General features: G+C 51.6%; 3 protein-coding genes and 1 long non-coding RNA gene across 5 annotated transcripts; 3 read left to right on the forward strand and 1 right to left on the reverse strand.

Annotated features, from left to right (window-relative positions):
• The first annotated feature begins 247 nt into the window (after nucleotides 1-247).
• Nucleotides 248-19,690, forward strand: Grk2 (G protein-coupled receptor kinase 2). Its single transcript, XM_032891238.1, has 21 exons — nucleotides 248-590; nucleotides 11,996-12,072; nucleotides 13,972-14,045; nucleotides 14,169-14,270; nucleotides 14,390-14,464; nucleotides 14,606-14,667; nucleotides 15,197-15,248; nucleotides 15,492-15,583; nucleotides 15,949-16,048; nucleotides 16,133-16,211; nucleotides 16,297-16,427; nucleotides 16,669-16,763; nucleotides 16,835-16,942; nucleotides 17,114-17,180; nucleotides 17,476-17,576; nucleotides 18,236-18,302; nucleotides 18,382-18,477; nucleotides 18,731-18,893; nucleotides 19,041-19,177; nucleotides 19,266-19,379; nucleotides 19,463-19,690. Exons 1-21 carry the CDS (start codon nucleotides 508-510, stop codon nucleotides 19,625-19,627), a joined length of 2,040 nt encoding a protein of 679 aa, XP_032747129.1. The 5' UTR covers nucleotides 248-507; the 3' UTR covers nucleotides 19,628-19,690.
• A 3,968-nt stretch (nucleotides 19,691-23,658) lies between these two features.
• Nucleotides 23,659-35,776, forward strand: Ankrd13d (ankyrin repeat domain 13D). Its single transcript, XM_032891239.1, has 15 exons — nucleotides 23,659-23,906; nucleotides 24,489-24,624; nucleotides 24,745-24,869; nucleotides 25,577-25,622; nucleotides 25,705-25,848; nucleotides 26,058-26,247; nucleotides 32,218-32,284; nucleotides 32,687-32,768; nucleotides 32,968-33,029; nucleotides 33,129-33,259; nucleotides 34,214-34,371; nucleotides 34,477-34,593; nucleotides 34,688-34,851; nucleotides 34,932-35,023; nucleotides 35,266-35,776. The coding sequence occupies exons 1-15, from the start codon at nucleotides 23,817-23,819 to the stop codon at nucleotides 35,477-35,479; spliced, it is 1,818 nt and encodes a 605-aa protein (XP_032747130.1). The 5' UTR covers nucleotides 23,659-23,816; the 3' UTR covers nucleotides 35,480-35,776.
• An 890-nt stretch (nucleotides 35,777-36,666) lies between these two features.
• Nucleotides 36,667-44,315, forward strand: Ssh3 (slingshot protein phosphatase 3). 2 transcript variants are annotated; one of them, XM_032891240.1, is made up of 14 exons: nucleotides 36,667-36,834; nucleotides 37,265-37,305; nucleotides 37,874-38,105; nucleotides 39,227-39,345; nucleotides 39,421-39,492; nucleotides 39,674-39,739; nucleotides 39,848-40,036; nucleotides 40,128-40,233; nucleotides 40,430-40,558; nucleotides 40,677-40,723; nucleotides 41,543-41,689; nucleotides 41,917-42,117; nucleotides 42,207-42,480; nucleotides 43,365-44,315. In XM_032891240.1, the coding sequence occupies exons 1-14, from the start codon at nucleotides 36,769-36,771 to the stop codon at nucleotides 43,653-43,655; spliced, it is 1,980 nt and encodes a 659-aa protein (XP_032747131.1). In that variant the 5' UTR covers nucleotides 36,667-36,768; the 3' UTR covers nucleotides 43,656-44,315. The 2 variants fall into 2 exon arrangements, with proteins under 2 accessions (XP_032747131.1, XP_032747132.1); XM_032891241.1 differs by having other exon boundaries at nucleotides 40,140-40,233.
• A 1,159-nt stretch (nucleotides 44,316-45,474) lies between these two features.
• On the reverse strand, nucleotides 45,475-48,076 carry LOC116893598. Its single transcript, XR_004386998.1, has 2 exons — nucleotides 47,813-48,076; nucleotides 45,475-45,807 (listed from the first exon to the last, which is right to left on the reverse strand). It is a non-coding gene; the product is annotated as an uncharacterized LOC116893598 (long non-coding RNA).
• Nucleotides 48,077-52,046: the final 3,970 nt, after the last annotated feature.

Raw genomic sequence — 52,046 nt, forward strand, 5'->3', positions numbered from 1 at the left:
ATGCGATCAAGTTAGTGGCCATGGCTTGGGGTCTTGGGTCGATCTGGTGCAAGACTCAGGTAACAACAGTCCAGGACTGAGACTCGTGTCCCGGACACGAGCGGTGCGGCCTCTAGGGGGTGCTGCGGTCCGCCTGCCGCCCTGCCGCCTGCCCGGCTCGGCCCTCGGCGGCTCGCTGGCGCTGTGCGCGGCAGGCGGGGCCGGAGGCGGCGGCGGCAGCCCGGGGCGCGGGCGGGCGGGTGGTGGTGGCGGCGGCGGCGGCGGCGGCGCCCTGACTGCAGTCCGGCGGGAGCGGAGCGCGAGCCGGGCGGGCCCGAGCCGGCGCCATGGGGCGGCGCCGCCTGTGAGCGGGCGACGAGCGAGGACCGGGCGGGGGGCGGCGGCGCCGAGGCCGACAAGCCGCGCGGCCGGGCCGGGCCGAGCGAGCGGGAGCGGAGCGGAGCCTCGGGCGGCGGAGGAACAGCGCCGCCGCCGCCAAGATGGCTGACCTGGAGGCGGTGCTGGCCGATGAGCTACCTGATGGCCATGGAGAAGAGCAAGGCCACGCTGGCCGCGCGCGCCAGCAAGAAGATCCTGCTGCCAGAGCCCAGGTGAGCCCGCCTGTGCCGGGCCCCACGCGCCGCCCCGGGATACAGTGCCCCAGGGACCCCTCTCTCCGTCCTAGGTTCCGGGGACCCTCTGCCCCAGGACCCCACTATCCCGGCTGCCCCATGACCCAAGAACCCGTCCTTCTACTCCGGGGACCTTCTGCCCCGGAGACCCCATTATCCTGGCCGCCCCAGGACTCAGAGACTTCCTCTGCCCCTGCCGCCGCAAGCTTGGTGTCTGTGAGCACAGAGCGCCCCAAGTCCAAGCTCCTAGCCGCGTTCCCCGGGCCGCCTTGCCGCTTCCTGTATCTCACTGCCGGGCCTGGTCGCTGTCAGCCCCAAGCTCTGCTGCAGCCTTCATTCCACCCTGATGCTTGGCTCTGCCCTCTACCCTCTGTGTCCTCTTGTGGTTCCCTTCCTCAAGTCTGCCTCTGTTTACCCGATTGTATCACACAGTCTGTTGCTCCTGCTCCCAGCACCCACTCACCCCCCGTTGGTGTTCACTACCTTTACCCACTCCCCTTGGAGTGGGTAACACTCTTGTGAGGTTTGTGGAGTGAGGAGGACCACTCTGGAGACTTTTTTTTTTCTTTTGCTTTCCTCTACGGTGGGGTCACTATGAGATTGGGTTTGGGAGTGTTTTCTGGGGACAGTGCAGTGTACCGTCCTTGAGGGCTGCGCTCGGGTGAGGGAAGTCCCTTCTTTACCCTTTCCCCACATGTGGTTCCTTGTGGGTACTTTTGACCAGGGGACCTCCCATCCTACAGCAACTGGACCGTGCTGCCACCTCTCTGCAAGACAACTGATGTCATCGCACCTGGTATCAAAGTTTAAACTGTCCAGGATGTGGGTGCAGAGTAGGGCAGGATGTGAGAGGTGTAGCTGGGGCTTGTCCAGTATACTATGGCAAATAGACTTATCTTCCCATGTGAACTGCGCAGGAGATCAGAGAGTGAGTGAGGCAGGTGTAGTTTTGTTCCCATAGAACAAGGTATGTGTGAGAGAGCTCAGACTTGGATGGCTTGTACAGTGTCACCCGGGTTATCCACAGTGGCACCTGGCCTCCACATCAGGGCTCTCAGCTTCTGGTTTTATGTTTCATCCTGACCTGAAGGGCCTGGATGTCCTGCATCTGGAAGGATGTGTCCACCCACCAGGATGCCACATGGTGGGTGGTGAGGCCAGTCCCGCCAGTTTCTTATACCAACCCCTTTAGCAGCCAAGAACTGGCCCTGATTTTACTGCCATTCTATGTCATAGGACATGGGGCGAGTTTTCCCCCCACCCCCAGTGGGCAGTGTGAAATAGGCCTCTAGTGGCCTCAGTCCTTAGAGTGGGGTGGGCAGCTTGCAGGCTTGCTGCTGTGCCTCTCGCTGGGCCCCTCCTCCAGTGGCTGCACACTGGGTTTCAGTTTGACTGAGAACCGTGCCCAGTAGAGGAAAAATTGGTCTGTGTTTTGAAGAGGCCGTTGGGCCCCCCTTTTTTCTAAGACATTTGCAATCAGATTTCTCAAAACAGGAACTAGACTGAGTGTCAGCTGGGGCTGTCTAGGGGCAGCAGCAGTTAGGATGGAAATGAGTTTAGAAATGACAAAACTTAGAGGGAAGAGTGGGGGAGGTGCAGTCAGCATCTAGGGTACTTGTTGAGCTCTCCTGGGTAGCCACAGCTGTGGGATTCTAATGCAGGTGGGAGGTCTGCAAAGTTTGAGGTGGTGCCTTTTCTAGAACTCTCCATGTCTGGATAGTCTTTCCCCAGAACGAATTGCTCTTAATGGATGCCCACCTCAGGTCGTCTCCCCTGCTGGTGTTCAAGAACCCTGACAGATGGGGTTGGGGATTTGGCTCAGTGGTAGAGTGCTTGCCTAGGAAGCGCAAGGCCCTGGGTTCGGTCCCCAGCTCCGAAAAAAAGAATTAAAAAAAAAAGAACCCTGACAGATGATGATCTGTACCTCTCTGTCTTTTTACCTTTTCATATGGCAGCAGCTATGATGTGATGCGATCAAACAAGAATGGAAAGTTTAATAATTCATTATTTATTTTGACATCTGTCATCTCAGTTGATCCAAAAACCAACATGTGAAATTGGCAAGGCCAACAGTTACCAGGATGGGGTGATTTCTGTGAGCAAAACTGAAGCTGGCTTGCGAGTTCTAGGGAACGACACCACAGGTGCAGGGTCACCATCAGTCGTACATTGTTGGGCCAACCGCTCAATCTGTGAATGGTTAGGAGCCTCTAATTCTGGTCACTGGTGTGCTCAGAAGAGTCGCCTTGCAGTAGCCATGGCCCTAGGCATGCATGCTCCCCCCCCCACATCCTCACCCCACCCCCGCCAGTGATGGAAAGAAAGCAGGTCCCCTTCATGGTGTACTTTACGCACTCTCAAGGCAGAGATCTCTTGCCCTTGAAGGTGGTTACCATCGTGTCTCAGGTGTGCCCAGTATGTCCCAATGTGTGGAGTGTCTTGTCTTCACAACTCTGGGACTCTGGCTGGCCAGGCAGATGGCATTTCTCTCATTTACAACTGAGAGGCTTTGAGGCTTGTCACACAGAAGCTCTGGGATTGGATCACAGATCTCTGGAGTCCTGACCACAGTACTCTACCTACCTATGCTTTGTCTCTTCCTCCCAGTCCCATAGAACCGCTTTGTGGGATGGGATGGCTGAAGCCACTTGTCGTGGGAGCTTGTGGGTCTTGGGTAGTGGCCTGAAAGTAGCAGGGCAGTTTCTGGTATCATCAGTGGTCACAGTATACAGGACCCAAGCCCTTCGCCAGTTGCTGAAACAGAAACAGGCTGCCCTGGCAGAGCTAATGCACAAATAGAAGGACAGCCCCATGCCAGGGCCTCCATTAGATACACGTCCTGCTTCCCCACCCTGAAGCCAGAGCCAGGTAAAGAAGCAATGGGGTTCGTTCCTGTGCCCGTATGCCAATGGGAGTTGTTCCACTTTGGGGTAGGCCATCTTGGCAGCCTCTCTGTGGCTGGTGCCCAGGGTTGTGGCTTGGCTGAGCTTGGCTGGCATTGCAGCTCTTATTTCCCAGGGCTGGGGACTGGGAACTGTTGGGCATAGTGCCACTGTAACTTGGCAGAAAGATATCCCCTTCCTTCTGTCACCTAGAGGATCCGGGGAAGCAGACTCATTCCCAACCTTCTCTCAGGTGGGGGTTCTGTATGGATAGAACACAGGGGTCCTGGCTTCTCACTCCTGCAACACTGGCTCACACTGGATCCAGGCACACTTGTCCTGACTGGACGTGCCTCAGTTTATCTGCCACCAATGACCTCCCAGGGCTGTGGGGCTGAGGTGTGGTCCTCGCCATACAGATGCTGTTGCCTCTTTTCCAGCAGCTGCTGCAGTCCTGTAATTAGCATCATTTGCTTAATATGACCACTGAGGCCCTGTGTAATTAATCTCAGGGCTCCTGGGTGAGGAGCCTTGCCTGGGCGGTCCCGGGAGATGTCCCTGCTCTCCCCAGTGACAGTGGCAGCCCCAGCGGCAGCATGTGGGAGCTGGGTGCCTCTTGCAGCCTTCTGGTTCTCTGGGCTATTTCCTGGTCCCTCCCCCACCACGAGCTTCCTCTGATGCTGCCCGCCCCTGCCCGCCCCGTGCTTGTTTCCCCGGTCTCCCCAGACCCTGCTACTCTTCCTTCTCTGCTTCTTCGTTCCTGTTAACTCATTACAGCCAGGACTTCCTGCCTAGATTGGTGGGGAAGGCGAGCTGAGAAGGCAAGCTAAGAGGCTTTGCTCTTCCTCCTCCCTGCACTTCTCCATCACTAGCAGAAAGCCTGCAGTTGCCAGCCTTTTACCCCTTACCAGAACATTCCACTCCAGTAGCAGAGACCCACCCCCTCCTGCCCCTGAAAACAAGATTATCTTTTCTGCAGTCTATCCCTGTGGGCCTTTGAAGCTGCTACTGCTCCCTGGGAATGGCTCTCTGAGATGCCTTTTCCCATCTGTCCTCCTCTCCGGAGCGAGGCTCTCATGGATTTGCTATTAAGTTGCTCAGCTCTGCTCCACTGTGCACTCAGTAAATGGATTTGAAGGGAGTGCGAGCATCACAGGTCAGGATCCGTGCACAGGAATCTGGGCTCTGTCAGCCTGGGAATGATGTGTCCTATTAATGCACAATCCATGCTAGTAGTAAATCCTGGGTGACGTCAAGCGCAGGCACACACTCTGCAGCAGCTTCTCCTTGTGCCCAGGTTGCTGTGTAGGAAGCTGAGAGCCCTAAGGCCCCAGGGAGTTCCAGCTGCCTGCACATGGCTGCTTTTCTCAGGATATTATGGAATAAACAGCAGGAGCCAAGAGCATGTGATGGTTTTTGAGGAATGCACAGCCTCCGCTGTACCTGCGGTTTCTCTCTGGGCCCCTTCCGTGCTCCCCACTGCCTCCTAAGGCCGTTTCTTCTGGATAGTTACACTTAGGTTATTTCAGGCCCACTTCAGATGAGAGCCCAAAAGTAAGGCGTTTGGCAGCAGCATTTTTCCGTAACGACATCTTGTCTCACATCACTGCTTACTGAAAAGGGCGGCATTGGTGATGCAGACGTGGGTGTTTGGTGACAAAGTGGGGGTCACTTCTCTGAGGGTGGAGGCTGCCCCAGAATTAGAATAGGGGACAACCTCCTTCCAGTGACTGCCGGGCAAGGGCCCCTTGTTCTTAATGCACACAAACAAGATGTCAACTCCTGGTGTCCTTGTAGGCAGTAAGGTGCAGGGTGCCTGTTTACATCTTGTTTGTGATGGCTGAAGTGTCTCTTCCTGAACATCCTACAGGAGAACCTGGTGGTCTGGGGCTTGCTGGACACTGACCATGGGCTCTGGGTCATCCAGCATCGTCCTTCACTGGGACATAGTGGTTACATTTGTCCTTTCCTCTTTGTTGGTGGCCCCATCCTTGAGCTCTGAGAACGTTGTTGAGCCCCGGGGAGAGTCATTGAGAAATATTAATAAGAAGCCCCAGGGGACCTCCTTCTGCTGTTGCCACCTCTGTGCCAGGCTCCTGGAAATGCCACCAGGGAATGCCCCAGCTACAGCCACAGCTTTTTAGCTGTTCCCTCCCAGAGTGTGACAGTTCCCAATGTAGCCAGCTGAGACACACCAGCCTGGAGACCTGTAGCCTCTGCACCAGCTTCTTGAGTGTCACAACATCAGTGTCATCGTCACACAAACACCAGAACTGTGTACCAGCCAGGACTATTCCTTCTAGTCTGGCAGGCTCCTGGGAGGTATGCAGCCATGTTCTAGGCCTCTGGTGAGGTAGAATAAGCCCTGGTCCTGAGGCCCTCCCCTCCCATCCCCTGCTGAGATATTACTCAAAAGACAATTTGGATGTTTACTTTATCATAGGATTACTGTGGACCTCCAGTGGGTTCTTCCACTCCTGGTCTTACTATCAAAATGGGTGTGTTTGCTTCAGACGCCTTTCTTCAGGCCCTCCCAGTCCATACAGCCGAGCTCCCTGCGTGGGAGCCATCTGTGAGGACAGGCCTGACGTACTAGGCCACCAGGCCAGAGTGTGGGACTTGCTCTCATACTGAGCACGTGGTCCCTCTCTTAGGAGAAGTTCTTTTTAGATGCCACTCCCTCCCCTCCTGCTGTCCTCTCACTTTAGTCACTGTGAAGAGAGAGGAAGTTCCTTCTTCCTACTCCTGAAGTCAGGCCAGGCCTACTCCTCAAACTGTAGGCACCCTAGGTGTTAGAGGTGCGAGGAATGGGGACGGGGTAGGTCACCCTGGCACTAAGCATGCTAGTGCCTAGATGCCCTCAATTCTTTGGCAGAACAGGTATGGAGCTCTCTGCTGTACTCTAGGGTGGAGTCATGGGAGTTTAAAGCTGCTCTCTGGGCCCGAGGAGTGGCAGCCACTCTGTTGGGTTCACCTCCTGCCAATGGGCCTGGCCCTGGCCACTGCTCGGCTTCTCTGAGACTGCCTGGCCATAGCCCCTTCCTTTGAGTACAGGACGAGTGTGGACTGGTTAGCATAGCACAGAATCATGTTCTAATGTGTGCAGTTAGGAGTTGTGGAATGCCAGATAATAAAGCTTAGGATAACCATGTCTCAATGTCTAAGAGGAGAAAAGCAGGCTCACAACCCCGGGAGCACCCCCTCCCCTTTAGACCCTTCAAGCTTTCTAATATGCCGTATAGAAGTTACAACTCCATTTCCTTGACACTCTTGTTTTGCAAAAGAGGAAACCAGCGTTGAAGTCTGTATCTTAGCTGAGTGAGCATGGTGGCACATGCTCTAACACTCTAGGGGCTGAGGCAGGAAGATAGTTTAAGGGCAGCCTGGGCTACATAGCAAGACCTTATATCAGAAAACTAAAATAGGGCTGGAGAGATGGCTCAGTAGATAAAAGTTTGCTGTATACGTGAGGACTAGAATTTGGATCCCTGGCACCTACATAAGGGCCAGACTGGCTTATGGCTCACTTGTAACTCCAGGACTCGGACAGCAGAGACATGGGGTTCCTTGGGCAAGCTGACCAGCTAGACTAGCTCAGTCCCCAGCTCTGAGTTCCAGAAAAGTCTCTGCCTTGGTAAATGATGCGGATAGGGAGAGATCTGACGGCACCTTCTTTACATGTACCTGCATCTGCACATGTGCCAAAGTTCATGTGAACACATATATGTGCATATGTCAAAAGAGGAAAACACGCTTTGTGATGACCTTCTGGGGGTCCAGCTGCTGAGGCACAGGGATGTCTCCCACCCAGAGTAATGGCAGTCTTAACTGCCTTTCACTCTGTAGCTCAGACCAGCTAGAACTTACTATGTGCTGGCCTCAGCTTCCTAAGTGGACACTTTGAGAACCATGTACCTCAAGATGGATGTGGGTTATTGGTTTAGGTGAGGACAGAGGTGCCACTCAGAGCATGTCACATGTCCAGGTACTGTCAGCATCAGGGACCCATCCAGGAGGCTGCTGCCCCCTGTGCAAGTCTGCACTTGCTTCCTGGCCAGGAATCTTGTTCATTGATACCTTTTCTAATCTGCCAGCTTCCATAGCCTCCTACCTCCATGAGGATAAACTGGAAATCCTAAAATGGCCATGCTGGAAGGCCTTCCATTCAAGGGCTCTGCTCAAGGCTGACCTTATGTTTGGTTCTGGGGTAGTACTAATTTTAAAAAGACTTTTTTCTTTTAAGGAAAAAAATGAGGTACTGTGGGCTGGGGAGAATATGTCCGTGCCCAGGTGTAGCCCTTCATGGGAAGGACAGTCTCCAGCCTGAGGTCTGACTTCCCGTTGGGTCCCAGGCCCAGGGGAAAAGCAGAGAGTCCTGTCTTGTTGACTTTGCCGTCTAAGGCAGGGTCTTTTAACAAGCACTGTCTCTGTTAGGCACATGTGTACACATATATCTCAGCTGCTCTAGGCCATGGCCCCGACCCTGTGTGGGCATCCTTCAGCCAAGATAGCCTGTATTGTCATTTCTCAAGACGCCAGTACAGGGTTAGGAGGGCATCCCAGTTGTACCCAGAGCCCTGCCCTGCTTCTGGTGAGGTCTCCTTAACAGCTGTGGTCTTTGTCATCTGCATCTTTCTGGCCATATATCCCACCTGACCCTTCCTGACCATGTCCGTCTGACTCTTCACTGCATGGAGAACTGACAATCTGACAACCCCCCACACACACACCTCCACCATCACTTTACTGCTTCATATCCTGTCTGCCTGTCTGTGGACCGAAATGTTCCAGAATATAAAGATTGGGTGATGAGCACAGCACCCAGGACCCATGCCTGGGGACGGTGACTGTCTCACCCTGCTGGCCTGTCTGCCAGATGAGACTCAAGCGCCTGGTTGTACAGGTTCCTGCGCTTCATGTCTCTGTGCCTGCCTGCCGTATTTTTGGGAGTGCCACTCTCTTGTCAGATCAGAGAGATCGGCCTCCCGTGTGCAGAGTTGCCTGGCCAGGCTGCCATCTGCAGGCAGAGAGTGGGCTGCATCTGATTTATTTCACTGAGTTTTGTCTGAGATAGGAGGTTTGAGAAAACCTCCTGCCTCAGTCTCCTCTGAGTGCTGGAAATTTAGGTGCAGACCACCCAGCTGGACTCTTTCTCAAACTAAAAGTTTTTCTCCAGGTTCCTGTTGTTCATACATGTCTGTGAGGTTTAGTCTATCCTATTTATTCTGAGCCCTCTGAATCTTCTGAAGACAGGGACGTATGTTGATATGGATGGTCCCCAGGAAGAGAAGTTGGCCCAGTGTAGATGAAGGGCGCATTTGACCTTGGTGCCTCTGCATTACCAGAGGGAACCAGGTGTGAGGCAACTGTATAGGAGGGCCTGGGTTTGGGTAGGAGTTGCAAGCTGGAAGCCCAGAGTCACCAAGACCTGGTCTGGTCATCAGAGCCCCACTTCCTGTCAGAGACAGCTTTTGGTAGACCTGTGGTATCTCCCAGCCTCTAGGGAAACTGAGAGGGTCACAGTTTCAGGACTGGGCCCTGGGCAGCTCAGCATGTTTTACTATGGTGAGAGGCCTTTCTGGAAGGGCTGGGCCTGGAGACTGCAACCCAGGCACCACTCTCCCCAGTTTTACTTTTTTTTTTTTTTTCTTTTTCTTTTTTTCGGAGCTGGGGACCGAACCCAGGGCTTTTTGCGTTTTCTAGGCAAGGGCTCTACCCCTGAGCTAAATCCCCAACACCCCCCCAGTTTTACTTTTTGACCATAGCTGTCATCTTTCCTAACCCTGTACACTCTGGAAGCTCAGAGTGTAACGTAGGGCTGGCAGACACCCTTCCTATACCCACAGCTCAGCGGACTGCATCACCTCCCCAGCCTCACTTCCCTCTCACCTTAGCAGTGTCTACCTGGACTTTTTCACATAGTGACCCCATGAGGTCTCTGCTCTGTCTTACATCCAGCCTCCTAGGGCCATACCTTCAGGCTGGACTCTGGTTTTGAAATCCCCTAGCACCCTATTCCTGTCCTTTCCTCCATGGGGTTTTGCTGTACCTTCTCTATCCTGTGGGCCTTTTGTTGCTGGGCCAGTTTTTCTCCACCTGTCTTAATACTCCCAGCCCTTTGTCCTGGGCTTCACCACCTGGTGACATCCTGTTTGCACTTCAGGAAGCCAGCAAAAGTCTACATCTCTACACAGCAGCTCCCCACCACCCAGAGCTGATTTTACCACAGGCCCCCAAGGCTTTAGCACCCACTGATACCACATTCCAGCGGCCTGTATCCGAGAAAGACCTACCTAGAAGTAGGTAAAGGTGTCATTCCATGAACAGTGCCTGACTCTAAGTGACCAGGCTAGTGTGTGCTTAACTTGCTTGGGAGTCTAGGGGAGGTAGAGGCGAGCACAGAAAACTGGACTATGGTGTGGGGCCTTAGTTTCCTGGGCAGAGGCCTGCTGGGGTTCCACACATTCTCTAGGATTTGGCCTAGCACATCCCCTGGCTTCTCACGCCCTCAGTTGGGCAGCTGTGTGTTCTCTGAAGAGATGTTGGGACAGGTCGGCAGGTCCAGGATGCAAGTGGCCCAGAAGAGGAGGAGGGTGAGGACAAGGAGGCCTCTGAAGTATGGAATGTAGCTCGGTGAGATCTCCCCAGGCGGTGCAGTGGCGCAATGAGTAAACAAGGTGGTGGTTGTGAGAATGTCTCAGGAACTCTGGTGATCAGTTTTTCTGCTGTGGTCTAACCAGGTGGTCTAGGCAGGGGACATGTTTTTATCCAAGTGTTAGGGACACACAAACTGAGGCTTGAACTTTCCTTTTTTGAGACAGGGTCTCATGTAACCTAGGCTGGCTTTGAACCCCTGATATACCTGAGTGCTAGGATGAAGATGAAATACAATATAAATTCATTAAGGAATACAATTCAAAGCTGGGTGTAGTGACATATGCCTGTGACCCTAGCACTCTGAAGGATTGCTACATGTTTGGGGCCATCCTCAACTACAACAGCAAAACCCTGTCCCTCCAAGACCACCAAGAAGTAAAGAAGAATTCAGTGTTTTCTGTATAACATGTGTTCACTTTATTATGCTGTCCTCACCCGAGCATCCTATCACTTCCCAAGGAAACCCTACCCCTGGGCTATTGACATGGCTCAGCTATTAAAACACAAAAACAAACAAACAAAAAGATACCAAGTTTTACAGCCCAGGTTTAACCCCTGGAACCCACATAAGGGAAGAGAGAACTGACTCTCAAAAGTTGTCCTCTGACCTACATACACAAAATAACCAACCAAACAACAAAAAAATCCATGGCCCCTTTGGCAGTTTCCCCCAAGTCTCTAGTACCCACAAACCTGACTCTGCCAGTGAACCTGTCTTGGAATCATGTGGATGGCTTCATACAGGTCTGAGTGCTCTGAGGCCGCCATTCATCACCTGGTACTGTTCCTCAACTTGTCAAGTATCAGTGTTTCCTTCCTTCTATTGCCAGACCATAAGATGGCCACATTCTGTTGTTCTGCCCATTATCCAACCAATGGACTGGTCCTGGCTTTTCCAGAGTCAGCATTAGCAGTGCGTGACACACACCTCTGTAAACAGTAGGCACAAATGAGGATCTGCTGAAGTAACCTGTGGACAGAATGAGTGACCAGGCTAGCCGAAGGGCTGGGAGCTCCCTGGAGGATGTGATGACACTGAGATGAAGAGTGGTTCCATTCCAAACAGACATGGTCTAGCCTGGGCTATAGGATGTCATTCTAGCATTGTTTGTTTGCTTGTTTGTTTCTAAATGGGGTTTCTCTGTAGTTCTGGCTGTCCTGGAACTCATTCTATAAACCAGGCTGGCCTTGAAGAGATCCACTGCCTCTGTTGGGATTAAAGGTGTATGCTACCAGATGTATGTGGTCCTATCTTTAAAAAAAGGAGGGCAGGGGGTTGGGGATTTAGCTCGGTGGTAGAGCGCTTGCCTAGGAAGCGCAAGGCCCTGGGTTCGGTCCCCAGCTCCGAAAAAAAGAACCAAAAAAAAAAAAAAAAAAAAAAGGAGGGCAGGGGGCACGGAGAGATGGCTCAGTGGTTAAGAGACCTGACTGCTCTTCCACAGGTTCTGAGTTCAAATCCCAGCAACCACATGGTGGCTCACAGCCATCTGATCTGATGCTCTATTCTGGTGTGTCTGAAGATAGCTACAGTGTACTTATATATAATAAATAACTCTTTTTAAAAAAAAGACCTAGGAGAGATGGTTCAGTGGGTAAAGGAATAAAGTGTTGCTCCTAAGCTTGGCAGCCTAAGTTTGATCTCTGGGACTCATTGAAGGAGAGAACCAACTCCCATGAGTTCTGCTCTGACCTCTACACACCTTGATACTCATGTGTATGTGTGTGTGTGTGGGGGGGGGGGTGCGTGTGTGTGTTAATACATTCGTTATAGAAAATGAGTGCCTTGATCCAGACTTCTGGCCAAGGTCTCTGTGGGCCCTGCTCACTGTACTCCTTGGCTTGCAGCATCCGCAGCGTCATGCAGAAGTATCTAGAGGATCGAGGAGAAGTGACCTTTGAGAAGATCTTCTCACAGAAGTTAGGTAAGTACAGGCACCTCTCCCACCCTGAGGCCTCTCCAAGAGAACTCTGGGGCCAGCTTCCTGTTATCCTGCCTCTGGTTGTGCCATGTACCCCTGCCCCAGAAGTTTCCCCACTACTCAGGCTCCCCCTCCAGTAAAGAATGGTGACCCTTTGTGCCTCCCAGCCCCTGGCTTCTGCCCAGGGAGCCTGTGGTGGGGGTGGGGACCCATCAGTCTTCCCCAGGCGCCAGGGAAGTTCCTCCTTTGGGGTTTTTGTTTTTGAGAGTTGCAGCTTCCCCTTGGCGCAGCCACAGCTGCTTTGGGCCGTTGGTAGAACTGACAGGAAGAGGCGGGGCCCTTCCTGTGGTGCCTGTGGAGCTGTGGTTGGCCCCGCCTCCACCCCTCACACCCCCCAGGCCCTAAGCGAGCAACCTGCCTCAGAGCTGGCCCCTCCATCCTTCCTCCTCTGGTGTGAGTGTGAGAGTGTGTGTGTGTAGGGGGGGTGGTAAACTTGGGTTGTCTTAGAAGTGTCATGCTATCTACACCAATGCCCAGCCTAAAGGGCAAGCTTGGGGTGATGTCCCAGGAAGCCACTGTAGTCACACAGGGCCTCAGCCTCAGATTTGGGCTTCCTGAGGGTGGGATCTCAGGATGGAATTGAGGGTGTCCTGGAAGGATCAGGCACTGGAAGTCGGCCTTAGTTGAGCAGTAGGCCAGAAAGAATACAGCCTGGGGGTACAGGTCTGTACTCTCTGGCTTTGGGCAAGTTGCCTCTCCTCTCTGAGCCTCAAAAGTTCTTCAAATCTGAGAAATGGGACCTTGAGCCCAATTGCTCCAGCAGACAGGATGGACCTGAGTCAGTGATGTCAGTAAGAGTGCTTTGTAATATCAAACCTCTCTCCACAAGGCTTGTTCACAAGTCACTGGAAGGTTCCACCAGACTGCCCTTAGAAGAATTGATGGCTTTAAGCATTAGCAGAAAAGCCTGACTAGAGGCCATTAATAACACTAGGCCATCAGTGCTCCTCAGAGAGGCATAGAAAGCCACCCAGCTTAACTCAGGCATCCCAGCTGGGCAGTGGTGTCACAGGCCTTTAATCTAGCACTTGGTAGGTAGAGACAGGCCGGGCAGATCTCTGAGTTTAAGGCCAGCCTGGTCTACAAAGTTTCAGGACAGCCAGGGCTGCACAGAGAAACCCTGTCTCCAAAACAAAACAACAACAAAACCCTCAGGCATTCCTGCTGGACTAGAGGCCTGACGGGGAAGCCACTCTCAGCTCTGCCATCTGGAAGCTGCTCTGACACCTCCACCCTTGGCCTGACTTTTCCAGGGATCTTCCAATGGCTTAGACAGCTCTGAGTTCTTATGACAGGTGTCCCTGAGCCTCAGTTTTCCCAACTGGACTTGCCTTTCTCCGAGAGATACTGTGAACATCCTCTAGATGTGAAGGAGTGTAGGGAGAGGCACTCTGTCCTGTGTGCCATGTCCCTCCTGTGACAGCCTGACCAGTCCATCATGCCATCTCCACCAAGAACCTGACTGCTGCCCAGAGCAGATAGTGTCTCCAGCACAGACGGGTTAGAGCATGGCACTGCCCTGACCAACTGCCTAATGCCAGAGCCAACCCCACTCTCCTCCATACCTTGCCATAGTGCCAGCATTTTCTAGCCATCATCTGCAGAGCGATATTCTGGGGATAGGACAGAAGTATAAGGACCCTAACCTGGAATGTGGAACTTGTTAGGCTGGTGGCAGCCTAAGTGGCCACATTGCCCAGACCCTTCCTACAGTACAGACGGTCTCTGCTACTGCCCTGGCTAGTTTTGTCCAGGAATCCCCAAGCTCACTCCACTCATAGTGATTAGAAGGCCCCTTAGAGGAGGGTGTGCATGGCTTAGCGTAACCAGACTTGCTTTCAGGATACCTGCTTTTCCGGGACTTCTGCCTGAACCATCTGGAAGAGGCCAAGCCCTTGGTGGAGTTCTATGAAGAGGTAAGATGGGCAAGGCCTACTGAGATAAGGGTGTGTAAGCACCTTGCTGTGTCTGTGAGACACCTGGCATCTAGCCTCGTGCCTTGGCCACAGATCATCATCTGTAGGTGTTCCTTCCACCAGATCAAGAAATATGAGAAGCTGGAGACGGAGGAGGAACGTGTGGTCCGCAGCCGGGAGATCTTTGACTCCTACATCATGAAAGAACTGCTGGCCTGCTCACATGTGAGTATCCTGGTCAGCCGTTTTGGGGTGTGAACTCATGTGTTGACCCCCAGCAACCTGGGGTTACAAGAGAAGAAAGGGCCTTGTATAGGATTCACAGCCACCTCTGTCCTCTCCAGCCCTTTTCAAAGAATGCTACGGAGCATGTCCAGGGCCACCTGGTGAAGAAGCAGGTACCTCCAGATCTCTTCCAGGTTCGTGCTGGGCACTTCTCCTCTTGCCCCCATCTTGCCCACTTAAGACAGCTGGGGTCCTGGAGCTTGGGGCTGGATGCAGGACCTGGGTCACCAGGGGCTAATAGACTTGGTCACTGACTGCCAGCTCTCTCCCCATAGCCATACATTGAGGAGATTTGTCAGAACCTCCGAGGGGATGTGTTCCACAAGTTCATTGAGAGGTGAGTAGGAGAAGCAAGATAAATGGTCTTCGGACAGGCAGCCTGCTTGGCTCTGAGCTGCCAGGTGTGGGGTCTCTCCTGCCCCATCACAGGGGACCACATAGATCTAATGTCCTCTTCTTCCACCCTGTGTCTCCCTGTGCTATGGAGGCAGGGCTAGACCCTAAAGTACACACTTCCCTCTGTGGTATGAACCACCAGAGTCTAGACAGAATGCTAGGAGCAGCATTTTCAGTCACAGCCATAGGCAGTAGGGTCTGATAAGGTGACAGCACTGGGAATGAGCCCTTGGCTGGGGGTATGTGAGCAGCAGGTGTTATGCCCTGGAGGACATCTGACTGGAGACCATTTCTGTGATCCCAGCAGGACGATATGGTTCAGGCTGCTGAGGCTTGTGGCCTGAGCTAACCATAGGCTCAGGATGTCTCTGTGTCCATGTGTCAGGACAGTGGGCAGTGGGTGGAACAGGCTCTGATGACCTCTCAATGCCTCGATGCTTGCTTGAGTGTGTATCCTCCTTCTTTCCCAGTGACAAGTTCACACGGTTCTGCCAGTGGAAGAATGTAGAGCTCAACATCCACGTGAGTGGGTTTAGGGAGCTGGCCTGCCAGGGGACCTTGGGGAAATGCAGTGGCCCCAAGTGGTGGCTCTGGGGGAAGGAGGGCCCGTGCTGGGATCCCAGTAGGAGAGGCTAGAGAAAGGTAAGTGTGTGTCTAGATCACAGGAGTAGGGACCCTGGTACCAAGGCCTGTCCCTGCTGCCCAAATGCCTCTGCTGTGGAGCCGAGGAGGCTTGCAGTGACCCTGGCTGTTGCCACTCTGCAGCTGACCATGAATGACTTCAGTGTGCATCGAATCATCGGGCGTGGGGGCTTCGGTGAGGTCTATGGGTGCCGGAAAGCAGACACAGGCAAGATGTGAGCACCCTAATCAGCTGGCACTGGGTGGGGTGCCCGAGGGAGGAGTCAGACTTCTAGAGATATGAGGGACTGGGGCCTTCTAAAGAAGAGCTGTTACGGGGGTCAGCGTCCCAAGCTTGTCATCCTGAATCTCTGCCTAGGAGTGACTCCTGCCACTGTCCCCTCCTCCCTGTTTTGCTTTGGCTATGCTGTCTCCCTCAGGCTCCTCAGAGACTAACTTGCCAGCACCTTCTGCCCTCTCTAAAGCACTGGTTGTGTCATGTGGTTAGTCTTGCATCTGGTCTCAGCAGCAGCCTGCTGAAGCAGCCTGGGGCTCTACCCTGCAGGGCTGCTGACATAGCTGACCTACTCCCCCATCATAGGTACGCCATGAAGTGTCTGGACAAGAAACGCATCAAGATGAAGCAGGGAGAGACCCTGGCTCTGAACGAGCGGATCATGCTTTCCCTCGTCAGCACTGGGGTGAGTTGGGTGGCCAAGTGGGCCTCCATAGTGACCTCTGACCCAAGCCTCAGCCACCTGTGCTCACCTTCCCCTCCCTCCTAGGACTGCCCCTTCATCGTGTGCATGTCATATGCATTCCACACACCAGACAAGCTCAGTTTCATCCTGGATCTCATGAACGGTGAGCTCAGGACCAGCCCTAGGGGGTGGACCTAGGGCTGGACCTGGGCAGGAAGCTGAGTCTTACCTGGGGGGCTGCCCCTCAGGTGGGGACCTGCACTACCACTTGTCTCAGCATGGAGTCTTCTCTGAAGCCGACATGCGCTTCTACGCAGCTGAGATCATCCTGGGCCTTGAACACATGCACAATCGCTTTGTAGTCTACAGGGACCTAAAGGTGAGGGGCTGCTGCTACGCATCTCTCCCTCTAGGCCTGCAACAAGGCCAGCCTATCTTCCTGCCTTACCCACCTCCCCTTCCTGCCTGAGCCTCTTTCTGAGTTCAGTTGTAATGGGGTGGGGTGGGAGGGAGAGGGGATGTCCTACCTGGGGCCTTGTCCCAAAAACCTATAGTTCCCTCCAGTGAGGGCCCAAACTGGCCTCCTCCTGGCTCAGCAGCTCTCTGGGCTTCCTTCACAGCCAGCCAACATTCTCCTGGATGAGCATGGCCATGTGAGAATCTCAGACCTGGGCCTAGCCTGTGACTTCTCCAAGAAGAAGCCTCATGCCAGTGTGTGAGTGCCTAACCATCCCCCATGCCCTTCCCAACCCTCCTCCACTTCACTTATAGCCTGTGCTCCCATAGGGGCACACACGGGTACATGGCCCCAGAAGTCCTACAGAAGGGCGTGGCCTATGACAGCAGTGCCGACTGGTTCTCCCTGGGCTGCATGCTCTTCAAGTTGTTGCGGGGGTGAGTAGGCTATCCCAGGTGGCCAGTACAGATAGGTAGCGTAGAGGGGAGCCCTCTATGGCCTGGGTGTTAGAGGTGGAGCCTCCCTTATCTCTTACCAGCCTCATCCATCATTCTTCCTCACTTTTCCCATTCTTGTTTTTTGACATTGGTCTTTGACCTCTTGTCCAGACACAGCCCCTTCCGGCAGCACAAGACCAAAGACAAGCATGAGATTGACCGCATGACATTGACAATGGTAAGTGTAAGAGTGCAGTGAAGGTGCATGTGATGCCAGAAGCATAAACTCCTGGTTCTCTCTAGCCAGCAGAGCTCTTGAGCCAGTCATCCCTTCTCTGTCCCTTCCCTAAGGGATAGGATAGGCTTCTTGCCCTGTAGCCTCTTGCCTTGTTTATGATGTCAGAGCTCACACTTGGTGAGAACCAGTAGGAAGCTGGGCTCCTCTCCTTCTGCTGGCCTCTCACCTTCCCCCAGAACCAAGAGCTCACTCTTCCTGGCTTCTGTTGACACCCTCCTTCTCTTTGTCCTGAAAGGCTGTTGAGCTGCCTGACTCCTTCTCCCCTGAACTCCGATCCCTGCTGGAAGGTTTGCTGCAGAGGGATGTCAATCGGAGACTAGGCTGTCTGGGCCGTGGGTGAGCATTCTGACCTCTCCACCATGTGGACTTCCTCAGTCTTTGCTGTGGGCTGTTGGACCAGCCTGGTTGGCCTCTGGCTGTGCCCCCTTAGAACAGTGGCTGTGTCCCCTCATTTAAACCCCTCCATGGAGCTCACAAGGGAGGTCATGGCCCTATGCCCTGAAGGTGGCAGGGCAGCTGAGTGTGTCACAGTTAGAATCAACTGAGGATGGGCTTTCAAAGGGTTCAGAGAAAATCTTTGTAGCAAAGACTATTTTTTTTTTTTTTGCATAGGTGGGAGGGGTATTTTTTGAGACAAGGTTTCATGTAAGCCAGGTTAGTCTTACTCTGTAGTTGAGGCTGGCCTTGAACACGTCTGCCTCTGATTAAAGGCATGTACCACCACACCCAGCTTAATAGCAACTTTGTAGGTCTACCAGGATATCTGTTAATTACCAGACAAAGTAGTATTAAAACTCACATCAACCCCAGGATGTGAAAGCTGCTTCTCCCATTTAGAGATGAGCAAATTGGCTGAGAGTTCCAGAACTTGCCTAAGGTCACAGAGCCAAAAGGTAGCTGAGTCAGGAGTCAGACCTAAGCTGGTGACCCCACAGTTTGGACCTAGCTCATTGTGGGTAGTGCAGAGCCCAGGTGACGGGTATGTTTCTCCATAGGGCTCAAGAGGTAAAAGAAAGCCCCTTCTTCCGTTCCCTGGACTGGCAGATGGTCTTCTTACAGAAGGTAAAAGTCTATCCAGGGGTAGGATGGGAAACCCCATGGCCCCTCACCCATGCTGATGCTCAGCTTCTGCTCTGCACAGTATCCTCCTCCACTGATCCCCCCACGCGGGGAGGTGAATGCAGCGGACGCCTTTGACATTGGTTCCTTTGATGAGGAGGACACAAAAGGAATCAAGGTATGTACCTTGCTTGGCCCTGACCCCTGGACCTGGTCTGGTCTGGTCTGGATGGCCCTTGCCCCTCCTCTGCCCCTGTGAGACACTGGCTACCCTGTGAGCCATGGGCCATACTTCCCCATCCCCCAGCCTCCCTGGGGAGGGTGGTTTCATGAGATGATCCCTAGCTTAGGGCCCTACACAGGCCTGTGACTGATAATGTCCTGGCACCCTTTGTCTACCCATGTGCTCCTGCCATGTCCACCTGGTGAAGTTACTGGACAGTGACCAGGAACTGTACCGCAACTTCCCTCTCACCATCTCCGAGCGGTGGCAACAGGAGGTGGCAGAGACTGTCTTTGATACCATCAATGCTGAGACAGACCGGCTGGAGGCACGGAAGAAAGCCAAAAACAAACAGCTGGGCCACGAGGAGGGTGAGGACTTACGACCGTGGGGAAAGCCCGGCCTGTTGCACACTGCAGAAATGAGAAGCGGGCTCTGCTAAGAAACTGACCAAGACCACAGCCAGCAAGTGTCTGGGTGGGGGTGGGGTACTGAGCCTGCACCCATCTCTTGTACAGACTACGCCCTGGGTAAGGACTGCATCATGCATGGCTACATGTCCAAGATGGGCAACCCCTTCCTGACCCAGTGGCAGCGGCGATACTTCTACCTGTTCCCCAACCGGCTTGAGTGGAGGGGTGAAGGCGAGGCTCCGGTAAGAAAGGTTCTGCTAGGACGTGGTGTGGGCACTGGGTGGGTTCAGGGCCTTCCTTCACAGCCTGCTCTGTCTTCCCACCTTGCAGCAGAGCCTCCTGACCATGGAAGAGATCCAGTCGGTGGAAGAGACACAGATCAAGGAACGCAAGTGTCTCCTGCTTAAGATCCGAGGTGGCAAGCAGTTTGTCCTGCAGTGTGATGTAAGAGCGGGGGAGGGGAGGTTAGGGTGCGGGTAGGCGGGTGGGTGGGTGCCAGCAGAGACTGACAGCCTGGATGTGTACAGAGTGACCCTGAGCTGGTGCAATGGAAAAAAGAGCTGCGCGATGCTTACCGTGAGGCCCAGCAGCTGGTGCAGCGAGTGCCCAAGATGAAGAACAAGCCACGCTCACCTGTGGTGGAGCTGAGCAAGGTGCCACTGATTCAGCGTGGCAGTGCCAACGGCCTCTGATTCACCCATCTGCTGCCCGCCTGCCCACCCGCCTTTTATAAACCTCTAATTTATTTTATTGAATTTTTATTATTTGTTTTCCCGCAAAGCGGAAAAGGTTTTATTTTGTAATTATTGTGATTTCCTGTGGCCCCAGCCTGGCCCAGCCCCCAGGGAGGGGCCTGCTTGCCTCAGCTCCTGCTGCCACCAACCCAGCCACTGTCTAGCACCCCTGCCCCGCCCCCACCGCATCCCTCTAGGGTCCTTGCTCCTGGTATCTTCCTACTGGGAAGAGGAGCAACCCTCAGCAGCCCTCTTGCCCCTCCATGGGGTGAAGCCACAGTCGGTGGGTGTGTCACTTCAGGCTCTGTGGGCTACACTCAGCCTGAGGCCCAGCTGGGTGGCCCAGCACCCCTACCCTAGGAAGGTGCAACACAGGGATACTACTTGAACTTTCCTATCATAGCTCCCATGCCACAGAGGGACAGACCTCTCTGTCCTGCCCTCTTGCCACTGGTGAGAGAAGGCCCTTGTCTCCCCAGACTTGGCGATCTCCCACAGTGACGGGCTCCTGGGTCCTTGTTTAGGAAAAGCCTGTGTGTGACACCTGCCTCATCAGGAGGCTGCCATTGGCAGTGGCTGCTGCTGGCCTCCCTGCAAGTCCCCTCTTCCCATTGCGTGCCTGGACTCAGGAGCATAGAAAAACGATTGTAGATTGTTGGGCCACACTGGCCTAGCCTGAACCTAGATCCCTAACTCTGGGCTGGGTGAGGCTCATCTGCCCAGGACCACAGTGGGACAGCCTGGGCAGGTGGGTGGCACAGCATAAGAACCCAGCTGGGGCCGGCCCTCCCTGTCCTGGCTGGTCAGTGTGCCCCCACCCACACTGTCCAGCCCCCTAGCCCATGTCATGTCAGTGGCCACCATCCACAGGTGCCACCTTGCCCACCGCATGCCCCCTTGTGCCAGTCGCGCAGCTGTGTGTGGTGTCGCGCCCTCTCCCCCTGGGGCTGGGTGGGCGCACCCTCCCCTCTTGTCTACTCACTCCTGGGGCGTTTCTTTGCCGATTTTTGAATGTGATTTTAAAGAGTGGAAAATGAGACTATGCGTTTTTATAAAAAATGGTGCCTGACTCCTTGCTGTCTCAGACTCTTTGTGTCTGGTGACCACTTTTCAGTCACTTCAGTCTGGGGCCTGAAAGGAGAGGATCTTAGTAACCATCCTTCCCTCCCCCGAGGAGTAGATTATTCTGTCCACCTCCCAGATAAGCAGGAGTGATAAGCAGGAGTGGCCCGTAGTCCATGTCAGCTGTCATGTTTGGAATGGCTGGGGACATATTGGTCTTAGCAAGTCCCCCTGCACGTCAAGCACTGCGTTAATCCCCTTTTTCTCCTCCACACTGCATCTCTGGGCCTTTGACTGTGTCTAGCATTGCTCTCTCCGTGGCCTCACTGTGTAACCTGTACCGGGGTCTCTGGGCTTGAGTACCTCAGCATCAAGTCTACCTTTCCTGAGAATGAACTATCTTTTTCCTGTGTCTTTGCTCCAGGCCATTGCAGCCAGTGACAACATGTAAGCACCACTGTCCTTCCTGTTCAGTGCACAGAGGAGACAGTTCTGGGACAGATACTGTGGGGTCTTGGATGAAGTGGCATTTGAACTGGACCTCCAGCAGTAATGTGGTCATTAGTGGAGATGTTCCTAACAGCAGAAATGGTCAGGCACTTAATGAGTATAATAAGACAGCAATACACAATGGAAGGAACCAGGCCTTGTGGCCCTGAATGGCTAGCCTTAACTTAGCACAGTCCCAGATTACTCAGTGACTGCATCCTGGAGCTATGAACAGACTGAGGGCTGAACTTGCTTGGCTCTGGGTGGTTAGCAGAGGTTATAATGCCTCAGACTCACTATGTAGCTAAGGATGGCCTTGAACTCTTTATCCTCCTGCCTCCATTTCCCAAGTGTTTGCTACCATATCTGGCTGGGTTTCAAGTTTCAGGGCAGGCTGAGGTCATTAGAACTTGCTCTAAGACAAATAGTTGGTCAGTGCAAGAAGTAGGGAGATAGGGCCATTCCTTCTGCCCAAGAAAGATGTCCTTGTAATTGGTGACAGTGAAGGAAGAACTGAAAGGCCACAGAGGAGAAAATGAGAACAGTGTAGTAGGCTGGGCCATGCCTAGGGATGAGAATATGGAGCATATGAGGGAAGCCATGTTGTTAGTCAAGAGGTAAGGTAGAGCTGGGCCTGGTAGAGCATGCATTTAACACCGGCACTTGGGAGTACTTGCGGGTAAATCTATGAGTTTGGGGCTAGCTGGTCTACAAAGAGAATCCCAGGACAGTCAGGGCTACTTAGTGAGACCCTGTCTCAAAAGACAAAACAACAAAAAAAAAAAAGATGAGATAGCTCAGCACAGGTGGCCTGGAAGGAAGAGGGAAAGGCATTTAGATTTGGCTTCTGACAACCTAATGAAGCAGCATGGAATACCTAAGACCAAAGGTGTCCTGGAAGTGACATCAGTGTAGCAGTGAGAGAATGGGAGTGGACGCTGTCAGCTAGGAGATGGTCATGTGGAAAAGAGGGTCAATGTCAGAGCAGTAAGGACTGGTGGAGAAATGCTCAAGACTACAGCAAACAGGTCCAGGGTGAAGATGTGGGGGAGGAACAGTCTCTGAGGAAAGCAGAGGCCAGCAGAACCTTCAGGACCTCTGAGCTTTCCCCAAAGTTCAGACATCACAGATGACCTGACCACACCACACAAGGTGGGTGGCCTAGATCCCAGACTACTATAAACCCCTGTCACAGGGAGAAAGGTGGCAATCAGGCTGCAGAGATGACATCCTAGGGCAGGAAGGGAGCCTCAAATTAGATGGCCCTTTTCTATCACACCAAGTTTTACAGAGAGGGAAACAGAGCCATCCAATGAAGGTGTTTGCTGCTAAACCTGACAATCTGAGTTCAGGGGTGGGAAGAACCAACTCTCATAAGTTGTTTGGGTTTTTTGTTTTGTTTTGTTTTGTTTTTGTTTTTTTGTTTTTTTGTTTTACCTCATGAGCACACACAAGAATGAATGTATAGTTAATTAAATGTAAAATTAAAAAAAGAGAGAGACCAGTGGCTCTGTTTTGCAAGGTGGTTTACCACCTCACCCCCCAGCAAGACCAGGATCAGAGACCCCATGGTCGACTGAAGAGAAGCAGGGGTCCCAACTAAGCTGCCTGATTGCCTGAATCCTACATCCTGTGTGGGCTGGAAGTGCCAGCCTTGTTTCGAAATTCTTCCTTCCCTGTTGGCAGTAAAATGCAGCCTCTGCAAAACGGACCCATGTGGTGGTAGTGTGCACCATAGCCAATCTCCCAAACAGGAAAGCCCTAGCTATTGCTGAGCTTGTGTTCCCCAATATTCCTGTTCCTGATTCCAGTGCTGCTGGAGGGTTCCCTTTTCATGGTATGATGTCTTTTAGACATCAAGGCCAGGCAGATCCTTGGGAAAGAGGCTTTGACTGGTCAGCATTAGGGGCTGCTGCTGGGTGCCCATCTCCAGAAGCTAAGCACCGGGCCTGGCAGGGATGAGATCAAAACTTCCCATCTCACTGGCCTATAAAACGCCAGTGCTGGTGGAACGCAGGAGTGGGCTAGATGGACGGACACATTGTGGGCGGGGACCTGCAAGAACAACAGTCCTGGACCCAATCCCAGCGCAACCAAGCCTCCCTGCTCCCCTCCTGGCCTTCCCTCGCCTTTCTGACCACTAAGAGATCTGCCCAGGGTCTGGGGCGCCCCCTGCGGGCACAGGTGGAGCTGCAGCAATACCCCGCCCTCCGGAACGCCCCCACCGACCCTGGCGCTTCGAAATGAGGTTCCGGCTGTTCCTGGGGCGCGTATGGTTGCCCTGGAGACTGGACAGCACCCCACACACACTCCGCCCGCCCCCAGCGCGCAGGCCTGCAGTGGTTGCCGTAGCTACGGGAGGCGAGGGGGCGCAGAGTCCGAGGCCACGCCCTAACTCCATGTAGCCCCGCCCCCGGCCCCGCCCCGCCCTCCCTGCCGCCTGCGCTCTTCTTGCTGCCGCGGCTCCTTCCAGGGGTCGGCGGGGCTGCAGCGGGTGCAGGTGAGGTGCGGCTCGGAGCGGAGGCGCAGTAGACGTGCCAGGCGCAGGCCAAGAAGGGCTGGGCCGTTCACTCGGGATGCGGTGCTGAGGCCCAGCATGGCCGGCCTGGGCCCCACCTTCCCGCTGCACCGGCTAGTCTGGGCAAATCGGCACCGCGAACTGGAGGCCGCACTGCACAGCCGCAAGGTGAGGCCCTGCAGGGGATCTGATCCGGTTGGTTTCACTCCAACCCCCGTGCCAAGGTGCGGAATCCACTCCGTAGCTCACCTGCGCCTGCTGTGCTCCGCAGCTGCATTCTGAGTCCTTAGGTCCAGCTCTATCCAAAGCCTGGTCACCTGCCCTCGAGCTTGAGCATTTGTTTAGCACATCTCCGTTGGCTGGGCCTTGCTCTGCTCTTTGCCCACTTCGTATTGCATTAAGCTCCGGATTCACTCTCATCACCTCTGAGCTAAAATGAGGACAAGAGCCTTGTTCTAGTCCTCAAGCCGGTCTAAACTCTCATCATCCCTAGCCTGAATCTGTCTCGCTAGACTGCCACCAGGCTTTCAATTCTGTGGGTAGCAGAGCGCAGGAGAAATGAGCAGTTCCTTCCCACTGGTCCTCACTGTCCTCTTTATCCCGAGACTCATCAGTCCACATAAGCCACCCTCTATCATCTTACTGACCTGGTTACTCTAGTTTCCCATAGTAACTCCAGCCCTTTTCAATCCAGTGACCTCCTTGCTTTGGCTCTCTCTTGCCTTGTATTGAGTGTCCAATCTCCCTCAGCATGACATTGAACAGGAGGACCCCCGAGGGCGAACCCCCCTGGAGCTGGCTGTGACCTTGGGGAACTTGGAGTCTGTGAGAGTCCTCCTTCGACATAATGCCAACGTGGGCAAAGAGAGCCACCAGGGCTGGGCAGGTACTATGCAGGGCAGAGGGTCTTCCCTTGAGACTAGCATCCAGGTCGGTTGGTGAATGGGAGTAAGTAACCGTGCCTGGGGTCACTAAGAGGGCTTCCCCAGCAGTTGATCATCTCCAGTCCTGCAGGAGGCAGTCAGCACTGGAGACCCTGAGATGGTACAGTTGGTACTCCAGTATCGGGACTTCCAGAGGGCCACACAGAGGTTGGCTGGCATTCCAGAACTGCTCAACAAACTCCGTCAGGTATGGTAGGGTATAGCAAAGAAGTGGGGTATCATAACAGGGCTATCCTGCTCCCTTGGAAAAGTATCTAGGTTGTGCAGTGTGCTCTCCCACCATCTGTGTCTTGAACTCTTCTGCCAAGAGTCCTGTAAGAAATAGAGGATCCCAGGCCCATGCAGATGAGACTGAGTCTTTTGGAGAGTGAGTCACCAGCACTAAGGGTCTCTGAGACCAGGAGTCTCTTGGGTAGAATAGTAGGCCTTGGGTCTCCTAGAGAATGTAAATTTCCAGAAGGATGAGTGGGTAGAGATAGCCTGGACCCTGGCATGCCTAGACCTGTGTACTCCATCCTGAGTATGCAAGGGACAGCCACAGTTGTGCTTCCGCACATGTGAAGGCCTGGGAGGACCATTGTGTCCCCTCTACAGATAAGGACTCAGAGACAGAAAAGACAGGACCTTGTAGGGCCCTACAGTGGGCTGTGGCCCATGTCAAAACTGGCTCCAGGCCCCCAGTGCTTATAGTTTCTATGTGTGTAGCTCATTTTAGGGCCTAGTTGGGCTCTCTCCTTGGCCTGGTTTGTTTGGAGTGGGAGTATAGCTGGGCCACAGCAGTGTATCAGAATTTGTGGGCTCCAAAGAGTAGTAGTGGATTGTGAGGCCCAAGGCCTACTAGGCTTGGGCACCAGGCCATGGAGAGTCCTAACAGGCAGCTCTGGTTTTTCTTAGGCCCCTGACTTCTACGTGGAAATGAAGTGGGAGTTCACTAGCTGGGGTGAGTGGGGCTCAGTTGGCTGACTGAGATTTGGAGTGGGCCATTTGGGGACGATTCCCAGTGACTTTGAGACTTCTTGCAGTACCTCTTGTGTCCAAGATGTGCCCGAGCGACGTGTACCGTGTGTGGAAGCGGGGCGAGAGTCTGCGGGTAGACACTAGTCTCTTGGGCTTTGAGCACATGGCCTGGCAGCGTGGCCGGAGGAGCTTTATCTTCAGGGGTCAAGGTAAGCTCTGTCACCCTCAGATTCCCTGGTGACTTGTGAGGATGGTATCGTTCTCTCTGTGCTTCCTGAAAATAGAGACTGAAGCAGAGGGTGGAGGGGGATCTAGGGGCTGAGGGCTTATCTCCTTAGCAACAGTTGTCTGAGGAGAGCTCACTGGTGGAGCCTGGCACTAATAAGGTCCCCTCCTGTGACACCCCTGTGGCTGACAGAGGCGGGAGCCTTGGTAATGGAAGTGGATCATGACCGGCAGGTGGTACACACAGAGACACTAGGTCCAGCTCTGCATGAACCGGAAGTGCTGCTGGCTGCCATGCGGCCCAGTGAGGAGCATGTGGCCAGTCGACTCACTTCTCCTATTGTCTCCACCCACCTGGACACTCGCAATGTAGCCTTCGAGAGGTCAGTTGGGGCCTGGTATACTATGGATGGGGATGGAGGAGAGATAAGAAAACCCACATTTTCTTTTAAAGTTAGGGTCTCACTATGTAGCCCAGACTGGTCTTGAACCAGAGACCCTCCTACCTCATATCCTGAGAGCCTTTATAGGTGTGTGTCTTCATGCTCAGTGTAAACTGCCATTGATAAAAAGCACTATCCTTAAGGTTTCTGACACCTATGGGAGGCTAACACCCACGTCACCAGAGGCTGCTTAGATTGAGGTGCAGGGGTTGCTACGGCTCTCTGTTTTTTTTTCACTTCATATATGTGTTTGGAAGTATCAAAGCTGCTCTCAGTTAGATTCCTATTGCTGTGATAACCACCAGGACCAAAAGCATCTTGGGAAAGTGTGGTGGTTTGAATGATAATGATCCCCACCAACTCATTTTGAATACTTGGTCTCCAGTTTGTGGAATGGTTTGGGAAGGATTAGGAGGTGTGGCCTTGGAGGAGGTGTGCTACTGGGGATGGGGGTTTTAATTTTTTTTTTTTTTTTTTGGTTCTTTTTTTTTTTGGAGCTGGGGACCAACCCAGGGCCTTGTGCTTCCTAGGCAAGCGCTCTACCACTGAGCTAAATCCCCAACCCCTAATTTTTTTAATTTTTAAAATTTTTTTTTTTTTTATTTTACTTATTCACTTTACATCCTGCTCACTGACCCCTCCCAGTCACCCCCTCCCGCAATCCTTCCCCCCATCACAACAATTTTTGAAAAATTTATTCTCAAGAAGTAATCATTTAACTACATTCTCCCTCCACCCGGGCCTACACATCCAATGATCTATTCTGTTTCCATAGATCTCCCTATTTGGAATTTGCACAGGACTGGAGTTTACAGATTTGCTGCTGTTTGTGTATTGATTTCTTTCACTTTATGGTATTCTCAAGGTTCATCCACACTGTAACTGTAGCATGTCTCTCTTCTCCTATTCTTATGGCTAAATGCACTGTATGTACATACCATAATTACTTTTTGGGTTTAGATCTATTTATTTTATTTTATGTGTATAAGGGTTTTGCGTGCATGTGTTTATGTGCACTATGTGTCTGCAGTGCCAAAGGAGACCAGAAGAGGGCATCAGAACCCTTGGAACTGGAGTAATAGATGATCGTTAGCCACCATGTGGGTACAGGGAATTGACACTAGTCCCTTGCAAAAAAGCAGAGGTGAATGCTCTTGACTTCTGAGCCATCTCTCCAGTCCCTATAGTTATTCTATATTTCTTTTAAAGATTTGTTTATTTATTTTATGTATCTGAGTATACTGTAGTTATCTTCAGACACACCAGAAGAGGGCAATGGACCCCATTACAGATGGTTGTGAGCCACCATGTAGTTGCTGGGATTTGAACTCAGGACCTCTGGAAGAGCAGTCAGTGCTCTTAACCACTGAGCCATCTCTCTAGCCCTGTACATTTCTTTATATAATTCCATCAGTAGACTTTTGGGTTGTTTCTGCTGTTTGCCTACTAGGAATAATCATACTGTATCCTTTTATGTAAATTCTGTGTGATCACGTGTTTTCATTTCCCCTGGATGCATCTCTAGCCTTTAGCAGAGCTGCTGGATCGTGTAAGAGCTCAGTGCTTTGTGTTGGATGAGGCGCCAGGCTGTTTACCCATGGGCACAGATGATTTTACTTTACCACCAGCAGTGCATGATGGTTCCAGTTCCTCTGCCCTCTCACCAGTGCTCCAGACTGGTCATTCTTTGATTTTTGTATTCCAGCAAGGCTTACAGATAAGATGTGCCGCCTCATTGAGGTTTGATTGGCATTTCTCTAATGGCTAACACTGAGCATTTTTCATGTGCAAATTGGGTCGTTTTATTCATTTTTATTTTTTGACAAATGACTATTCTAATTCTTTAGTGCCTATGTTTAAGTCTGTCTGGCACTTTTTTTTTGGTGGGGGGGTTGGGTTTTGGTTTTTGGTTTTTCAAGACAGAATTTCTCGGTGTAGCCCTGTCTTTCCTGGAACTGTAGACCAGGCTGACCTTGAACTCACAGAACCACGGCTTCTGTCTTCCGAGTGCTGGGATTAAAGGCATGCTCCACCACTGCCTGGAAAATTCTTTATGTATTCTACTTTTGGGGTTGTTTTTAACGTTTATTTTTTGATACAGGATCTTACTTTTAATACCAAGCTGACCTCAAACTTGTAGCACTCTGTTAGCCTGAGTCTCCTGAGTGCTGGGGTTGCAGGCATGGCCGCCGTACATGGCTTTGTTTATATTCCCTAACTATAAAACACTGATGGTGTGATCTGCAATTACTGTTTGCATTTCTGTAAGTCATCTTTTTGTTTTCCTTCTTTTTTGTTTTTGTTTTTGTTTTTGTTTTTGCTCTGTTTTGTTGTTTTAAAAGACAGGTTTTCCCTTGGCTGGCCTGGAGCTCACTCTGTACATGAGGTTTGTCTAGAACTCACAGAGATCCACTTGCCTCTGCCTCCTGAATGCTGGGATTAAAGGTGGGGGCCGCCTCACCACACCCAACTTTCCTCAGGTTCTTAATGACTGTTGTTTTGTCTTCTTTTTTTTTTTTTTTTGTACTTTAAAAAAACCCAACATGTTTAATCGTGTGTGTGTGTGTGTGTGTGTGTGTGTGTGTGTGTGTGTGTGTGATATGCACACAGGCATTCCACGTTACATATATGGAAGTTGGAGGACAGCCTTTGGGATTTAGTTCTCGAACCATTTTCTCAGCTTTTTTTTTTTTTTTTTTTTTTTTTTTTTCCCTTTGTAGTCCTGGCTGTCCTAGAACTCATTCTATAGACCAGGCTGACGCCCAACTCAGAGGTCCGCCTGGGTCTGCCTCCTAAGTGCTGGGATCAAAGGTGTGCACCACCACCACCTAGCTGTTCACTACTTTTTAAAACTTAGATTTATGTGTTTTATTTTATGTGAGTGTTTTGCTTGCATGTGTGTATGTATGTATGTATGCATGCATGTATGTATGTGTACAATGTGTGTGCCTAGTATCCTTGAAGGTCAGAGGAGGCTGTTGGAGCCCCTGGAACTGCACCAAGTATGGGTGTGAACCACCGTGTGGGTACTCGGAATGGAACCTTGTCCCCTAAAAGAGAAATGAATGCTCTTAACCACTTAGCTATCTCTCCAACTTCTCATTTTTTAAAATATGGATTTCTTCATTGTCAATATAAAAATATAACTCTATACTGGCCACATGTACTGGAACATTGCTGTACTCATTTCAACCAGATATTTAGTTAACTTCATATTTAAAAAAGATTTTTTTGGAAAGAGTGCTTGCTTACTCATGTATGTGCACCCCGTGTGCACTGCCTGAGGAGGCAGAAGGAGGCGGCCAGCGCCTTCGAGGCTGGAGGAACAGGCAGTGCAGCTGCCTTATGGGTCCCAGAGTCCAAATTCTCACCCGGTAGTGGAGTCATCTCTCCAGCCTCAATATTTTTGCTATATAAAATCATATCAATAAATAGAGTGTTTCTTGTTTCTTTTCAATATAGAAGTCTTTCTTTTGTTTTCCTAATTAGAAGTGGCAAGAACCTTGACATGTCAGCCTAAAGGAAAAATATTCAGTCTCATCATTACCTAATACTAATCATGAGGTTCTGGGGATACTCTTTATCAAGTGAAGAAGTTTTTTTGTTTCTAATTTGTTTTTGTTTTTTTTCTCTCTCTCTCTTTTCTTTTTTTCGGAGCTGGGGACCGAACCCAGGGCCTTGCACTTGCTAGGCAAGTGCTCTACCACTGAGCTAAATCCCCAACCCCTGTTTCTAATTTGTTGAATAAGTTGGATACATACATATATTATGAAAGAGTGTTGGATTTGTTCAGTGCCTCATTGATATGACATGTGGGCTGTTGTTTTTTTAAGTTTCTTTTGGGGGTAGGAGGTTATAGTTCAGTAATAAATGTATGCTTAGCATATGTAAGACCCTGGGTTTGATCCCCAGTACCACCTTGTCTTAGTCAGTGAGGAGGCACCATGATCACTGAAACTCCTATAAAAAAAAAAGGAAGAAAACTGGGATTGGCTTACAGGTTTAGTCCATTATCATCGTGGCAGGGAGCATGGCCACAAGCATGGCGCTGGAATAGTAGCCGAGAGCTACACCCTGATCTGTAAGCAGAGTGAGAGACTGGCCCTGGCATGGGCTCTTGAAGCCTTAAAGCCCACCCCAGTGACACACTTCCTCAAACCAGGCCCTGCTCCCTAATCATTGTAATCCATCTCCATCATGACTAAGCGTTCATACAGATGAGCCTATGGGGCCATCTCATTCAAACCACCACACTCCTAAAGCTTTCCGCTCATGTGATTTGTTACATACAGTGATTCTTTTGATATTGAGCCAGCCTTGCATTCTTGGGATAATGTTACTTGATGGTGGTATAGAATTCTTTCCATCTCTTCTAAGCATTTACTGGCTAATAATTGGCTGAGGATTTTGTCTATGTATTTTAAGAAATATTGGTCCATAGCCAGCCTGCTTGCCTCCCCCCCCTCCCTTCTTTCTTTCTTTCTTTCTCCTTCTTTCTGGGCTGGTGTCCATGCATACCGGGCAGGCACTCCGTTGACCTGTATCCAGAATTCACAGTTTCCTCTTCATGTCTTTGTCTGCTCTTGATATGTGGCAAAATTTGATAGCATGAGTTGAAAAAAATTGTTGTTCTCTTTTTAACATACTTATGTCTTTATTAATTAAGTGTAGGATTATTGGGGTTGGGGATTTAGCTCAGTGGTAGAGCGCTTGCCTAGCAAGCGCAAGGCCCTGGGTTTGGTCCCCAACTCCGAAAAAAAGAAAAGAAAAAAAAAAGTGTAGGACCATTTTGTCTCCACGCAGACCTGCGTGCCAGAAGAGGAAATCAGATCCCTTTACAGATAGTTGTGAGCTGCCTTGTGATTGCTAGGAATTGAACTCAGGTTCTCTGGAACTGCAGAACTCTGTGTTCTTAACCATTGAGCGATCTCACCAGACCTGTTTGTTTGTTTGTTTGTTGTTTGTTGTTTGTTTGTTTTTCAAGACAGGATTTCTCATTTCTCTGAGTAGCTCTGGCAGTGTTGGAATTCTAGTCTAGGCTGGCCTTGAACTCACAGAGATCCGCTTACCTGTGCCTCTCCAGAACTGAGATTAAAGGTGTACACCACCACCCCGCCAAGCTGAAAATATTACCTAATCGTGCATTTTGTAGAAGAGTTGGTAAAGCACCTGATACAGATTTTTTTTCAATGGTTAGGAGAATTATATGGCAAAGCCACTCAGTCCTGTACTTTCCTCTCTGGGTAGGTGATGGTAAAAAGAAAAAGAACCATTTCCTCACTGGTTATAAACACCTTATCTAGAGTTATTTCCCCTTAAGTTAGTTTCAGTAGTTTGAGCCTCGCGAGAATTGTGTTCATCTCATCTGAATTGCTATTATTACCTTACTGTATTTTTGTGTGTATGTGAGCACACTGAGGAGCCAGAGGCAGGGGGATCTCTGTGAGTTCCAGCCTGGTCTACAGAGTGGGTTCCAGGACAGCCAGGGATATATAGAGAGACCCTGTCTCAAACAACATTGTGAAACAAACAAGACAACAACAAAATCATCTCAGACATCTTATTATCTCAACAATAAATGCTTCTGCATTCATGGACTGAGCCACACCACCATTCTCATGCCTAATAAAATTAAAAATTAAGAGGCAGGTGTGCTGTCACCCACCTTTAATCTCAAAACTAGGGAGGCAGAGGCAGGCCAATCCTTGTGCTACACAGAGAAATCCTCAAAAAAAAAAAATCTAAAGAATTTCTCTTGTTCTTCTGGTCCTTGGTCCTTGTACAAATGTTCTAGCTGTCCATATGTCACTGTGGGAAGGGACACTGGATAGTCAGAGCCAGCTAGGTAAAGGGGCTTTCGTTGTGTATTAGAGGTACTGGTCTTCACTACTTCTGTCTGGTCTGTTTCAGGAACAAATGTGGTATCTGGGGATGGCGGTCTGAGAAGATGGAGACCGTTAGTGGCTACGAAGCGAAGGCAGGAGGGGCTACTGGGCTAGGGGACTTGGGAATAGGCCAGGGACTGAGCTTCACCTGCTTAAACTGTGGAGGGAGCGATGGAATAGCTTTCACACCACAAGCCTTGCCAGCCGAAGGGAATTTCTATGGTCCAGAGCCCTACCTCCTGCTGGCCCCTCCCTAGGCTCCTAGATGAAATAATGGGTGGGGTTTTTGTTTTGTTTTGTTTTTCTTGGCTCTCTAACTGCATGTCCCTGTTGGTGACTCCTGGGGTTCCGACGGTGCCACCCGCTCTACTGTGGGAACAGTTTGTCTCTGGGAACAGGAGAACTTAGATCCTGGGCTGACGAGGTTGAATGTGAGAAATGGGCTCTGAACCTTGAGTTCTCCATGTCTCTCCCCCAACCCCCTCCATCCCCAGGTGTACAGTGCCACCAATGTGGAGCTGGTGACACGCACAAGAACAGAACACCTCTCTGATCAGGACAAGTTAAGGAACAAAGGTAAACCCAGGTGCGATTGCCTGCTACCCAGTCTTCCTGCGGTCTGGTGCCAGAACTCAACAACCCCAGGCAGGATGGGAGGCCTCCCTCTTCCTGCCAGAATCTGCCACCCAGTGGGAGGCTCCTAGGCAGGCAGTGGCTGAACACAGGTTGGGGAGTAGCCCAAAGTTCCCTCATGGTTCCTACTACTTCTTCTCAGGGGGTAAGACTCCATTCCAGTCCTTCCTGGGGATGGCCCAGCAGCACTCCTCCCATACTGCGGTGAGCTTGATTAGGGGAGGGCTGGGACAAGCCTGGGTGAGTGGGGCACTGTCTCTTCGTACTGAGGGCTAACTCCTGCCTGGGGGGGGGTCCACTCAGGCTCCAGTGCAGCAGGCAGCCAGCCCTACCAACCCTACAGCCATTTCTGCTGAGGAGTACTTTGACCCCAGCTTCAGCCTGGAATCAAGAAACATTGGCCGCCCCATTGAGATGTCTAGCAAAGTACAGAGGTGAGGTCTGGGGGAAAGTCGGGGAGTCCCCCGTCAGAGGACCTTGAGTACTGGCAGAGACCTGTCATGCATGGAGTGTGTCACCGTCACCGTGAGGGATCTGCTCACCTAGTAGGCTTCTCTCTTGACTTTGCTCCAGAGGGTGGGAGCCATGTTTCTCTAACCACAGTCTGAGAACCTAGCATGCACCTGGGTCCCAGGAGTTGGTCATACTCGGGTGATGTCACCAATGTATTTGCTTTTGCTTGTTTGTTTGGGGCTTTGTGATACAGGGTCCCAGTTTGTAGCCCCGGCTTGGAGCTCATTAGGTAGTTCAGGCTAATCTCCAACTCCACACAATCCAAGTAGTGGGATTACACCATTCCTGATTTTTTCTGTTCACTGAGCATGCGCCAGGGACCAGAGCACAACAGATCACAAGGAAATAATCTTCCCTTCTGGGGGTCTGTTTTCTTCTCTTCCACCCGAGGTGCATGGTCGCCGAGGATGTAGTCATGGTGACAATGCCTTGTAGCAGGTCTAACATAACTCACACAGCCTCCTGTGCCTCTGACACTGTTGGAGTTGCGACTTAAACCCCAAATCTCCCAACCCCTGGGCTATGCTTGACACTCAAGCACAGCACATTTTTGTACATGTGTGTGTGCCTAGCACAGTCAAGGGATAGTGCTGACCAGTTTTGGACAGAGGACAAAAATCAGGCTGTGGGCCAGGCCCAGAGAGAAGCCCACAGGCTGACTCTGCCCCTCCTCACGCAGCTCAAAAGAGTGGCATAAAGCCATCATCAGCACCGGAGTGGGCCAGCGGCTGCCCAGGCTTTAGAGCCAGTGCTGAGTCCCTGAGGGCAACAATCAACAGGAACAGACCAGGGAGAAGGGGGCCACAGGCAGGTGACTAGAAAGGGTGAGGCACCAGGGGGTGTCCCTGACCCTCGTGCTCTGGTCCACTGGATAGGTTCAAGGCAACACTGTGGCTAAGTGAGGAGCACCCACTGTCCTTGGGTGACCAGGTGACACCCATCATCGACCTCATGGCCATCAGCAACGCTCATTTTGCCAAGCTGCGGGATTTCATCACTCTGCGCCTCCCACCAGGCTTCCCTGTCAAGATTGGTGAGAGGGCAACCAAGGGGTAACCAGGACTTGGGCGTGATGCCCTCCTCAGGTTTGGGGTTACTGAAGGGTGCACGCAGCTCAAACCTGGCCCTCTCCCCTCAGAGATTCCCCTCTTCCATGTGCTAAATGCCCGCATCACCTTCAGTAACCTGTGCGGCTGCGACGAACCTGTGAGTTCCGTGTGCGTCCCCAAACCCAGCTCTGCCATTTCTGCTTCAGGTAGGACTAGAGCTACAGGAGGCACACGTAACTGGCAGTGCAGCTCTCTAATCAGCCTTTAGGCTGAGTGTGACCCTTCTGTTGCCCTGCCCAGGAAGCCCTTTTCCATGTGAGGTGGACCCCACTGTGTTCGAGGTGCCCGAGGGGTACAGTGTGCTGGGTGCTGAACGCAGTGAGCCCCTTCGAGATGAGGATGACGACCTGCTGCAGTTTGCCATCCAGCAGAGCCTGCTTGAGGCTGGCACAGAGGCAGAGCAGGTGGGATGCAAGTGGAAGGTGGGTCATGGCCTCTACAGCCACAGGCCTGAGGTGACAATTATGGGCTCTGGCTGCTGCAGGTGACTGTGTGGGAAGCCCTGACCAACACAAGGCCTGGCATTCACCCTCCTCCCCGGGTCACAGTGTTTGAAGAGCAGCTTCAGCTGGAGCAGTGAGTCCCCCAGGAGCTGTGTGTGGGTCCTTCGATGACTGGTGGTGGGTGGGAAGCCAGGGAGCTCTGACCCAAGGGCTCCATACCTTCACAAGACAAATGCCGCTTACCATGAGGAGCATAAGGCCAAGAGAGGGCCTGCTGGTCTCTGTCCCTGACACCTTAGCCTTAAAACTGCATGCTCTTGGCTCCTCCCCAAGTCTTCTCATTGGTCTGTTCTCCCCTCAACCTTTACCGTGAAGGGCCCTCCAGGAAAGCCTACAGCTGTCCACAGAGTCCAGGGGTCCAGAGTCTCCTCAGAAGACACCTCCACCCCCTGCTCCCCCAAGCTTTGAGGAGCAGCTTCGCCTGGCCCTGGAGTTGTCTTCAAGGGAGCAGGAGGAGTTGGAGCGAAGGGGTCAGCAGGAGGAAGAAGACTTACAGCGGATTCTGCAGCTGTCACTCACAGAGCACTGAGATGCCTGGCCACTGGGGATGGCTCCCCAGGGCCACTCCTTCTGCCTGTTTTTGTAATTTATTTATTTATAAACTGTCTGCTGCTGAGCTTTGGGCCTGGGGCACTGGAGGTAGGCTAGCAGTGAGACTAAGGTAGAAATAAAAAGACCGTCAGCAGTAGGCTTGCTGTCCTCCGTGGACTGGAACTAAGGGACACTGGATGGGGGATTATTGATGGATAGTCCTCACTAGCGCTGTCACCGAGTGGCTTTGGGTCCTCCATTTCTACAGCAATAAAATAAGACCACTTCGTCATAGGGCAGGAGTTCCTGGAGATTCTGAAATTTCCCTGGATGATAACCCCAGGTTCTGCCTGCCACCCAACTCCATGGTCCACACTCCAGCTGGAGAGAAGAAAAGGCTGGATCTTCCTAGTCTACCTACGGGGGAAAGCACCCCACGCCCAGATCCCTGCAGCTCAGGCACAGGTTCCTACCCTTTCAAATATTTTCTGCCAGAATGACACTCTAAGCACTCTCCCCACATGGTAGCTGGAGGGAGGGGGTGTCTCAGCCCTGCCCTGGCCATCACTAGGGTGGACTTGAAATGCATACAGGTTTTGGGGACTATTGCTAAGACCCCAAAAACCCTTCTGGTCTCCCATATCTCAAGACTAGAGGAATGACGGCCAAGCAGAAAAGAGAACAAGTTTGGGGGATGGGATGGTAGCTTTAAGATCCAGTGCCTCCCAGGTATGGTGGCATATGTCTTTAATTTTAGCGCTTGGGAGGCAGAGGCAGGTGACTCTGAGTTTCAGAGACTTGGTCTACATAATGAGTTCCAGGCCTGTCAGAGCTACATAGTGGGACCTTGTCTCAAAAAACAAACACAAAAAAACTCTTGCCTTTGCTCCTTCCTTTCCAAGAAACCATAGCATAAACCAAACAGTGGGGGTCCAAGTCTTACTGGGTGCAGCAAGGAGAGTTGGAAGCCTTGTGTGGGCAAAGGGACCAAAGCCAGGAGAGAAAGTAAGGTCTGAGCTCCTCACCTGCGCTGCGCCCTCGACCACGCCTCCAGCGTGGACAGGGCGGGGCGAGCTGAACCGAGACTGCAGGGGCGGGGCCGCTGTCGCTCGGTACGGGCTCTATTCGGCCAGACTGGTCATGAGTCGGGCCCTTTAAGGGCCGCTCCCGAGGAGGTGCCAGGCTCCAATCTCTTCTTCCTGGTTGTGCGAAGGCAGGGACTGACCGTAGAGTTGTGGGAGGGGTCGTGCCGGGTGCTCGCCCAGGTGTTCCTGGCCTGCCTGCCTTATGGCGCTGGTCACAGTGAGTCGCTCGCCACCGGCAAGTGGCCACTCCACGCCTGTGGGACCCACGGTGAGTTTAGCTTGGTTTTATGCTCTTGCATTTGGCTGCTAGCTAGGCCTGAGGAAGCACGTCCTACCCTAGCAGCCGGCTGGGAGTAAGCGGAGGGGGACCTTGAGTCTCATGTTTTGGGGCACTTGGGAGGTCCTGAGGCTCCCAGAAGCTCGACCTAGGTAGGTGCGGAGTCCTGAGAACCGGCCCGGTCTGCTGAGGCCCAGATCTGCCCAAATACCTCCTATGCTCTGCAACCCCCCATCTTTGCAGCACTGCTGTGCCTGGACTTAGGCCGGGATTTCTCTGGGGCCTGTTGGAGGGTAGCAGCTTCAGAGGGAAGAGATTTCTTTTCCACCTAGCGCGCTTCCTTATAGGGAGAGGAGAGGCTTTTGGGCGCTTCCTGTCCTGGAAGCTGCTCTCTTACTCTATCCCTGGACTGCTTCCTCAGCAGGACCGAGTGGTAAGACGCAGAGGCCGGCTCCAACGCAGGTGAGTCCCTTCTGACACATCTTCCTTAATAGCCTGTGGCCTAGCCGCTGCCATTGTGGGCTCCAGGTGGCTTGCTTGGACCAAGGACTCACTGAAGTGTTGTCAGATAAACTCACGCTTAGGTGGGAGCCAGATGCTGTGGGTGGAGCTGGCAAACATCACATCTCTGGCTCGTGGAAGAACCAGTAGTGCTAACTTGGCCCTGGTCAGTGGATGCTTTCAAACCATACAGGGACCTTGGCTCAGGCCAGTGATCCCCAGGACCAAGGGCAGGACAGGATCTGAAGAAGTATTGGTGCTTAAGCAAGTTTATAGCATCTGAGTCCATCCCCAAAAAAGGAACACACCCCAAAGACGCAAAACAAGATGAGAAAGCTTGAGAGCCCAAGGCTGGCTCCCAGTGCCTGCCACTATCAGGGTCCTGGTTAAAACAATGCAAACTGTGCCTCACTCCAGCCCGTCTGACTCTGGAGAGGAGGCCAGCAGCCCATCTGACCAATCCAGGGGACTCACCCTTGCTGAGGTTTGAAAACCTATGACCTGAACCATTTTCCCATCACTCTGCCAGGCAGAGTTTTGCCGTTCTCCGAGGGGCTGTCCTGGGACTTCAGGATGGAGGGGAAGGGAATGATGCAGCTGAGGCTGACCCTGAGCCAACGGAGGAACCCTCAGGTGAGGAGCAGCCCGCTGAGGACCAGACTGACAACGGGCAAGGGTCCCAGAGTCCCTGGAAACAAGTGCAGAAGCGGCACCTGCACCTTATGGTGGAGCTGCTGAGGCCGCAGGATGATATCCGCCTGGTAAGGAACCATCCAGAGCTCTCTCGTGTCTATTTAGGAACAATGCTGTGAGATTGGGGGCCACCCAGGCAGCTGGAGGGGGATTACCCAAACCCCGAGAACTTTGCCACTTCATCTAAAGACATCTTAGCACGGCAAGGCCGTATCTGTCTCTGGAGGGTTGGGAAAGGACAAGGGAGGTGGGGGTTATGTGAGGGAGGTTTCTGTTAATCCACAGGAGGCCTCAGTTGATACTAGTGAGTTGCCCAGAGATGGACTCATACTCCCAGGGTTGTGTAGCACGCCTTGGCAGCTGTGTGCCAGTCAGGCAAACAGAGCACCCAAGGAAGGCTGGGGTCTGCTGGAGCCTAAGGGCCAGCTCCAGAAAGTGTGTGGAGGCAGACACTTGCTGTTGGCAGCAAAGTATGAAAAAGAAGATGCAAGCTTTGGTAAAGCGGTTTAGAACAGAAGCGCTAGGTTTTTGTGTTTTGTAATTTTTTTTTCTTATGTGCATTGGTGTTCTGCATGCACGTATGTCTGTGTGACTGTATCAGAAGCTTTGGAGCTGGAATTACAAACAGGTGTGAGCTGCCATGTGGGTGCTGGGAATTGAACCTGGGTCCTTCAGAAGATTCAGGCAGTGCTCGTAACCACTGAGCCATCTCTCCAGCCCCAGGAATGTTCTAACCCATTATAAGAGAGAATTACATCCAACTCCTAGCACCACGAAAAACAGAGATTAAGTATTTTTATTAATCTGTAGTAGAAGGCATTTCTCAAGTAAAATATTGGCAAGTAGCAGGGCTGCAGAGATGGCTCAGGGGTTAAGAGTTCTGACTGCTCTTCCAGAGGACCCCCAGTTCAATTGTCTTTTCAAGACCCCAAGAAGGATGGTCTCCTCCTCGGTCAGACTCTCCTGTGGATACTACCAGCATGTAGCACAGTTTTGTGTGTCAGACTTCAAAAGACAGTTTGCTGACCCACAAATTGCAAAAATTGAGTATCGCCATATTCTCAAGTAGCCACTGATCATATCTGGGAGTTGGTGGTACAGGGGCTGGCAAGGGGAAGACGTGTCCATGTGGGAGTGAAAGAGGGGATCCAGGAGCCCCTGTGACTCAAGACCTCATCCATCTTTCCAGGCAGCCCAGCTGGAGGCAGCCCGACCCCCAAGGCTTCGCTATCTGCTGGTAGTGTCCACAGGAGAGGGTCTGAGTGAGGAGGAGACCATCCTTCTTGGGGTGGACTTCCCTGACAGCAGGTAGGAGCAGGGAGAGTTGGGTTGAGCCAAGGCTGTGAGGTGCTGAGGGACAATGGCTCTCCTGTCCCCTGCCAGTTCCCACAGCTGCACCCTGGGCCTGGTCTTGCCCCTCTGGAGTGATACCCAGGTGTACCTGGACGGCGATGGGTAAGAAGTGGCAACAGGGGTGCGGGGGAGAGGAGAACAGGGAGGCAGACGTTGAGCAGTGTGGCCAGAGCTGGGACTTACTTTCTTACATTATATGATCTTGGGCATCCCCACATCTGGCAAATGAACAGGTTCTCTGAGAGCCTGGTACTTGGTTCCACCCTCCCTGGGTCTCCTATAGGGGCTTCAGTGTGACATCTGGTGGTCAGAGCCGAATCTTCAAGCCTGTCTCTATCCAGACCATGTGGTGAGTGCTGCAGAAGCCTAGCCTTGGGCCAGTCTCTTCGATGGCAGCCAGGCCCAGGAGGGGGAACCAAGTAGGATTATGTGACTTAGCCCCTCTTTCTTGTCCCAGGGCCACACTGCAGGTATTGCACCAGGCATGTGAGGTGGCTCTAGGCAGTGGCCTTGTGCCTGGTGGCAGTGCCCTTGCCTGGGCCACTCACTACCAGGAGAAACTGAACTCTGACCAGGGTTGCCTCAATGAGTGGATGGCCATGTCTGACCTGGAGTCCTTTCGACCACCTAATGCTGAGCCTGGACAGTCAGTGCCGGGGTGGGGGGTAGGGTTGGGGGGTTGGGGAGGAGGGGAAGAGGAGGTGGTGGTACTTCAGTGAGATGGCCTCTTACTAAAGGATCACTACCAGGGCTTCAGAACAAGAGCAGATGGAGCAGGCAATCTTGGCTGAATTGTGGCAGGTGTTGGATGCCAGTGACCTGGACAGTGTTACGTCTAAAGAGGTGGGCAGGGTGGCTGGGCCCAGAGCCTGAGACTCACCTTCCCTTGGGCCCTTTCTCACCTTGCTTTCCTCTAGCACTAAGCCATTCCCAATCCCTGACCTCAGCTCTGTGTAGATGGTCAGGGCACTATCCTCAGAGGCTTCACGGTAGACCCTCTTCTCTTGCATGACCCCCCCACCCCCGCCAACCCCTGTAGATCCGTCAGGCCCTGGAGCTGCGTCTAGGATGCCCTCTCCAGCAGTACCGTGACTTTATTGACAACCAGATGCTGCTGCTCATGGCCCAGCAAGACCGGGCCTCCCGCATCTTCCCCCACCTCTACTTGGTAAGTACAGGCTGTAGGAAGTAGGGACCAGATCCTCAATGCAACTGCTCTGACAGGTCCTCTAGCTAGAGGCAGGCCATGGGAGCCTGGTGTTTCTCTCCACTCTCACTCTCTACAGGGTTCTGAATGGAATGCCGCCAACCTGGAGGAACTTCAGAGAAACAGGTAGGGTGCTCAGCCTCGGGACTGCGGCTTGTTCTCTCAGCCTTTCTGTGAGATGGCCTGACCAAGTTCTGGAACCTTAGATTACCCTCAGCACCGCTGTTTTGCTGTTTCTGCTTTTAACCCATTCCTGAGGATGCTGCACTCACGTGGGCTCCAAGGTCATGCGCCCCACTAAGCACACACCATAGTGTAGAAACGAGGTCTCAGCTGTGCCAAGATGAGGGACAGTGGTGGGACTTACCAAGCCAAAGAGGTTCCAGGCCACCTGGCTACCTGTTCAGGTAGAAGGAAATGCCTTCTTCTCATAGGGATGTGGTTGCCCCTTCTTTATTTTTTTTTTTATTTATTTTATTTATTTATTTATTTATTTATTTATTTATTTTCGGAGCTGGGGACCGAACCCAGGGCCTTCCGCTTGCTAGGCAAGCGCTCTACCACTGAGCTAAAGAGCTAAATCCCCAACCCCGTGGTTGCCCCTTCTGAAAGGTACCCGTCACCCCTCCACCACGGGCTTCTGGGAGACCCACTGAAGCCTTTATAACCTGCTGCCGGGAGCTCCCTCATCTCAGTTTAGCTTGAAGTCTGACTGCAGTCACAGAGTCATGGAAGAGAGTTAGTATTGTCCCCTCGTCAGGGAAACTCAGGCCCAACAGAGTAAAACAACATGCGCCCAAGGTCAGTCAGCTGATGGCTGGCCCGGTTCTCTCCCCCCTCCAAGTGTCGCCATCCCCTGACTCTCAGAACCAAGAACCCAACAGAAATGGCCAGGGAGCCTAGTTCCTTTGCCACATGAGTCTGGTTTGGGACCCTCTGGTACAGGGTAAGTCACATCCTGAACATGGCCCGGGAGATTGACAACTTCTTCCCCGAGCGATTCACCTATCACAATGTACGTGTCTGGGACGAGGAGTCAGCACAGCTGCTACCCCACTGGAAGGAGACACATCGATTCATTGAGGATGCCAGGTTGGCTACTCCCATCTTCTGTTGCCCCAGCCCACGTATAAGTGGCTAAGCTCCAGCCTCCAGTGGGGACTGGTGCCCTCCTCCTGCCCATTTTACTGTTTCCTTCACTGCCCTCTCTACCCTCACTTTCTTCTCGCTGCTGGGTCCTAAGCCCTTACTTGCCCCTTCCCAGTCTACAGGCTACTGGGGTTGAAAGGGAATGGACTGACCATATCCCACCTCCATAGAGCACAGGGCACTCGGGTGCTAGTCCACTGTAAGATGGGTGTCAGCCGTTCTGCTGCCACGGTACTGGCCTATGCCATGAAACAGTATGGCTGGGGCCTCGAGCAAGCCCTGATCCACGTGCAGGAGCTCCGGCCCATTGTACGCCCCAACCCTGGCTTCCTGCGCCAGCTACAGACCTACCAGGGCATTCTGACTGCCAGGTATGGGGGAGGGGACAAGGGAGGGGTTGTGTATACTGAAGGTTGGCTGCTGTGTCACTCAAAGCTGACTCAGAGCCACCTCCTCACAGCCGGCAGAGCCACGTCTGGGAGCAGAAAGTGGGTGTGGTCTCCCCAGAGGAGCCCTTGGCACCTGAAGTTTCTACACCATTGCCACCTCTTCCACCAGAACCAGGGGGCAGTGGGGAGGGGATGGTTATGGGCCAGAAAGGAAGCCAGGAAACCCCAAAAGAAGAGCTTGGACTGCGGCCCCGCATCAACCTCCGGGGGGTCATGCGCTCCATCAGTCTTCTGGAGCCCTCCTCAGAGCCAGAGAGTACCACAGAGGCTGGAGACCTGCCAGAAGTGAGTCTGGGCTGGGGAGTTCTTCAGTAGAGAACGTGGGACCCAACAAGCCTGACGAAGACTGGCAGGTGCCACACAGTAGGGTCTCACTCCCTCCACACCGACCACCTCACACCGTTCTGCACAAGGCCACTCAAGACTGCCCTGAGCATCTGAGCACCTCAGGATCTTCCCTTTTACCCCAGGCTAGACAAGAGCAGTAGTCCCAGGGTAGAACGTTGCAGGTCTGACTGGGAACAAGGGACAGTCCAGCCCCAGCCTAACACACTGGCTCATTTCCTAAGGAGCTTGGCTCCTAGCTTTGGAGTGAGCATCGCCCCTGGACCCTGAGCTCCGCTGCCAGCTACACTAAAGCAGATAGGTAGGACAACATTCCTGAAGCTTCTCCTAAGGCTGAGGAGAGCACAGAGGAGCCCTTGGACTCACAGTCCACCTTCTGACTAAGTGGACAGGCGTGCTGCATGCTGAGAGCTGCTGGGCACAAGCTAGGACAGGAAGCTGGCCCCACATGAGGTCACGTGGCTAGTCCCAAAGGAGTCGATGCATTTTAGGTGCTGTGTGTAGACTGATAGGAGGTGTGGGATTAATGGTGGTTATTGTCAAAAGCAAGTGTCCTAGGAGGCACGGAGACACTGGCTTCACAGAGCCCTTTTCAGGGCCTGGCACCTGGCAAGGTTTCAGCTGTGGCTCACTGGACTGAATGTGCAAAGGCAGCGGGGTGAGAAGAGAAGGTGTTAAAGTCAGGTTCACTGGGCTAAAAAGGCTTCTAGGGTCTAGAAGAAAGCTCAAGCCGTGCCAAGACAACGGGCAGGGAAGGGAGACAGTTTTCTCTTGGGAAGTGTGCACCTACCCACTTCCTCTGCCTCTCTCTCTTCCTGACCCAGGTTTTCTCTTCTGATGAAGAACCTCTTCATCCCTTCTCTCAGCTTTCAAGAGCCAAAGGTGGCCAGCGGGTCTGCAAGGGACCTTGGCCTGCCCTGAAGTCTCGACAGTCTGTGGTTGCCCTTCATAGTGCTGCCCTGGTGGCTAGCAGGGCACAAGCCTTCCAGGGGCAAGGGCAAGGGCAAGGGCAGGGCCAAGAGCAGAGGGAGACTGGTACGTCTTCTACACCTAGGCTCCGGAAGGTGATAAGGCAGGCCAGTGTAGATGACAGCAGGGAGGAGGGCAAGGCCTGAGGCCTTATGCTATATCCCCACCTACACACTAAGCAATGATTGGTCACTTTGCACCTGTGGGCCTGCACACTCCCTATAGCTCCTTCCCAGCAGTCCTCAGACCCTTATCACTTCCTGCAACCTTAGGTCTCAGACCCATGTCTACCTGTTAAGGGCTCAAGACTTTTTCTACATAGGGTATGGGTTAGAACCATTCAAGGTGCCTTTAAGGGTAACAACACCCTAGTTTCATTTTACACTCACTCTCTTAACACTTTGTGCAGCCATGGAATTAAAACCGGAAATTTTTAGGGTGGGTTTTCTAGTTCACATCTCCCTTGCTCTCAACTGCTGGCCATTCCACCCTATGTCTTTTACCCTCTCCTACCGCAGTCCTACAGGCAGCTAGGCCAGGGAACCAGTGGCCACAAAGGCAGATAGCACTTTCAGCCCCCAGTCCCACAGGCTCTGAGGGGGCTCCCAGGTCACCACCCACCCACCCACACAACTGACCAGAGTCTCTGCCGTTGCCCTCATTTCTCCCATGCCCCACACTGGGTCACAGGGCACTGAGCTAAAAAGAGAGTCTTCTTGTTCTTGAAGATCTCTGGCTAGTCAAGTTTTTCATAGTCGTATAGTATCTGGCTTTGTATTGAGAAATAAAAGACATTTTCATATTAAGTGTTTTCCATTTGTGACAAAGCCGTCTGTCATTCAGTCAGACTCTTCTCTGCATTTTGTCTGTACTGCCCCCTCCAGCTTCTCATGTCTCTCAGGTTTCCTCTAACAGACCTGTTCTGGTTGAGTGGTGTTGGAGGAGGGATAGAGGTAGCCCGTGCTATCTCCTCATCTCTAGGGCAAGGCCTAACCATCAACAGGTCCAGGGGGAGCAACCCTGTATGGGAGCAGGGGTTTGGTTCTGCTGGGACAGCTAAAAAGGAGTTAACTATGAGGAAGTAGAAGCTGCTGCCACCAATATGGTTAAGAGACCAAGCCTATCCTTAAAACTGAACTCCCTTTTGGACATTCGATGCTACTTCTTGAACATATTTTATATTTTGGGTTCTAAGAAAGCCTGGTTTTCAAAGCCAGCCCATGGTTATCAGTGACCCCACCCACCTAGGGGCTGCTTCTGCTCATCTCAGCTTGTAAGAGCACTTGGTGGGTAAGGCATAGGGGCATAGGCTTTTTAGTCCCTACCCTTTGGAGGGAGAGGGAGAGAGACCTCTGAATTTGAGGCCTACATGGGGAGGTTGAAGACACCCAGAGCTACCCAGTAAGACCTTGTCTAAAAAAATTAAAAATAAAGAAATAAGAGAATTAGTGCTCCCATCATTGACCTATTCACCCCAGTGCCAAGACTGTGCTCTGTGCCTGTGACATTGACACACTACACGGATCAGGGGTAAGTGTGCCCAGTGCCAAGACTGTGCTCTGTGCCTGTGACATTGACACACTACACGGATCAGGGGTAAGTGTGCCCAGTGCCAAGACTGTGCTCTGTGCCTGTGACACTGGCACACTACACGGATCAGGGATAAGTGTGCCCAGTGCCAAGACTGCTCTGTGCCTGTGACACTGGCACACTACACAGATCACGGGTAAGTGTGCCCAGTGCCTCCCTTAATGCGGTCCTGAGAGGAACTGACACCAGACATGAACATCACAGTACATCCAGTTTCATGAATGTGCCTTTCCCAAACCCTTGGGGGAATTCCCAGGCCTATCCTCACACTAAAGTCCAGAGGAGCTGGGTGTCTCTGGGAGAGGAACTGTGGGCCTCAGCCCTGGCTCCATCACTTTCCTGTACTCAAAACTGGCAAGCCATAAGCACTCCTTGTCTCTTTGGCTTTTGTTTTAAAGCCACGCAGTTCATTTACACACAGCTAGGGCCAGCTTCTGAGTCTCTCTGGAATAAGAGTCATTTAAATCAGTCTGCGTGGTTTCCGTGAGGTCAGAAGGAGGAATACAGGGAAGCTAGTTCCATTACTGAGCCAATCTGGGGCTGCCTTCCCTCCGGCAGCTAAGCAGGAGTCACATCAGATTGCTGAGCTAGTGCTGAAGGCTGGTGAGATCAACAGTGTCGGGCAGCTCTGCGTCCTGCATGCTCAGCTTAAAAAGCAGGGATACAGTCATGGACTCCTCTCCTCGCAACCTCTTATCCACAAGGACCCTAGGAAATAAATACTCAGCATCGGAGAAAACAAAGACTAGAAAGTATTAGTATTTGCAAATAACTAAGATATGTGTGTACAAAGCTTAAACAAATCACCAACTACCTTAACTTAAAAGGAGAATTGGGTCTCTGTCCTACCCTTTAGTGACTCACACCCATCTTCATAGGCAACAGCTATCCTGGCTACTGAGGCTCCCCAAAGATGCCTCATGGTGATGAAATCAAATACACTCGTGTGTATTCTTTTGAAATGTAGGTGAGAGCATTTACATTTTTTAGAAACTTTTTTTTTTTTTTTTTTCGGAGCTGAGGACCGAACCCAGGGCCTTGTGCTTGCTAGGCAAGCGCTCTACCACTGAGCTAAATCCTCAACCCCGAGCATTTACATTTTTAATTACAATTTTATACTTTGTATGTGTGCATGTGTACACATATGCCACAGCTTGTATGTGGCGGCCAAGGGAACAACTGCAGGGAGTCAGTTCTCCCCTTCCAACAGGTAGGTTCCAGGGATCAAACTCAGGTCGTCAGGCTTGGTGACAGGTATCCTTATCCACTGAGCCCTCTCACTGGCCCTAGACAACACCATGTTCTATAGAAAACTTTAAAATAATTTCAAACTATGAGTTTCACATCACTTTCACGTAAAGAGATGCCTCAATTTTTTTAAATACCCAGGTAAAGAGTTTATCTGGTGTGTTCATGGCCCAGAGTTCAACACCAAGCATCACACACACAAAACCTAAATAAGCATAAGTAGTCAATGTTATAGAATCTATTATGCATTTTTGTACTTGTGTAGAACTGTTTCAGACTTCATTTATTGCCATATACATATTTTTTCCTTTTATTGGATTTTATTTACATTTCAAATGTTATTCCCTTTCCTGGTTTCCTGGACATAAGCCCCCTATCCCATCCCCCTCCTCTCTTCTATAAGGGTGTTCCCCTCCCCATCCACCCCCTTCCCACCCCACCATTATGTATTTTTTTTAAATATTTTATTTATTTATTATATATGAGTACACTGTAGCTGTCTTCAGACACACCAGAAGACGGTATCAGATCTCATTACAGATGGTTGTGAGCCACCATGTGGTTGCTGGGATTTGAACTCAGGACCTCAGGAAGAGCAGTCGGTGCTCTTAACCGCTGAGCCATCTCTCCAGCCCCCCATTATGTATTTTAAGTGACCTTTTAAATTATTTTTTGAGACAGGGTTTCTTTTTGTAACCCTGACTATCCTGGAACCCACTCTGCAGACCTGAGGGCCTGAAACTCAGATCTGACTGCCTCTGCCTCCCCAGTACTGCGATCAAATGTGTGTATCACTTGGTGGGCTATATAAGTGACTGTTTATTATAAACAGTCTTTTTACATTTTTAAAAAACCCATTCCAAGCAACGTATCACTAAGCACTTTTGTCTGTATTTTTGTTTACAAAAATATTTTATTTGCTATTAAATCCGTAGGTCGTATTTCTAAAATTGCTAAAGCAAAGACTATATACATTTTTAATTTCATGAGACATCGCCTAATTTCCTTCCAGGAAGTTGCACCTTTTTATAGTAAGTGGGAATGTGTATCTCCTTAAAGAGCCATCCAGCCTACACACCCAAGTCACTTTATAATACTCTCAGAGGGGCAAAGGGCAGGCCTTGTAACCACCAGTGTTCAGAAACTGAGACACAACAGAAACTATCACATATCTAATAAAGCCTGAATCAGATTCTGGGTTTCTAGATTTTCAATCCAGGAGTCTAACTCTGGACACAGAGACGGCGGTTTCTCAGAGGTCAATTCACTGACTTCACACTGGTGCTGAAGCAGGGCTCTGGGTGGAAAACCGCCTGGAAACACAACTCCCACAGTCAGGGTCAGACATCCTTGCGATCAGGGGCCCCATTCAATTCCCCCGATTCCACAGCCCTGATTTGAGCATTTGGGGTAATGAGGCTCTCATATCTCTCTCAGGCTACCCCCATCCTGGGCTAGGTCCCACCTTCAAAGCCTTCTCCTTATGCCGACGCAGGATCACCAGTGGTCACCCCGTACCCAGAGTCAGGGTAACACCTCATTAGGCTGTTTAAAAACACAGCAATATCAAACCCTCCTCTTAACTCCGGCTTCGGCCCCTACTCGGCAAGGTAGACGCCCCAGAGGCAGGGCATCCAAGAGTTCGACCTTTCAGGCCTGGGCAGCCTCTCGTCAGGTCGCAGCAACAGCGTCGGCAGAGACTACTGCTCGTTTGAACCAACTGCGACGCTCGGGCGCCATCTTGTGTCCATTCCTCAGGCCTATTAGTGGCAAACTGGAAACTACATTTCCCAGCGTGCCTAGCGCAACCGCACAGGCGCAATGAATGTCCTCTCGTTTCCATGGGAACCTCGACCCCAAGTAATCGGGACAGTTCTTCTCTGAGGGGTTAGTTAGAATATTGCTCCCTCAGATAAAAGGAAGGCAGGACCAGATTTGCCGACAATTACGGGGACAAAGTGGGGGAACTTCACCTGCCTCTGGGGACCAACACTGCCAAATTCTCCGGGGTGTCCTGGAGTACGCGCGCTCCCGGGGCCTCGGCGTCCTGAGGAGTTCGGCGAGACCAGAGTTTGGCTCTCTGGCCTGCAAGGTGCTCTCACCTTGAGCCAATTTCTAAATCTTGTCACCCTCCAGCGCAGGGCCTACGCAACACACACAGGTATTCCTTGGGAACAAGCGGACAGCGGGTGGGGATGGTGGGTATTGAGTGAACGTGGAAGTAGAATCCTGTCTGGGAGGAGACCGGTGCAACTGGGCTTGGACCCGACTCTTGTCTCCAAAGAAGTCCGAACCCCAGGCTGATCCCCAGTTCCACTCAGTACAATTGGGTTTGCTCTGGAATAGAAGACAAACCCCTTTATTTCGTTGAACCGAAGTTTCAGTCTTTGTAAAATAAGGAAGGTACTTGAGCACGTTGTGGTGGTGCACGCCTTAAGAAGAAGTGGACCTCTCCGAGTTCAAGGCCAGCTCGACATATATTTTGAGTCCAGGCCAGCCAAGGCTACATAATGAGAATTTGTCTCAAAATAAAATAAAATAAAAAAAAAATGGCACTCGAAACAAATAATCCTTAAGATGTTTTCTAGCCATGCAATTAATTTACCTACAGCTATAGTTGCTGCCTCTCCCCAAATGCAAAGAAAAAATGGCAGTGGAGGGTGGGGAATGAGATAGTTTAACCAAGACTCTCAGCTTGGGATGTGATCTAGACAACCTAGATTTGTGATTTGGGTACAGATTTATGTGCCTGGGTACTTTAACTGTCTGCCTGTATTTGTGCCATGTGAATACCTGTTGCTAATGGAGATCGGAAATGATGTCAGATCCTCTGGAACTGGAGTTAATGATGGTTATGAACCCTTCATGTGGGTGCTGAGGATCAAACCTAGTCCCCTGCAATAACAAATGCTCTTACGTGCTGAGCTAGGCCCCCACCTCGGGGTGTGTTTTGTTTTGTTTTGTTTTTCAAGACAAGGTTTCTCTGTATGTAGCCCTGACCGTCCTGGAACTCACTCAATAGACCAGGCTAGCCTCAAATTCACAGAGATCACACACACACACACACACACACACACACACACACACACACACACACACCCTACATTTTTAGTTCAATGCCTACATACAGTAACCACTATTCTAAGTAATGCTTCTCAGGCAGGATTGTAAGGAGGAGGCTTGAGTCTGAAGGCCAGGGCACTTACAGGCCCAGCATGTAGGGAAGATTCAGGGTCCAGCATCAGGGGGTGGGGAAGATGCTTTTCCTTCCTTAGGATTCATAGAGGATGTGGGCACTTACTTGTTATATGAAAGTTGCTGAATATACTTAAAATATTTTAAAAGATTCAAATGCTCTATCTGCATGTTCATAGATGGTCGTGAGCCACCATGTAGTTGCTGGGAATTGACCTCAGGGCCTCTGGAAGAGTAGACAGAGTGCTCTTGGCCACTGAGCCATCTCTCCAGCCCTTAAAAAAAACATTTTCAAAATATTCATTTTTTACTTGATATGTATGGGTATTTAGCCTGTGGATGTCTGTATACAACATGCATGCAGTGCCCATAGAGGTCAGAAGAGGGCATCAGATCCTCCTGGAACTGACATTAGGAATGCTTTTGAGCTTCCATATGGGTGCTGAGAATCAAACCTGGGTTCTCTGCAAGAGTAACAAGTACTCTAAGCCACTGAGCCCACCTCCAACCCCCATGCACTTAAACACCTATTATGTATGTGATACTGTGTGGGTACTCTGAGGAATGTGATGATGTAAATACAACCTCTGCCCCCAGAAAACAGAGTCCAAACACGTAAGTTAAGTAAATATTAATGTAGCATTCAAGGTCTAGGTCACTGTGCTCTGGAGATTCCAATGCAGGAGAGCCCACTCCCAAATCACATTATACCTAGAAAAAGAGGAGGCTTCACATGACCTTCCTAATATTAGACAAGTATTAGAAAATGTAAAGTGTACATGTCAAAAATTAGGGACAAGGTATTCTGGGGACCCTTCTTACAGCTTGTGATCATAGAAGAGCATTGTCTGTGCTCCTGACTAGATGGTCCTAGAAGACAGATTCTGTCTTCTCCTCATATATCTCAGCATATAATATATATCAGTGAGTAGTTTCCCTGTACTGGGACCAGGCTAGGTACTTAAGGACTGGAGGCCTTCTTACATTCCTAAGGAGGAAGAACATGACCAGGCAGGTGGTTATGGGGCAAGAGCCAGATTGTGGCATATTTCGTACAGTACCAACCCACTGAGAGAGCAAACTAATAGTGTCTTGATGTGTAGAAAGGTCTATGAACCTCCTTTCCTGGAGCTTTAAGGAAGAGCTATAATGGGAGGAATGACACCTAGACCATGAGGCAACCTTAAAGAACAAAGGGACACCCCTTCAATCCATGTCCATATTTGACAACCCATAGCCACCCACTATAACCTCCCATCTATGATGCCCTTAGCAGCAGGAAGCTACTTCTACCACACCAGGTTGCCAGGCCACTGCAAAAGGATGAGCAAAGCGGCTCCATCTCCAGGATGCTTGGGGTCCTGCTTTTCTCCTAGCCCAGAAGTTAGCCTTCTGAGACAGGGGTCCAGGGAGTCGAGGCAGCAGTGTCTCTCAAGTAAGGCACAAATAGACAAGACCTAGAGGAGGAAGCCTGGGGGACAGGGCCTCTTGAAAAAGGTCCGAGTTTCCCAGTTGTCTGACTTGAGGCGGGTGCAAGGTCACCTTCAAACCAGGGAAATGGGGAGACGGTGTAAAAGGAGAGCACACAGCCAATTGCCTTTTCTGTCCTAGATATGGGATGGTTCAGACCTTCAGGAGACTACGAGGCTCCCCTTTTTGGAAACATAAACCCAGAAGAGATCTTACCCGAAAAATGGCCCTGGTTTGTACCTGGAAGCCTGCGGTTGCTCTGCGTCTGCTTCATCTCCGCTGGCTGCAGGTAAGCGCTTGCACGGTGTGTGGGATTCCTTCGCAGCTCACTGTCAGATGAAGTCCGGTAAGTCCAGGCCTGCTGGGTAAGAAGTCATGATAGCTCCATGTCTACCAAGGAGGCCTGTGCCTGCCGGTTTCGGGAGTATAATGGTCCTTTACCATTTGCAGAGCACCGTCACTTGCATGCGATCTCATTTGGTCTCAGCAGCAGCAGATTCTTATGATGTAGTTTCACTTTTCAATCTGAAGGTCCTATTCTTAGGGTATAGATCTAAGAGCTAACCGACGGCATTGAGACCAGTAGTTTCCTGCCTAATATCGCTAAGGGACTGGGAGGCCACAGTCCTCAGCTGGATTCCAGAAAGCAATTCTCTCTCTTCCCAACTCAGCCAGAATTTCCTGCCTATTTTCCACCTATTCACAGGACCTATTCACAGATATATTAGAAGAGAGTCTCTCATTCTCTTGCCTCATTGGATGCAAACCTGTTCCCATGTGTGCAATCCCATTGAGAGTTACAGCTCCTTTCCTTGACTCTGCCAGGTTTACCCTCTGGCACATAAGTACCCAGATAGCTGAGATACTTGGGGAATTGTGTATCTGGCTATAGGAGCAAGAAAGGAATCTGAGGGGTTGGGGATTTAGCTCAGTGGCAAGGCCCTGGGTTCGGTCCCCAGCTCCGGAAAAAAAAAAAAAAAAGAATAGGAATCTGTCTGGTTCGGTCCCCAGCTCCGAAAAAAAAGGAAAAAAAA

Source organism: Rattus rattus, chromosome 2 (genome assembly GCF_011064425.1).
Source record: "Rattus rattus isolate New Zealand chromosome 2, Rrattus_CSIRO_v1, whole genome shotgun sequence".
In the NCBI taxonomy this organism is placed as follows: domain Eukaryota; kingdom Metazoa; phylum Chordata; class Mammalia; order Rodentia; family Muridae; genus Rattus; species Rattus rattus.

Coding starts and splice junctions, on each gene's coding strand:
- Grk2 (XM_032891238.1), top strand. CDS start 508: ATGAGCTACCTGATGGCCATGGAGAAGAGCAAGGCCACGCTGGCCGCG. Junction 591..11,995: donor ATCCTGCTGCCAGAGCCCAG/GTGAGCCCGCCT, acceptor CTTGGCTTGCAG/CATCCGCAGCGTCATGCAGA. Junction 12,073..13,971: donor GATCTTCTCACAGAAGTTAG/GTAAGTACAGGC, acceptor ACTTGCTTTCAG/GATACCTGCTTTTCCGGGAC.
- Ssh3 (XM_032891240.1), top strand. CDS start 36,769: ATGGCGCTGGTCACAGTGAGTCGCTCGCCACCGGCAAGTGGCCACTCC. Junction 40,559..40,676: donor TCTTCCCCCACCTCTACTTG/GTAAGTACAGGC, acceptor CACTCTCTACAG/GGTTCTGAATGGAATGCCGC. Junction 42,118..42,206: donor CAGGGCATTCTGACTGCCAG/GTATGGGGGAGG, acceptor ACCTCCTCACAG/CCGGCAGAGCCACGTCTGGG.
- Ankrd13d (XM_032891239.1), top strand. CDS start 23,817: ATGGCCGGCCTGGGCCCCACCTTCCCGCTGCACCGGCTAGTCTGGGCA. Junction 24,625..24,744: donor GAGCCACCAGGGCTGGGCAG/GTACTATGCAGG, acceptor GATCATCTCCAG/TCCTGCAGGAGGCAGTCAGC. Junction 24,870..25,576: donor TGCTCAACAAACTCCGTCAG/GTATGGTAGGGT, acceptor GGTTTTTCTTAG/GCCCCTGACTTCTACGTGGA.